This window comes from Dioscorea cayenensis, chromosome 18 (genome assembly GCF_009730915.1).
Source record: "Dioscorea cayenensis subsp. rotundata cultivar TDr96_F1 chromosome 18, TDr96_F1_v2_PseudoChromosome.rev07_lg8_w22 25.fasta, whole genome shotgun sequence".
Lineage (NCBI taxonomy): Eukaryota > Viridiplantae > Streptophyta > Magnoliopsida > Dioscoreales > Dioscoreaceae > Dioscorea > Dioscorea cayenensis.
In genome coordinates, this window is record NC_052488.1 from 15,657,372 (window position 1) to 15,727,804 (window position 70,433).

The following is a 70,433-nucleotide window of genomic DNA, read 5'->3' on the forward strand; positions in this document are numbered from 1 at the left end:
ATATATATATATTATTCACTCCCTTCCTAATTTTTTAAAAATCACATATCACCTTTTTTTTCAACTTTGCTCATAAATAATAGCCAGAATTTCTTTTAGAAGAAAAGGCAAGTTAGCATAACTTATATATTTGAGTTTTGACTTTCCAAATAATGGCTTTTATGCTATATATTTCATGAGTACATAGCATAAAACCCATTATTTGGAAAATCAAAACTCAAATATTATATATATATATATATATATTATGTATATTGTATGTAAAGATGCATGTAACTGATGTAGGATATGCGGAGCCTAATTGTGTGACATCTGCAGGAGGTGCGGGAGAGCATCGATTTAGGTTAGAGGTGCGAGAATAACACCCCTATAGTAGGATACAAGGATAATTTGTATTTGGTTAGGATTATAGTTTAATAATCTTGTAAATTGTACCCAGATATGATTTGTATCCAAATAGATTTAGAATCTGGATAAATTTAGGTCCATATAGAGTTAGGATTTAGATATGATTTACCCTCTTTCAGATATGCCTCAAAGTTCTAATATGGATATGCCTCAGAATTGTTCTATATATAGGAAGTCCCTTGTAAGATGTAAGTGTGCTTCAGATATTGAAATAAAACCCTAATGCGGCCGTGGATGTAGAAAATCTTGCCGAATCACGTAAATCTGTCTTATCTTGCTTGTGATTATTTTTACTTTATTTTTCTTTCTTGATCATCAGTGGGAATCCGATTTCCCAACAATTGGTACCAGAGCCTAAGTTTGAGAAGAAGAGTGGGACCAATGATGGAAGAAGGCAAGGTTTGAATTGAGAAATTCGATGCGAGGGACTTCGGATTCTGGAAGATGCAGATAGAGGACTATCCCTACCAGAGGAAGCTGTATGAACTTTTATTAAGGAAGAAGCCAGAGAATATGGAGCAGGAGGTCTGGGATCTGCTTGATCGCCAGGTGCTTGAAGTGGTTCGTCTGACATTGGTGAGGAATGTGGCTTTCAACATCGTCAAAGAGAAGACAACCACGGATCTGATGAAGGCGCTATAAAATATGTATGAGAAACCATCTGCCTCGAACAAGGTGTATTTGATGCGTCGTCTATTTAACTTGAAGATGGTAGAAGATGCATCTGTTACAGATCACATCAATGAGTTCAATGTGATTACGACTTAATTGTGTTCTGTGGAAATCACATTTGAGGATGAGGTAAAGGCATTGATTTTGCTATCATCTCTACCGGAGAGTTGGTCTACGACAATAATTGCGGTGAGCAGTTCGTCAGGAAGTGCGAAATTGAAGATAGAGGATATTCGAGATTTGATTCTGAGTGAGGATATTCGCAGAAAAGAATCAGGAGAATCGTGGGGATTAGCTTTGAACATTCAAAGTAGAGGAAGGAGTCAACAGAAGGGTCTGAAAAAGGATCCAAAGATATTGTCTGCTGGAATTGCGATAAGAAGCGTCACTTCAGTAGTTAGTGTAAGGTACCAAAGAAGAATAAGAATAATCAATCAAAAGATGACAATTCTGCAAATTTAGCCAGCAAAGATGTTGAGGATGGTCTTGTTTGCTGTGTTAACAGTCCTATTGAGTCGTGGATTCTAGACTCAAGTGCGTCTTTTGACTCAACACCCTGTAGAGAATTGCTACATAATTATGCTGTAAGAAAATATGGAAAGGTTTATCTTGTTGATAATGAACCTTTTGAGATTGCAAGTGTTATACCATATCCTGACTTTAGACCTTCATGCCTCTTTTTAGATTCTTGTGTATATATTAGAGGTAAAATAGTCATTTAGCACTAGTGGCCTCCTTGCATGATTGCACAGTAGGTTGTGTGTGAAAACCAGCCAAAAACCAGGGGCAATTCTGTCTTTTGAACCCTTTTTTTTTTGTTTTCTATTAGAAGGGCATTTTGGTTATTTATCTTATTTAAAAAAAATAGAGGATATGAAGCACTAGCTAGCTTCTTTCTCTCATTCCTTCTTTCTTCTTCTTCTTTCTTTCTTTCTTCCATTTGGTCAAGCATCCAAAGCTTTGAAAAAATTCCTTCGGCGAGCTTTTCCGGCGAATCAAAGCTTTTACTCTCTTCCTCTCATCCTCTTAAGCTCTGTTAGGCTTCCATCCAAGATTTATCTTTCGTATTTTTTTCTCGCATTTAATCGTTTTTGAAATCTTTGAAACCTAGAAATACCCCCATGGATTGGGTTGTTTTTAGGCTCAAATCGAACCAATGTCTTTGTTATTCATTTGTGTGAATGTTTGTAAAGAAATTTTGTGATTTGGTGATGTAAATCATCAAAAAACCATTGTTTAAGGGCCTGTTTACTGTAGCAATTTCATGTTACGGTAGCAATCCTGAGGTTACTAAAATTTTGGTCTTTTCTTGTATTTCTTTGGTCCAAATCGAAACCCTTTTTACTTGGAATTCATTGGAACTAGGTTTACTCCAGTTTGAGGTCATTTTGTTCTGAAACTCTAGAGTTACATGTTCAACATGTAACATTGCATTCCCAGGCATTTTAGTTTTTCATTCTTGTGTTCATTAGTTCTTAGATTCCCTACTTGTATCTAGGTGGTGAAGCATCCTCTAAGGGGAAGGAAATCGTCGATCCATGAGCGCGTCTCGAGGCGAGACATCTGGTTCTGTGAGTGGTTCAATTCGTAATTGCATAGATTTAATAAGAGTATTATAGTTTTTTTTATGTGTTTTACAACTTAACTTTGATGATAAATCAAATTCCATTGATATATGTATATTTTGAATTTATTTGGAATAGTTGAACCTAGTATACATATGCATATTTATCTCGAAAGAAGTATGTTTACATGTAAATGGAATATAGTTTGATGTGCATTTTCATATTCAAGCATCGTATGGTGGATTCCTTTAGTTAGAATTGGAAAGAATTACATTGTGGCATTTGGTTTTGATGGTGACTACAGACCTTAGTACGATACTACAGTAGGGGTCCCACGGTCCAGCCTGATGGAAGGCGGCATGGTCAACCCTGAGTATACCCTAGTTAAGAAGTGCGTGGAGCCATTGATAGGGAATTCTTTTATATGAGAAAGCTGAGGTCACCACACGGGGATCTCAGTGGCCAACACCAAGGAAGGCAACATTTTTTTTTTGAATTTTTTAAAAAGCTGTAAAATACCTTGGTGGTCTCATAGCTAGTCGCGGCCACGATTAGCTTAGGAATAGTTTGAGGCCAGCTTGTCTTTTGAGCTGTGCTCAATTTGTTGAAAAATGTGACTTACTCGAACTATTTATAAATCATTGTGTTAACTGTTAATCTATTGAATACTTAGAGCTACCTTTTATATTATTATTGTGGTAATTACTATTTGAAATGTTTTATTACTCTGTTATATATATGTTGTCACCACTCATTGGGTAACACCTGTTACTCACCACTCTCCTTTCTTCTTGCTCAGATTGCGATATTGGACTCGGTTGTGCTGTGTAGGCAGTAGAGTGACCTACCTTTTCTCCTGGTTTAAGTTAGTTTGCAGTGTGCATGTAAACTTTATGGATCTACACTAGATTTGATTTTTGTGTATTGTTCCTGTATTTTTGTAACTTTCTGGTTGTATTTAGAACCTTAGCCGGTTTTGTTGTTGTTATTGTCTCGTTCTTTAGTGAGCTGTGTTAGCAGGTTTGTTTTTGAGCCTTATGATAATTAGGAGGTGAGACGCTATAGGGTCCACTCTTTGTTATCATGGCGATTGCCACATGCCTGACTAGGGTCAGGGCGTAACAGCGGGGAAGGGTGAAGTTCACATAAATACTGCTAATGGAACACAGTAGAAGTTGCAAGAAGTCAGGCATGTCCAAAGCCTAAAAAGGAACTTGATTTACATGAGTCAGATTGTCAGTACTGGATACACTACCGTGTTTGGAGGACGATTGTGGAAAGTAACCAAGGGTGCAAGGATTGTGGCATAGGGCAGGAAGATGGGAATATTATACATGACTGCAGAGAACAAAGATACAATATTAGTTGCAAATTCTTCAGTAGATTCAAAGTTATGGCATCGAAGACTTGGGGATATGAGCGAGAAAGGGATGAATGAAACTATTAGCATCAAGAGAAAAACTGCCAGATTTGAAGACAATTAATGTAGGTTTTTGTGAAGACTATATTTATGGGTGTTAGGATTATGCCCTCGAATGCCAACGAGGATACTTGTATTAGGGCATTTCATTTGTATTATACATTCTTATTCTTATTAAATAGGCATTTATTTTGATGTTCATATAAATCTTGTGATGGCATTAAAATTAGTTTTGAATATCATAGTCCATGTGTATTAAGTTAAACCTTCTACTTTTTGTGGAATAAAGAGGAGAACACTAGAAGAGTTTGGCACTTATACACTTAAATAGTTAGCAAATCAGAGAACCTTTAATTGGAAATTAAATGTTCATAAGGATTTGTATGACATATACTTTGACAAAGAGTGCTAGTTGAACACTATGGAATAGTGGGTGCATATGTCATAAATGCATCATTGGGAATTGGTGTATTCGAACATGACTCGCAACAATCCAATCACATAGGTTTTACTCTTTGAGAGTCAATGATTGGGATTGTTGGTTATGATCATATGAATGGACCTTAGACCTGAGGTATCATGATCATAATATACTTGTGACGTCTAGTCTGTTACTAGAGTTGTTAGGCTTAGTTCACCTTTTGGTAGGGCCGACCTCGAAGTGCGACTATGTCGAGCAGGTAGCAGTTGTGAGTGATCACCAAAAAGGAATTCGTTCTCTCAGAAGTAAACGAGTTAGTATCCTATGCGACTATAAGTATGTGAGATTAGAAGACCTTGGTCAAGGCAGTCAAACTAATCGTGTGGGACACGAAGGGTAGTTTGGTAATCTCACCCCACTATAGTTATTTGCATGTGATCGAGTTCAGTGAGTTTGACAATTACCATGGCTCTCACTCGGTTGGGATACAAGAATGAAAGGTTTATACACATATGCTAATCATAATTGGAAAGGTTCGTAATGATCTACTCATTCGTGTTCAATTGGGCTATGACGTGGGGCCACGGGGCTGGCTAGGTGTCACCCACGTCCTTTGGTATCCTCCCATTGTCAATCGAAACGAACCTAGGGTGTCATGCTTAAAGGGATAAAGAATTAGTCTCATTTTGAGTACAGAGGTAAAATTGTCAATTTACAATTTTACTTCATGGGATGAGTGAAATTGTAAATTGGTCTAGGGTTTTTGTCTTAAGTTTAAATTTAGATTTAAATTCAATGGAGTCGAATAGATAATCAACATTATGAGGACTCAAAGATAAAAGTGGTTTTAGTTAGATTAGGACTCATATTTCTAATAGAACTTCTATGGTAATGTTTATCATATTATGAAGGTTCATATTTTGAATAGGACTTCATAATTGAATGATGTTTATCATATTATGAAGGTTCATATTTCGAATAGAACTCATAATTGAATAATGTTTATTATGTTTTATGAAGTTTCTATAAATATGACTCCTCTCCAACTATAGACTCATCTCAATTAATTCTCTAGTGAGAAAATCCCTAATCTCTCTCTTCCTCTCTAACCCTAGCCGTATTTGGAGAAGAAGAGGAGATTGTCTCTTAATTCCGGCATGTGATCTAGAGGCGTGGAACTTTCGTTCGGCGATAGGAAATCTACGACAATCCGAGAGATAAATTCAGTGCATCAAAGGAAAGAAAATCATTAAGAAGTAATTTCAAGGCCTTTTAATTAAATTTCGGTGCTCATTAAAACAATTAGAATATATATCGCAAATATATTATTGCCTCCGCATGCCCTTTTAATGTTATTTGATTTTTGCGATATTACCTAACAATGGGAAGCATAAAAGAGTCAGTTTCTCAAAGTCTGCAAGAGTATCAAAGGCAGAAAAACTGCAGTTGGTGCACAGTGATGTATAGGGGCCAGTTCCAGTAAGATCTCTTAGAGGCTTGCGCTATTATGTCACCTTCATTGATGATTCCGCTAGAAAGAGTTTGAGAACAGTCAATGGTGGTGAGCCAGAGTACTATAAAGAAGCTATGCAAGTGGAAGATTCTATCAAGTGGGAGTTAGCTATGAAAGAGGAGATGAACTTCCTAAAGACGAATCAGACTTGGGTGCTGACTAATTAAGCTGCCAGAAGGAAAGAAAATTTCACAGAACAAATGGTTGTACTGTGTCAAGGAAGAGGATGATGATAAGAAAAAGTACAAGGCCAGGCTTGTGGTGAAGGGCTTTCAATGGTTGATTGAGGATGAGACACTAGCACTGAAGAAGATGCTTGGTGCAGGGAATCCAAAAGACATGTTGACAAACAATGTAACCATATAGAAACTGAGGCTATGCATGGCCTCAGTTGGCTTCCAAGTTACTTGATGAAGAGGAGAGGCTGCACTAGGAGCATGATCTAAGCTATAGAGATAAGGGCTATAAGAGAGCTACTTTTATTAGAAGATTAGTCTCCAAATGGGAGATTATTGGGTATGTAAAGCCTGATTGTGTGACACTTGCAGGAGGTGTGGGAGAGCATCGGTTTAGGTTAGTGGTGCGGGGATAACGCCCCTGCAGTAGGATACAAGGGTAATTTATATCTGGTTAGGATTATGGTTTGATAATCTTGTAAATTGTGCCCAGATGTGATTTGTATCCAGATAGGTTTAGGATCTGGATAAGTTTAGGATCTAGATAGGGTTAGAATCCAGATATGATTTATCCTCTTCCAGATATGCCTCAGAGTTCTAATCCAGATATGCCTCAGAATTGCTCTATATATAGGCAGTCCTTTGTAAGATGTAAGTGTGCTTTAGATATTAAAATAAAACCCTAGTGTGGCCATGGACGTAGACAATCTTACCGAACTACATAAATCTTGTCTTGTCTTACTTGTGATTATTTTCTACTTTTTTTTTTTCTCTCTCGATCATCATCAGTGGGAATCCAAATTCCTAACAACTACAATGCTGGATTTCTAGTTAAAATGCTTGTTATATAAATATCATAAATTAATACATTTTGAAATTAATATTATTTCTTTATTAATTCTTTGTCATTATTTGTGTAAACTCTATCTAATTATCATACACATAGGAGTTTAAAAAAGAACTTTAGTGTTATCTACCACTAAAATCAATACCTCTTTTTTGGGCATGCAAACAAATCAATCCAATCATGAGTTGCTCAGAGTTTGATTCAAAAATAAAAATAAAAATAAAAAAATAAAAAAAATAATAAACTCATTCATGAAGCAAACAAATTAAGCTCAAACTTATGACTTTTTGAATCCGAACAGTTAATTAAGATGACTCAAGCATCATACTATTTGGTTTGTTAAAACTCATGCACCTACTAAACAGGCCTACTCGAGCTCATTTATTCTAGATATATATATATATATACATTATATATGACTCATAAATATTCTAGACTAAACATGCTCATTAACTAGTCAAACTCAAGTTAATTTGTTTATGTTAGTGCAACCGCACTATTTTTGGCATGATTTGACACATAGTCAAGGTGATGTGGCAATCTATGTGACATGGCAAAGAGACTTGGCTTGCAAGGCAAAACATCTTGAAGATCTCGGTGGAGCTATTTTTAGTAAGTCTATAACATGGTGGAAAATATCTTGAAGATGTTGGTGGAATTATTCTTGGAAACATGTTACAATTTGAAGACAAAATCATATCAAGACCATATTTAGGTGATTTGATTGAAGACTATATATGGTGGAGCTTAATTGAAGAAATACCTATCAATGGTATGATTTGAAGAGACCTTGATGAAGATTGATTGAAGTCTATTAAGGGCAAGATTTGAGGACCAAACTTGGGTGAATTGAAGATCAAGTTTGGAGAATCTTTGAAGACCAAACTTGGAAGGTTAAAGACTAAGTTTAGCAAGTTCCATGAAGACGCACAAGAACGTGCGCCCCTTGCGAGGGGACTGCGTGATGAGAAACTGAGGAAGTAGGCTAGTTGCCCGCAGTCGGGATCGGGAGATTTGGCTACATCGACTCGGACTAAGCATGACCGGGAGGTTGATGGGTCTTGAGGTCGTCCATAACGTAACTAGAACTCAGTCAAGTCATCAGTCAGGGGCATGTTGCAACTTATATATGTTACAACAGGAGTTGCAACAGCTAATTTCGGAAGGTTTTTAAATTAGTAGCCACGGAGATTCTAAAAGAGGTATGTACTATATTTGGAACGTTGAGGCATCTATATAAGCTACCTTGCTCGTAGATTGTAAATGTGACTCGTGGAGGAGAGTGTGTGAGCACTAGACAATCTAGAAAGGGTAGTGATCTTTATTGTTGAGAGAGTGAGTGACAAATGTTTATACTCATGTATTTTCACCTCTTTTAGTGGATTGTTTATCTTCGTGCTTGGCCCCCTAAACGTAGGCGAGTGGACGCCGAACTGGGTTACCAACCTCGTATGTCTTTTTCTTTGTTGATTTATGTGAAATTTCTATGAATGTTTGAATGTTTGAATGTTCCTTAAAACCCACAAACCACACCGGAGGAACTAACAGTTTACATTACAAATGAATATTTTTTTAGCTGAGCTTGATTAATTCAAGCCTACAAACTATAAGTAAGCAGCAATTGTAACTTTGCTATCACATAATCGTGACTCTCATTATATATATATATATATATATATATATATTCTATTTGCTTGGTTGCCTAAAATGATATTTAGAATTTTTCAACAATAAAATCAAATAAATCCAATATGTTAAACTAAAACTAAAAATTTCTTTACTTTTTTTTTGTTATATTATGTCAACCATGCTTGAGTGTGAAACAAAAGAATTTTTTTTTTTCTATTTACTTGGCTGACTAAAATAATATTTAGAATTTTTTCAACAAAAAATCAAAATAAATCCCATATGTTAAGCTAAAAACTAGAATTTTTTTTCTTCCATGACCGTGGCCAAATCAATCAACTTTTTGGGCTTTTTCGTCAGAAATTGCGTCATGGAGCTTTAATTCTTTTATTCTTTCATATAATTATTTTTTTGGCATTTGTAATAAAAAATTAATAACAAAATTTATAGTTTTGGTACTAGATTTATATAAAACATAAAGTTATAAGTTAGATTCTTTTATATATTTCTATAAAAAAAAAATAGAAATTACTATTTTAGTAATATTATATTTTTTAACTCTTATATATATTCAAATATGAACAAGCCACATGTTAAAGATAAACACATATAAAAAACATATACTCAAGCTTTACAACACTTGTGTCTTCACCCTATGTAAAATAAGGTTTGAACCCATCTTCAGTTATTTATTTATAAACCAAGAAATAAAATAATTTTTTTAATTTAAAAAAATTAACTCTCATCTATTTTAATCATCTTGAATGAGAGAGAAAATAAATATTTTTGTAATATATTTAAAGTTGATATTTTACCTAGAGACATACGTAAGTGTTTTGGGAGCTTCTCATTAAAGAAAGCTTATAAGAGTATTTGGTCAAACGGAATAATGGTATTTTTAATAATCATTTCGGTTCCCTCTTTTGATTATTATTAATATTTATCATATGTTTTTTCCTTCAATTTTAACTGTCGGAGGAAAAAAAAGTCATTAAATTCCTTATGTGATGACTATAGCATAGTCTCAAATTAGCTAGTTTGGTTTTCAGCTTAGGTGATGCTACCATAAATGTATTTCATAACACTTGACAATTTTGACACCTTTGATTGCGCTACCACAAATGAATGATTCTTAATGCTGATTGTCTCTAGAGCTTTTTTTTAAAAAAAGTTTTTTTAATAACTATATCTTTTCTTGTTTTACCTATTTTATCTATTTTTTAAAATAAAAATATAACTATAAAAAAAAAAAACTTTTTTCTATAAACTAAGGTAAATTTTTTTCACACCCGTGGTGAAAAATTTTAAGTATGAAGAAAATGTTTTTAGAATATAAAATCATGATATTAGTCAAAAAACTGCCATTGAATTTCCAGGATCATTTGAATTCATAACAAAGTTTTACACCTCACCATGAAATCACACAACATAAATTAATGAAATTCAACACCAATTCTCCATGTAAACACTCTAAGTAGTATTTCCAAGAAAACAGGATGCATATACAGAGGACCACATTGGCCATTAATTTATTCAACATAGCTTTCCAAAGACTTGTTTTGTGAACAAGTCTAATGCTAATGAGATTGGATCAATTCCACATCCTTGTTGTTTTCATCATCATTTTCCAATTTGATTCTTGTGTTTCTTTCTTTGTTGTTTATTTTTCCTCCTCATCTTGAGAATAACTTGTTTAAACAATAGCCATGTACTTTTATGTCCCTTCATTCATTCAAAGAATCCTAGCCACCAATACATAACCCTAGCTAAAAAACATTATAGAACACATGAATTTTTATGAAAATGTAAATTAATCTTATAAATTATAATGAAATCTTTTGCTTTATTTACATAAATTGTCAATTTTAAAATTTGAATTTATATAAAAAACAAAATTAAAATTTATTTATTTTTTCATAAAATCAATTTGTGTGTAAAAAATGAATTATTCTGTCTCTCTTTTAATATAAACAATATTTGATGTGTGTAATATCGAAACAATGATAAAAAAGCAAAAAAAATAATAAATAAATAAATAAATAAATAATAGATTTAGTTAAAAAAAACTCTTGACTTGAAGATTCATATACCTAGTCAAAGGTCTTCATGAGGTTTTAACAAGACAAGAAAGGGAAGTAGTGTTGATATAATGATAACTTGAAGGGAAGGTTGAATTCTTTTTTCAAAATGCACTCACTCAAAACCATCCAGATGTGCCAATGGCTTGTTATAGAGATTGATTGATTGATTGATTTTGAATAAATGTGACAAAAATTATTGGAGAAAAAAAAAATCAAATGTTCTTTCTTTGCATATGACATGATTTTTTGAAGGTTTGATGCATTGCTTGCCGCCTCCATCAGGTAAATGATTTCAAGTTTTCTGTTGAGTAGAGAGAGAATATATGAAACTTAATTTTTTTTTTTTAAATATTTTACAAGACACTCTCTTTCTCTCACTCTAATTTTTCTCACACTATACTCACTCTCACTCTTAACACTCACTCTCACTCTTGCTTTTCACTCAATTAGCTTTCTTGTCTTGCTAAGCAATGAAGCACACTTATTTATAGTGGTGTGAGGCGGTGGACAGAGAGTTCTAGATTAATTGTGTAGGATGGTAAGCTTGAGTCGGTGAGAAGGTTCAAGAAGAGTCAATGGCGGTGGGAAACTTCATGAAGCTTAATGGAAGTGCTGCTTCTTTATCACTCCCCTCAGCACTGACTTTTCTTGAATTGATGCTTTCTTGAGTATTCCTAACTGTGCTCGTAGATCTTCAAATTTCTTTGTGCTGAGACTTTTAGTAAAGATATCGACAACTTGCTCTTCCGTAGGCCGACTTCATGTGGATCTCACCTTGCAACACTTTTTTTCTCTTAGGAAGTGGTAGTGTACCTCAATATGCTTTGTCCTTGCATGAAACATTGGATTTTCTGCTAGACATACTGCTGACCTGTTATCACAATGAAGTGTTACCCTGCTCAATTGGTTGATGAAGATCTCTCAAGAATTGCATCAACCACGTGCTTTCTTGAGTCGCCATAGCTGCCGCTCTATACTCGACCTCGATGGTGGAGAGTGATACGGTGAGGGTCGCCTCTATCGCACCATGACACTGCTCCTGATCCCAAACTAAAGATGTAACCTGTAGTTGATCGCCTCGTGTCACAATCTCCAGCGTAATCAGCGTCGCAATACCCAGTTACTTGGCATCTTTCACCTTTACGATACAGAATACCGTAACCTGTAGTTCCTTTTAAATATCGAAGTATCGGCCGAACTGCTTCCAAATGTGGCTTCTTTGGATTTTGCATGTAACGGCTTGCTACTCCAACTGCATATGCCAAGTCAGGACGAGTAAGGGTTAGATAGATAAGACTACCTACCAGTTGTCGATACATCCTTGGATTTTCCAAGTCTTTCCCTTCTCCTGCATGAAGCTTGATGTTGGGCTCCATTGGTGTAGATAGTGGCTTGCACTCCAACATCCCATATGTTTCTAGTAGATCCTTTGCATACTTTTGTTGACATAGGAACATACCTTCCTTTGTCTTCTCAACTTCGAGCCCCGTAAAAATGCTTTAATTCTCCAAGCTCCTTCATCCGGAACCGGATTGAAAGATTTTTCCTTTTGTGCACTCGGATTTCTTCAGTGAGATCTCCGGTTAAGATGAGGTCGTCAACATACACCAGTACTATAGCCATCTTGCCTCCATGTGCTTGCAGCGAATAGGCTCGAATCGATCTTTGTTAACACTGTAGCCACTTTGTACAAGAAATTTCGCAATTTTTCCCATACCATGCTCTTGGAGCCCTGCTTTTAAGCCATATAATGCTTTCTTGAGCTTGCATACATATTCTGGATGAGCCTTGCTCTCAAATCCTTGTGGTTGATCCATGTAGATGTCTCTATCAAGCTCTCCATGTAGGAAGGCATTCTTCACATCCATCTGCCAAAGCTTCCATCCTTTGCTTGCAGCTAATGCCAATAGTACTCGCACCGTTGTTATCTTTGCTACTGGACTGAATGTCTCATCGTAGTCTATTCCATACTGTTGCGAGAATCCTCGTGCCACAAGTCGAGCTTTGTACCTTTCGATTGTTCCATCTGCTCGAGTTTTCACCTTATACACCCACTTGCACGAGATTGGTTTTATTTCTTCTGGCCTTGGCACCAACTCCCACGTCTGATTTTGCTTGAGAGCTGCTATCTCTTCCTCCATTGCTTTCTTCCATTTATCACTTTTAACTGCTTCTTGATAGGATGTTGGTTCTTCAACTTCCATGATTAGTGCAGCATTTGCATACTTAGGATTGGGATGTCTTACCCTGGATGATCTTCTTAAAGGTGGAGGCATTTCTTCTGTAGAGTCTTCTTCAGCTTCTCCATGAACTCCTGTCTTCCATGGACTCTTGGTCTTTGATGATCTTGGACTTATGTCTTCTTCAGTTGTTGTTGGTATCTCTTGAGCTTGGTCTTGTAACTGTTCTTCGACTATTGGCTCAGTCTCCTTCATATTTGGTTGAACTGAATTTGTTGAAGGCCACCAAGCTGAAGCTTCATCAAAGACCACATTCCTGGATGTGTAGATGCGTCCAGACGCCGGATCACAGCATCTCCATCCTTTTCTCTCATCATCATAGCCAACAAAGATGCATCGTACCGCCTTCTTGTCGAACTTGGTACGAAGATGATCCGTACAAAAAAACATAACACACACATCCAAAGACTTTGAAGTGACTTACTGTAGGTTTGATCTTCCACAGTCTCTGGAATGGAGAGAGGAAGCCCATCTTCTCTTGTGGAAGCCGGTTGATGATGTGAGCTGCCGTTCTCATGCATTCAGCCCAAAAATCTCCCCGGCACATTCTTAGCATGTAGCATACTTACGCATATCTACGCTATATGCGGTTCTTCCTTTCGAGCAACACCATTTTCTGTCGTGGAGTGTTAGAGGGCGGTCGGGTTGTCTTGAATCCTTTGCTCCTTCGAGATAGGCATTAAACTCTTGAGAGAGATACTCTCTTCCATTATCAGTACGAAGACACCGTACCTTCTTGTTGAGCTCATTCTCCACCTTCTCCTTAAACTCCTTGAACTTGGAGAATGCTTCAGATTTTTCTTTCATGAAGAAAACCCATACATACCTTGAGAAGTCATCGATAAAGGTCACCATGTATTTGGCACCACTGATAGATGCTTGCTTAACTGGTCCAAATACGTCAGAGTGCACCAACTCCAAAGGCTCCTTAGCTCTGAATTTAGATTGCTGGAAGGGAAGTTGATGAGCCTTACCGAATTGACACCCAGCGCAAATTGTGTCAGTTCGTACTTCTATGTCGGACAGGCCTTTGACCATTGACTTCTCCACCATCAACTTTAGCTTGTGATAGCTCACATGCCCCAGTCTTGCGTGCCAGAGGTCAGACGTCTCGTTCTTCCGGGTCTTGTCTACATAGGCTGACTCTGCAGACATCACATAGATAGACTCCAGTTTGCGGCCTTCCATTACTGGAGTGCCTGATGCCTGTAGATTACGGTATACCTTGACTTCTTGTGGCCCAAATACCACATAGTTTTCCTTGTCTTTCGTCGGTTGTGAGGGACCCGACAACGGGTTCTTCTTCATCCGGGAGCGTGATAGGGCGTCCCCGCAACTTAATTTGATCCGAATTGAGCGCGGGGAGATAAGTGTCTTACCAATGTGGGTGATGGGCGACTTGGAATTATTAGTGTCACAATCACCGCTTCCCCTTATACCTCTCAGGGCCCTCTAATTTCTTGATGTCACTGTCATGTGGTTGGAGCGACCCGAGTCGATGATCCGATCATTCTCATAATTGATCTTCTTTTGCTTTTGTTATTCTCTGTCGAGCTACCACCTCTTTCTCTTCTTGCTCCTCCACTTTGGTGGTGACAATCGCAAATGCTCGCTCAACATCCCACTCTTCTTCACTATCATACCTTCCTTGATGTTTGGTATCTTGGAAGCTTGTTGATGTTCTTTGCATTTCCTTGGCCTTTCTTCTTATGCCAGCAGTCTAGTGCATAGTGCCCCTTCTTTCCACGAGTTGTAGCGGCGATCATCTCGACTGTCACCTCCTTTGGATGGACGATTGCTGGTACTCCTTTGACTACGAGCTCCCCCTGAAAAGTCAGTCTTTTCCTTTGGCCTCCTTTGCTGGCTTGTTTTGTCTTCAGTTGTAGGTCTCGCTTTTAAGTTGAATCGACCCTTCCTCCTACCACTGAAGAGTGCCTCCTCCTCTTGCTTCAAGGAAACACCGACCCATCCGCTTAGCTAATGCTTCTTGATTGGCGAGCATATTCTCCAGACTCCAACAATGTTGGTTGTGTTGGCCCGACCTCGAGCAATGACCATAAACCCACTTGTATTCGGGTTTAAGACCATTGATAATTATCCTCCTCATTCATCTGCTCATCGATCTTCTCTTGAGGGCGACATGTGCAATCTCATCTGTATAGTGATTTTACCTTGGTGAAAGTCTTGGTGATTGTCATACTTCCTTGCGAGATTGTCATCGACTCACTTTCAAGTAGTTGGAGGCGAGCATCATTCTTCTTGGAGAATAGTGTGGCGAGAGTGTCCCATGCAACTTTTGGTGTAGCAGCATCTCTGATATACTCCAACAACTCATCTTCCACAGCTGTTCTCAAAACAAACATTGCCTTACCGGCCTTGATGCGCCACTTTCGCAGAGCCTCATCTTTTGACTTCTCTGCCGCGGAGCTTTCTTCTCCTTTGATTTAGAATCACCGCGACATCCGCCACTTCTTCAAAAGTGACATCCCGGGTGGAGTCGTTTCCGACTCACCCTCGACCTCCCATAGGTCCCGTCCCTTGTAGATAGGGACTCTATCGCGAGCCTTCAATTTATGTAATTATTATTGTTTAATTTCTTTAAACCACCAGTCGTACCTGTGAACTCCATTGCTATGTCTGGGTCACCTGACTTCCAGCAAGCCTCTTCGGTAGAATACCGGTACCTCACTTACTCCGACTGGCGAACTTCTTGCAACACTGGTGAACTCCTTATGCTCGGGCACTTGTCGATGATCTGGCAGAATCTTCCCTGTAACCTGGCTCTGGTACCAGAATTGTTGAGTGGAGAGAGAATATATGAAACTTAATTTTTTTTTTTTAAATATTTTACAAGACACTCTCTTTCTCTCACTCTAATTTTTCTCACACTATACTCACTCTCACTCTTAACACTCACTCTCACTCTTGCTTTTCACTCAATTAGCTTTCTTGTCTTGCTAAGCAATGAAGCACACTTATTTATAGTGGTGTGAGGCGGTGGACAGAGAGTTCTAGATTAATTGTGTAGGATGGTAAGCTTGAGTCGGTGAGAAGGTTCAAGAAGAGTCAATGGCGGTGGGAAACTTCATGAAGCTTAATGGAAGTGCTGCTTCTTTATCATTTTCCACCACACAAGACATGCGTAGTTATTATTTTACATAAATTCAAAGATAAATACATATGTATCCAGGGTTGTTTGTAGATTTTGAATCTACAGATCCAAGCTATTGGATCATCATCCAGCCATTCTGCATCCCCTCTTTTCTTTCTCCTTTCTTCTTTATTGTCACACACTTGAATTCGTTTTAAATCTAAAGAAATGCACAAATGTAAAGATGATATATCAATTTACCCGATGTCCTCACCCTGCATGAGTTAAGATTTAAACCCACTTTTTCAATAAAAATACAAACACCCAATACATGAGACTCGGTGCTAATGAACCAATAAATAATTTGCAAAATGAAATATATATATATATATATATAACCTCAAATAATACTAAAGCAATGAATTAATTAAAAATAAAAATAATAAGATATTAGATAAATACAAGCTAAGAATTTTTATTGCTTTGAGCAATCGTTTCTATAATGTTAAAGCTGTGCACATGGAATCATTGATACTATGTGTGTGTGTGTGTGTTGTATATATTATTCACTCACTTTTTTAGAAATTACATATCACTAGTTTTTTTTTAACTCAAAATAATAGGCATAAATTTTTTTCACCGAAAGTTAGCATAATCTTTTTTTTATATATATAATGAAAATTAGCATAATCATAACCTTGACTGTTGCCAACTCAAAAACTTAGAACAATATAATCATGAAGGCTTGAGTTTGTACAACCATGTATATATATTTCATGAGTACATGGCATAAAACCCATTATTTGGAAAGTCAAAACTCAAATATTACATATTCAAATATATGTATATATATATATATATATACGAGGATGCATCCTCTGCCAACGTTCACAGATTCGTAATCTGTGAATGTTGATATGGACCGGTGGATTTCAATCCAACGGTACTGCACCGTCTATAAAGCAGAATATCTCTGCACTTATTTATAAGCGCTGATAAAAAATGGGATCTGACGATGTTTTAATCGAGCCAGTCCAATCGATTTCATAGCGATGAACTAAATCGATCGCGATCGTATAATCACTATTAAAAGTTCATGACATCATCTGCGGACGCTCTACGAAAGTCCGCAGATGATGTTTAGCCTATATATATATATATATGCAAAGATGCATGTAACTTGAATGTTTGATTTCTAGTTAAACTGTAAGTTATATAAATCTCATTAATTAAAACATTTTGAAATTTAAACTATTTTTTTATTATTATTTTATCATTAGTTTTTGTAAACCCTCTGTCTAATTTTCATACACAGTAGTTTAAAGAAGAACATTTCTCTAACACTAAAATCAATACTTTTTTTTACTACTGCAAACAAATCAATCGATTTGCGAGCCGCGAGCTCATTAAGCTTGACTTTTGAGCTCGAATAACTAACTGTGCCGAACTCGAGTATCATACTATTCGGTTTGTTAAAGCTCACACGCCTACTCACGATCCTGCCAAACGGGCTTATTCGAGCTCATTTATTCTAAATATATGTACTATTCGGCTTGTTAAAGCTCACACACCTGTTCACAATCTTGCTAAACAAGCTTACTCAAGCTCATTTATTCTAAATATATGTACTATATATGTCTCATAAATATTCTAGGCTAAATATGCTCATTAACGAGCCAAGCTCGAGTTAATTCGTTTTCATTATAAATGAATATTTTTCGAGCTGAGCTTAATTAGTTCGAGCCTACAACCAATTCCACCAAATCAAGCTTGAACACTTCAAAGCTTAGACTTGGTTCGTTTGCACCCCTGTTGTTTTGAAACATATAAAAATTTAGGCAGAGTTTGAGTTTATAAACAAATTTAAAATAAATAAATAATAACAATAACAATAACAACAACAAATAAATAATGAATTTAGATCTGAGAATTGTGTTGATTTCTGTGGGCCTGTTTCTCTAATCACAAGTTTCTCTAGTCACTCTTGAAGTTGTGAAATAAGAAAATTCAAGTAACATAAAGATGTAATAATCCTGGATTGAAAGAGCATTTAAGTTGAAGAACCTTTGCATATCTTCTTATTTTATACACTTTTTTTTTTAAGTTCAAAACATTTCTGCTGTAATTATCATTAAATTTGAATCATTTTACCGAACATCATGAATTTGCATTCAATATGAAGTGCAGGATCCAACCATTTTCGATCCAATCAAACATTCTTGGCTGAAATTTGAGCAATTCACAATTACATCTTTTTGTCACCCTGACAAAACAAACCATGAATTGTTCCTGATTCTGCTAAAAACACAAATTGCTGCAAATCATGTAGAAATGCACACAAATTTCAGGGTTTTTTTTTCTGCAACAAATTGATGCCTGTAATTGCTCTTTAAACAAAGGATTTTTCGGCAAGAAGTTCATCGATATTATGCAGAGTGATAACCATCTTCAGAAAGATGAAAAGAAAAGCTAATAAAGTTTCAAAATGCATCTAAACCAACATAAGGTAAAAGTAGATGAACTTTGAAATACAGAGCGAAGTAATCATAGGTTGCTAGAATGTTATTTGATTATTGAACAAAAGGAACAACAAATATTATAATCATCATTGGCTATATACACTGTACAGCAAGTCAGAACACTTTACGATGATTAACTAGCAAAATGAAGATTAGGAGTTAAAAGTAGACAAAGTAAAAGGATTGTAAGAGTACCTGAAGATGATTAGCTGGCCAGCGGCGTCGTGGAGAGGTATGTATTTATACATTCACAAGAGTAGTCAATAGGAAACAGTCAAAATGATTTAAAGACAAAGAAGAGCAGCATATCGAGACATTGGAAGAAGATATTAATGCACAAAGGAACAAAAAATGAATTCCTTCGACAGTTCAATGTCAATAAACAACAGGCAAGAGTATCATAATATATAATACAGATACATATAAGGTAACTTCATAACATATTTATGTATGTGTTGGTTAAGAGACTAGCAATTTTAGAAGGTTAGCCATGTCATTTTGAGTTTATCCAAGTGATGGTTTCTAATTCAAATTACTAAAGTTTATGCAAATTATAGCTTATTGGAATATCTTTCTAACTCATCGATAAGCAAAAGCACAAGTTATGTTTGAATATGTAGATTATAAAGGAATGAATAACAAAAAAAAAGGGGCAAATTTGTGATTAAAAAAAAAACTACTACACTTATATACATCCTAATAACAAAATAACATGGTGAAAGTATGATGTTGAAGATTACACTCTGCATGCAAAGGCTACAACAAACCAGAAGTCCGAGCAGAAAGATCAAGCATTCCCATTTCCTTTTTACTTTTTAGCAAGACACAAGTGTAACATTAGACAGAAGGTAAATTACCCCGCGTTTGTTCTGAAACGGAAGCCAGACCTTGCAGTAGTCGAACTATTTGTGCAGTATCATCCAGATAATATTTTGCTTTACTAGGCTTCTTTCCAACCGTGCAAGCAAATACTTCTGCTTCCGGGCTCAATGAAGAGCAAGCCATAGCAGTGCTAATCACTTCAAACATATCTTCATCGGACCGGTCATCACCGATGCAGAGAACAAAGTCCGCTAATAAACCCTTCTGCCGCATATTTGAAAGCAAGCGCTGAGCTATAAGACCCTTGCTCACTCCCTGTAAATGCGTAAAAAGTATAAGAAGCTATAAATTTATATAGAAATATCTAGCTTCTTTGGATTTTGAATTTCTACCTGCGGTTTAACCTCAACATTGTTATGGCCACTCTTCACAGAGACCGGTTCATTGGCTAGAACACTATCTAGATGATTGAGAAGCTCCTTAGCTTGACATGAACCAAAATCTGGGTCAGCGTCTTCATAACACCAGACGAGTGATGTTTCCTTTTCTTCAATTGTTGAACCATCTGTTGTTTCAGTGTATAACTTCATCACTGGTTCAGCAATCTGTTTCCAACTAGAGTCCATGGTAGGAGCACAAGTTTCCCATTCTGCATCTCTTTTTAATCTAAAAAGACATGGACATTTGCCGATATAATTTACATTCATCTATCTCATAAGATCAAAATGTGTTTTATACCAGTATTACATACCTCAGAAAGTAGCCATGCTCGGCAGCGATGCCAAGATTTTCACAAGGTGAAAACCACTCTCCAAGAGTTTTCCTGCTTCGGGCACTGACAAGAAACACCATGTTGTTCTTATCATAGCACAAGCTATTCAAGATTTCAATCGATTTCGCACTTGGACTCTTATCGATCGAAGCTTGAGGCATCAATGTACCATCATAATCCAACAAGATAGCCCGTGTCGTCGTTCTCCTATATGCCGAAACAATATGCTCCATAGAAAGCTTCCGGAAATTAGGATCAAGAGCTACAACTCTGAATCTCAGACCAAACCCGATGCCCCAACACCTCCTCCTGATGTGATCCCTGCAAGTCCTCTCCAAATCCTGCAAGAAACTATTTGCCCAATAACCGACATCATGCGTACTGACATATCTATAGTGCTTTTCGTGCCGAAGCTGCTTCTCAGGTTCAGCAAGCTCTAAAGCTGAAACCATAGCATCAGCCACAGCATCTACATTCCAAGGATTAACTCTAATAGCACCACTCAATGAAGGCGAACAGCCAATGAACTCCGAAAGAACAAGCATGCTCTTCTTCGGAGCCGAATTGCTCCTCAAACCCAACACCAAATCCAAATTCTCATTCCCTTGCCTTGAGATAACATACTCATAAGGAATAAGATTCATCCCATCCCTCACAGCAGTAACCAAACAACATTCAGCAACAACATAGTGAGCAACTCTTTCATAAAACTGAAGAGGCTTATTAATCAAAACAACAGGAGTATAATCTTCCTGCCCAAAAGCCTCATTGATCCTTTCCACCATTGCGAAGCTCTCAGCTTGGACCTCCTCCACATCCTTCCCCTTTCCCCGGGCCGGGTTCGCAATCTGAACAAGCACAACCTTGCCTCGCCACTCCGGATGCTGAACAAGCAACTGCTCCATCGCAAGAAGCTTTAAACTAATGCCTTTAAAAATATCCATATCATCGACACCGAGCAGCATTACTCGACCACGATCACAGTACTGCTCAACAAGCTCTTTCACCTTGGCCTCAGTCTCCGGCAAGCTCAACACAGACTTCAGCTGCCCCATGTGAATACCAACAGGCAAAATCTTGATGCTCACTGTCCTGCCATAGTACTCCAAACCAATGTAGCCTCTCTTGGATTCATAAGACAGACCAAGCATTCTACTACAGCAGGACAAGAAATGGCGAGCATAATCAAAAGTATGGAAGCCAATGAGGTCGGAATTCAGCAATGCGCGCAAGAGTTCTTCCCGGACAGGCAAAGTCCGGTAGATCTCCGAGGAGGGGAAAGGACTGTGAAGAAAAAATCCAAGCTTTATCCGATTAAATCTTTTTCTCAAGAAAGTGGGAAGGACCATGAGATGATAATCATGAACCCAGACAAAATCATCATCAGGGTTTATCACTTCGAGGAGTTTATCAGCGAAGAGCTTGTTGACGGAGACGTAGGCTTGCCAGAGAAAGCGGTCAAAGCGGCCACCGAGGTCCGGCGAGAGGGGAAGCATATAGTGGAAGAGAGGCCAGAGGTATTGTTTGCAAAAACCGTGGTAAAAGCGAGTGCGGAGATCGGAAGGGATGAATGCCGGAACGCATTTGAAGGTCTCGAGAAGGGTTTGGGCGACCTCGTCTTGATCGGAAAGAGGGATCTCGTCGCGGAGGCAACCGACGTAGATGAACTCCATGTCGGAGTGGGGAGCGATGGCGTCTTTGAGCTGGAGGAGGAGCGAGTTCTCGTCCCAGGAAAAGGACCAGGCGGCGGCGCCGGTGCCGGCGAGGCGGTGGGCGCGGATGGGGAGCTGGTTGGCGACGATGATGGTGCGTTCGCGAGCGGTACTGGAGGAGGAGTCGGAATCAGAGTCATCGAGGTCGGGGACGATGCCGGAGACAGTCATGACACGAGGGATGCGCCGGCCGATGCCGGCGAACGACGGTGGCTCGCCGGAGACCAGATCGAGAAGATTAGAGTATGATTTGGAAACCATTTTTCCCCGGATTTCACTGATTTTTTCTCAGCAAAATCAAAACTTTTTGAGGGATAAATAAGATCAAAGATTGGATCTTAAGCAAGGAATATATTCAGAGATGGAAAAGATGGAGTTTTTTCAGTGAAGCCAACCTTCTTTGATCCGCCATGAAAGCGAGAGATTTGGAGAAGTTTGAGAAGAAGAGCAAGTGGGGGATCATCAGCATGGAGAGTTTGGATTGAAAGATCATTGCTTTATGGAATCCAAATGGATAAAAGAGTGATTTTTCACACAAAAAACACATCAAAACACATGATTTCTTTTATATAAATATTTATATATATAAAAATATAATTTTTTTTTTTTTTGGAAACCAGAGAAGAAGATGAAAGATAGTACTGTTTTGCAGCAAAGCTGCTGCTGCTGCTGCTGCTGTTCTTCTCTATTCTAGTTTCTATGTAGACACTTGTCAAGGATATATAAAAAAAATTCACAAATCTTTATATTATATATATATATCTATATATATAAAGATTTGAGAATTATATAAGATATATTTATATATATTAATAATTACTAATTAGTAGAATATTTCTCAATTATCCTTGCATAATTAATCACACGCGCATATAGGCTTTGCTTGCAATTTATAAACACTGAGAGATTTTTATTAGCTATATATCCGCTGTAAAAACCCATAATTCTTTGTATATTTATATAATTACCCTCATGAAATTTTAACTTGATAATTGATATTGCTTATTTACTACTGCTACAAGGACAATAACAACAACTCATAATTTAAATTTGTTCTATTAAACGATTAAAATGTTCAATAAATCAAACTCTATCACATTATTACGTAAAGTGTTTATCGTGTTGTAATAAAAATTTAACTGGTAGTTGTTAACTAGTTATCACAGTCACCTTTATGTCTTTTTTTTCCTTATGAAAATTTAAAATTGACAATGATAATTTTTATATGTACTAAACAATTAAATTTATTCTTCCCTTTAGTTTTATATTTTATTAAATCATAATATATATAAATTAATTGATATAGGTATTGACACCATGCAAAGGAAGAATGTTTGTGTTAATGTGGAATCAATATATAGAAATGGATACGAGACAATTGAAGATGATGTACTAAAATATATTGTGCATCAATTTAGGATATTGTTTGGGTATGTCCGCAATAAATATTTTTTTAGGTGCATTGCATGTGGGGGAGGGTTTGGCAAAAAGGATAAGTCTTGAGGCGAATTGAAAAGATCTATCACCATCAAACATTTATAATTTTTCAAGAAAACATTTTGATTTTTTGCTTCCCACTTCATCCATGCCCCTTCTAATTTAATTTCTTTCATTAATAAAAACTTTCTCAAGAATTTCAAAATTAGTATCTTATTTGAATATGATTCTTTACCTTATCTTTTCAAAAAAATAATTTTTTTTTTTTCAAAGATTCTAAATCCTACAAAGATGGATATTTTTTGAAATAGTGAAAAATAAAAGTAAAAAAAAAAAATCAAATTCTTTGGTTCCATGTAAATTTTTTTAGGCATATTCATGTAAATAAAAAGTTGCGTGCATACCTCTCTTGTTGACAAAACCATTTATTATTCTATATAATCATGATTTTAAAATATGTCAAAGTGTTCTGGATAATTTTAATATTGGATGGGTATAGAACAAATTTGTAACATTAATATCTCAAATAAATAATTAATAGATATTTTAAGATAATACACACCCAATAAAAATTAAAACAAAAATCGTAAAATTTTGAAAGAGAGCTACCATCCATCTCTTGGTGTGTTAGTATCAAATTACTTAAAATATTTATTTTAAAAAATATTTAAGATCAAATTTAAACCCCATCAAAGATATAGACATACATGTTTATTGAGTTTACTTTCATATACATATTTTTTATTTTTTTAAAAAAAATCAAGTTTTTTATACGGTGTAATTATTATTAAAAAAAAAGGAGAGGACTAATTTGTAAACAATAAATACAAAAAGGGTTTTTTTGCAAAACTACTAGCATGGTGATCTTACGCCTAAACGGGCCCCACCACCAGGAGACTCTTAGCTGTCGCTCTCCCACGTGCCGCACATGACCAAAAATGCCGACGTGGAGTTATTTAATTGGCTGAAAAAATGGGCCAATGAGCACGTGCCGCGTCCGCTTCTCCCGTGCCGGTTGGAAGACGTGGTCGGACGGCAGCGGCCGCAACACTGTCCGACATGCTTCCATCTGCTGCCACGTGTCCAATGGTCAGCGGATGGTGACACGCGTAAAAGGACAGGGACAAGGAACTCCACTTCCGGACGGAAAGTGGGGGTGAAAGTGGAAGCTAGGGTTGGTAGTCAACCGGGATATGTTTCAAAGGATAAGCTTTAAAATTTATTATTATTTTTTTATTAAAAAATTTATGTTATTTTATTTATTTATTTTTTTTATAAAGTGAATAAACCACATAATCAGGGCATAGAACTGAAAAATGAACATCCAACTCTGCACCGTCACTCGGGAATACAAGGCTCAAATTATAAATTAGAGCCCGTATCAAAGACCTATTATCACTACTTTATTGTTGAGAGGATTTGAATTCAGAATAAAATTTCATATTTTGATTTTAAGTAAAAAGGTCATACCGCACAATTCTGGGAGGTTTGGTTTAAATTTTTTTAATAAAAAATTATATATTATTAAGAATTTTTGACAAATATATGGGTCCCACTTTTAATATATTTTTTATTTTGTTTGTTGTAATATTTAAAAAAATAAAATAATCAATTTTAAAATGTAGTTATAATATTTCTATTTATATAATTTTTTTATCTATTTAAAAAAATAAAAGTGTGGTTTACTAGAAGAGGGTTAATATATGTGTCATTTCAGATCTTCAAGGGGTATATATTATTAGAGAAAATTTAATAAATAAATAAATGATGTATAGGTTGGTGGAAGGTATATATGCAACATTGAGAGTTAAAAAGAATTTTCTAATTTTTTTAAAGTCAACCAATTGATTTTATAGATCTTCTCCCAACAAGGTCTGTTTGACTTTGATATTTATGACAACTAAACTTGGTGGTAGTTTAGAATACATTTCAACTAACTCGAGAAAAAGGGATGTAATGTTTGATAAATTAATAGACAATGTCTAAATCTTAGTTTAATATTCCATATTTACATTTTTAATCTATATTTTATAATATTTTATAAGAAATTTTTTTAATTTATATATATATAAAATTTTAAAAGATTTTTTACTACTGGTTTTTAATGAACAAGAAATGTAAATCAATCTATTTGAAGTACTGAAAGTCTCATAAAAAAGATAAACTTGTCCAAGTGGATGTTGCTTTATATACATAAAGATTTAACTTAAAATTACTTTAAAAAAAGTCACCTATAATTCACTATATATTTATAAAAATATATTGGTATTTCAATTTTTTAAATAATAATAATATTAACATCACCAATGGTTTTATATCTATTCAACATTTGTATCTTTGTCGTTGTTTTCTATGTTTTTATTCTAAGTCATATCTTATAATTAGATCTTTAATGTTGTATTACCTTTTATTGTCTATACACTACACACTCTATCTCATTTATTAATTTTCATTACTAAAACAATAAATAAACATTAAAAATGTAGATTAATCGTCCCAATGTTGGTGCAAGACAATAAAGAGAATAAATAAATAATTGTTTAATAGGACAAAAATAAGTTGGAATGGTCAAATGGGTGGCAAATGCAAAGTAGCACCATCCAATTGGGAAACAAAAGGATAAGATATAGAATGAGAGGCAATTAGGGTAGACTTTTATTTGCTAAAAGACAAGGGTAGCATGGTAGGAACCTAAACAAATTGGGAGGAAAGCTCATGGCTTTGCTAAATGGTGGGGGCATTATAAACATTAAACAAATGATAGGATAGGGTTCAATTTTTATTTTTAGTGTTGTTAGGCCTTGGATGAGATGAGATGAGACATGCATGTTACGAAGAGCTCAAAGGCGGTTTAATTGAGTTTTAAGTTATCAACACTTACATGTCCTTCAAGTGGCACTATGAAATAAAGTTTAATTTTACTTTATTTTTTTTCTTAAAAAAATTATTACAAGCGAGAAAAAATGATTAAATGTGATGTAAATTATAGACCACTAAAGCAAAAAAAAAAATACAAAATATTATATTTGATCTCAGACAAAAAAACCCACAGTACAATATATGTGATTTTTTCAATTCTATTTTTTTTAAGGATCAATACCGAGCTATAGAATAATAAGATTAGACTAATATATGGACCTATTTAGAAAGTTTAAGCTATCAAACTGCACTTGAAACAACAAAGTCAAAATACGGTCTAAATTAAATCTTAGACAACTTGATTTGTAATTAAACTACTATTAAAACATATTTTAAAATTTTATTATAATAAATTGATTTTCAAGAATTTAACCACCACCATTATACTCAATTTTTAAAATAATAGTATCAATCTCTCTTCCTTACGAGTTTTTTCCCCCAATTGTTAGATTTTCACATGAATTTTTCTTTCTTTTCCTTATTATCATTCTTTATTGTATTCGAAATTATTTTAATGATAAAAACATATATAGCTAAAGTATAATGGTTATGTTATTATGTTAAGAATGTAAAGCAGGAGTGAGGTTAATAAGTTTAACGAAACTATTCAGATATGACCCTCCGAGGATAAGAAGAGGTACGAGTGACCTTATGAATCAAAATCTATAAATATTAATAATTATCACTTAGCTTTTTTATTATTTTATTTTATTTATTTATTTATTTATAATAAAATAGATAAAACCACACATCAAGAGCATGTGTACCATTAGAATTAATCAGTCGGCTAATATGCACTTACTTCATGGACATAGAAATTAAGTTACAAATCCACTCTATTAAAAAACTATTAACAATTTTTAGCTTTTATAGTGCAGCGCATTTCAAACTTTAAACAATGAAAATTCTTATAATGATCACTTAGCTTACTCTGTGGGTAACATTTGACCTTAATTTTTAAAGAGCTATCAAATATCTATGTTTAAAAAAATAATAATAAACAAAGCTATTTCTATAGTTTTTTCTTTTCAATTATTATTATTATTATTATTTATTTTAATTTTTAACCATACACTCCCCAGGAACAAGTACAACAGCTGCCAAAATACAATGTTAAATGATATAGATTTGTAACTTATTAGAGAAGGGACGACAAAGTCCACTTCAACAAATCTCAGAACAAATAAAAACATATCATCTAACTATAAAAAATTCCAAATAATTAATAAATTGGTCCTTTTCAACAAACAATCCATCTATTTGCCTTTGTTTAATATCATATTAATTCTTATCAATGATTAAGGATAGCGGCCAGTATGAATTAATCAACATAAAGATTGAACTTATGGATAATACTATAATATTACTAACCACTGAATTATATTTTAATTAATAGATACAATTACACATAATCTCAATAAATAAATTGCTTAGTTTGCATGCCAAATAAGCTTAAGTTTAAGATCAAAGTTTATTTTAAACCATAAAAAAAAAGGTTGTTGAGAAAAGGACACCCACCTCTTCTTATCCAAAGAGTTATCAATTAAAGAGACTTGCATTTGAAACTCTCTCATTGATTTGATTAAAAGCAAAGAGATGGGGTCATATAAAACTCTAGTCTTTTCAGATTTGATTTTGTTCATCAAACTTTGTTTGTGATCATTAGAATTTAGAGCAATTGATTTTGGCATGCAAGGCCACCTTTGATTTCCACCATTTTATATGATTTGACTCAACCTTGATCTTCATGAATATTTCATGTATTTGTATTTTGAAGCATATGACTTGAATGGGATAAAAATAGATTGAAAGTTATTGGTATCATACACTGCATACAAAATGAATGAAAAGACTCAAAATATATATATGCAACTGAAAAATTGAACAACTGATTTGGTATTTCTTACAGAATTGAATACTAGAAAAAGAAGTGAGAACAATTATTAAGTTATGAGGATTCATTCAATCAAATTCACAACTTAAATGTTTTTCTATAATCTGGTGAAGGGCCTCAAGATTATGATTGGATCATTACGGATTTGGGCTACTATTTATTTGAATTAAGTGTTTCTTTTTAGTCAAAACAAAGTTCATATTTGGACTTCTTCAAACTTTCAAGAAGATAATAAAATCTCTGAAACATTAGTTTCAATAAACTGATAGGCCTTTTCAATCTTCTGCAGTAATAGCAAGAGTAAAATTTCAGAAATCTTCAGAAAGTCTCATATGAATATATATGAGCATATATATGATTATGAGTTGTAACAAACTTATTCAAATTTTAAGTTAAAGATCAATCTAATGTGAAATATTTAGCAAACTGTAGATGTATATATGCGAGTAAAAACATTGAGTAAGAAATGGAACATAATTAAATGAGAACAAGACAATTTCTCTACTTCTTAATTGAAATTATTACAACTTTTTAATTACTGAACCAAAAAAAACACACACACACATACTCAAACAAGAATAATATATGAATTATTTAAACTATAATATTATGAAGCAAGGACAAAAAAACCTGATTAGTAGGAACCTTGGGCTAGCCCAATGGTAACTACCCATGGTTGAAAGTGAGAGGTCTCGTGTTTGAACCTCTCAGCTAACAATTCATATTTAGGGTTCCGTGTAGAGTTTCCGCTGAGAATTCACTTTCGCTCTCCTCCCAAGTTTGCAGTTGCGTGGCGGGGATTATTCTCGGGATGTCGTTCAATGCCCAGCGTAACTGCCAGCCTCCGCACTCATTTGTCTTTTTGTTTTGTCATTGTCGACTTTTGTCAAAAAAAACCTGATTAGTGATGTGACTCTTTTATTGCGAGCTCGATATGAAGAGGATTTTTCTTGTGAGATCTCTGATGGGAGCAAAATGTGTAGATACATAGGCCCAAGACTAATCCATTTTTCACAACGACTCAAATCAGTTTAATTTATGGCTTTCTCTTTATATATATATATGATACTCTCTCTATCGATAGATGTGGGTCAAATTAACTTTACCGTATAAATTCTCATATCTTCTTTATCTATTTCTTGTTTTTATCTCCAATTAATCTCCACACAAACCTCATCATAAATCATAAAATTTAAAAGAAAGCATTAAATTAATGAAAATTTGAAGGTAATATTTAACAGGTGTATCCAAGTAGATTAAAATAAATGAATGCATGAATTTTTATCTGCAACAGTGTCATGCTACGTAAGAGGGAGTAGGTTTCCCACAAGATGATCAACAAAGGGAAATGAAAAGAAGCTAAGCCAACCAAGTGCTCAGAGGAGACAATATAATATACATATGATGATATAGAAGACAAGCTCCAAAATGAAAGGATATCACCATCTTTATATTTTGTGGATGATGATGAAAGATGGATAATATATTATTGTTGCCAGTTGTTAGAAAGTTTGCAATAAAAGACATGATATGGACTTTGAAAAAAATAAATTATGAAGATATATATATATATATATGTATATATACATAGAGATATCAAGAGATATATGTGATGGGAAAGTTGGAGAGATGTCAAATTAGCTGTGTCTCTTGTGGAATTTGATTCATTGACAATGAAGCCTTGCAGGTGTGATAATATCATAGTTTAAAAGCCATTTATGGCCCCCCCTTCTTGGTTTTGATCATTCAAATAACAATTTATTTTCATTTTGCACCGTTTAAGTTTGGTAGTTTTATTTATTTTAGTAGTTATGAATAATGTGGATTTTTCATGGTCACCTAATTCGAAGGATACAATAATGTCATTATTTATTTTGACCTATTGTATATTTATTTTATCCACTAAAATACACAGTTGTTTTCGTAACGAAAGATTTTTTATTTTGTTTTAGTCTCTCAAATGAAAACATTAAGGATGGAAATCTGTGTCCAATCTGACGGGTATACCCTTACCCATATCTAGTTAAAAATAGTATTACTCTCTTTAACCAGGTACAGGTATGGGTAAGGGCATTAACTATTATTTTTTGAGCGGGTACAGGTCGGGTAACCCTTACCTGTTGAAGAGGGTATGGGTAAAACTCGTACCCCTACTTAAGCAAATCCCTAATTTTCTAAATTCAGTAACTCACTTAGCCGCAAGACAACAACACAGACGACTTCTCCAAAATCCAAGACCCATCTTCTTCATTCTCCAATCTCCTCTTTCCTTTAATTCTTAAAATTAAGATCCCACTCCAATCCTCTTATTATGACCTTTTTCCTCCAAAACAACAGGTTCTTTCTTCTTTACTTTCTCTTTACTTATTATAGTTTTTTTCCTGGTAACTAAAAAATGCCTCAAATTGCATGGTGTGAAAAGTTTTTTTGTCGTGACTATGCATAAAAATGCAATTATAAATGATGCAAAAGCATACATGTCTAAAATACTTTAGAACTTATGATTACTGAACCAATACGTGTACCTAGTCTATATGGCAATTTATTTCTTTATGCATGCAATTCTTATTTACATTTTCAGCAACTGCTAAGAAAAAATAAAAGCTAAGAATTCTAATGATTAGAATTTAGAATATGTTATTGTTTTAAAGTGGATAAATGAAATGAATGTGTGGTGATGATTGTTAATTATATGGAGGTGAGGAAAATACATTGTTGATCTTGAAAGGACAAATAGTCTGACCATAATATTTTACAAATGTTCTAATGATGGACACTTTTAATCATTACAACTTTGTATTTATACTGAACTCCACAATTTATATAGGTTTTACTTGAGTTAATTTTTTAAAAATATTTTTGCCAGATTCTTGAGTTAAAAGTTGAAACTAAAAATAAGCAATAAGTAAATATCTGAATTTGGATATACAAGCAGTTGTTTTTCTTATTATTCAATGCCCTTGTTTTTTTTATTATTCACTGATATGTTATATATATACTAATAAATTAATTATTTTCTTGCATATAATTGATTTTCTCTTCTAAATATTGATGTTAAATTTTTTTATAGTTTGTCAATATGTCAACAAATGAAAGTATTCCTCTCATTCCAGTCGGATTTGAATTACAAGAGTCAACTCCTACTCCAATGGAGGCTGAAAATCCACATAGTCCAGTTGTAGTGTCTATTGAAGCTTCTGATATTCAAACTGCCAATGAAGGAAAATCCAATCTAAAACTCAGCGATGTTTGGCAAACTTTTACCAAGAAGACAGTGAATGGGATTATTAAAACTAAATGTAAGCATTTCAAGAAGTTGTTGGTGGGCGGTGCAAAGATGGGAACAAATCATTTACGCCACCATTCAAAAGCATGTACTAGGAGATACAGTATATATGGACATAAGACAAAAGATATTGACAAAAGATGTTATGACTAAAGATCTCAAAAGTCAAGCCTTTGATCAAGATGTGGCAAGAAATAAGTTGGCTTCAATGATCGCAATTCATGATTATCCTCTCTCTATGGTTGATCATCACACTTTTCAGGAGTTTTATAGTTCTCTACAATAGTTGTTCAAGTGTCCAACATGCAATACTATCAAAAGTGACATTTTGAAGCTATATAAGCTTGAAAAAGCAAAAGCAATCAAGTTTCTAGAGAAAAATGAGAGTAGAATAACTAACATGTGGACTTTAAGCAACAAAAAAAAAAGAATTTATGGTGGTTACCGCACATTTCATTAATAACTTGTGGATATTACAAAGTCAACTTTTGGGATATGTTTTATGACTTATTAAATAAATAATTAATTATCTAGTCAATTTTTACTTACAATGTTACATGCTTTTGTAAATAGGTTTATTTATGTGCCATGTCCTCATACTAGTCAAGTGTTAGCTCAAGTGTTGGTTGAATGTATGTTGGATTGGAATATTGACCGAAAATTAACGTTATTACGGTTGACAATTGTTCTACTAATGATGCTATGATTGTTGAGGTTAAAAATAAGTTGTAAGAAAATCATTTGATATTGTTTGGTTGTTTCTTGCATATGCGTTGTTGTGCACACACTCCGAATATAATTGTTAAACATGGTTTAAATGTTATTAAGGATGGGATTGAGAATATTAGAGATAGTGTTTTTTATTGGTCTGTTGCACCTAAAAGGGTTGAGAGAATTGAAGAAACTGCAAAACAATTGAAGTTCTCAAATATAAAAAAATTGATTTTAGATTGCCCAATGAGATGGAACTCCACATATATGAGTTAGAAATTGCTATTGTCTATAAGTGATTTTTTTTTAAGGGAACATGAATCTCAATACCAATGTTTGCCAAATGAGACTAATTGGGAGTTTGCTAAGAAAATATGTGAGAAGCTAAAAATGTTTTACACAGTTACTGAAATCTTTTCTTGCACAAAATATCCAACTGCAAATTTGTTATTTAGAAAAGTTTGTCAAATAAAGATAGCTTTGAACCAATGGTACTTGGATGATGATGATGATGTTATGATTAGTAAAATGACTATGTTGATGATGGAGAAGTATGACAAGTATTGGGGTGCAGTACATGGAATGATGGCAATTGCTTCAATTTTAGATCTTCATCACAAATTTGATACAATTGGATTTTATTTCTCCAAGATATTTCGTTCATAATATGATGAGAAAGTTGAGAAAATTTGAGATATTCTATTTGAGTTGTTGAAGGCTTATGATACCTCTAAGGATAAGAGTGCTATAGAGAGTAATGTTTCTTCAAAAGAAGCTAATGCTGCCAATGACCTTTGGGTCTATTGGTACACGGGTCGCCGATAGAGCTCTCACCGAGTGGTGAGAGTTCGATTCTCGGCTGAGGGCACATTTCTGGGAGTTGTGAATAGTGGTTGTGTATGGGTGGTTCCAGCGCCCACGTGAGCGCGGCCCCATCCCCATTTATTCCACCGAGGCTTGTGCACGTCCCTGGGTCTTTAGTGGGTTCGCCCCGCTCCTCTTTCCCAAAAAAAAAAAAAGAAGCCAATGCTAATCTTGATGAGGAAGAGTTTTTAGCATTTAGGCAAAGAATGAAAAAGGTTAAAGTAACAGTGATGACAGAGTTAGATCATTATCTTGAAGATGATGCGATGATTGATTCAAAAACAGACTTCGATGTTTTGGTATGGTGGAAGGTAAATGGGATGAAGTTTCTGACCCTGTAGGCTATTACGAGAAATATTCTTGCCATTCCTATATCCACAGTTGCTTCAAAGTCTGCTTTTAGCATGAGTGGAAAAATGTTGACTCCTCATCTAAGTCGTCTTCAGCCAAATACCATTGAGGCATTGATGTGTACACAAAATTGATTATTAGGATATCCTCCATGTATATTATTTATTATTTTATTTGTATATAAATTATTGTTGATCTTGTAGTTAACATTTTGCTATTATTGTAGGAGCTGAAACTTTTGATGATCTAGCTGAGAATTTGGACGATTCAAAAGATCTAGACAGTATAAGTATTGTATCTTTTTAATTTATTTTCATTATTTTCCATACCGATTACATTGTTTATTTATTTCACTTGTTTTTTTTGTTAGAATCGTTGGATACAAATGATGTAAGCATTGGTGGATTTAGCTCTGGAAGATTTTTCACATATAAATAGTAATTGTGTAACTAATATTTTTCCTTGAATTTAATGATAGTTTGATCATATTACTTGATATATATTTGTAGGTACTTGCCTTCATATAGTCAATCGTATCAAGGACATTTTAATGTCATTTTTATTACTTTTTGTAATATGTTATGTAGCTTTGAATTTATGTACATATGTTTAAATACTGTATTGTAATGGATTATGAATTTTATTATTATTATAAATTTAATTCGGTAATTTGAACAACCGGCAAGCGGGTATCATGCGGGTAAGTGTAAAGGTATGATTTTTTTCCCTGGAGGATACGTGTAAGGGTACGAGTATTGGGTAGGGGTTACAAGTACAGGTAAGAGTTACCCATTGCCATCTCTAGAAAACATTGTTTTCACAAACATACGTTTCATTATTGTAAATCTGCTCGTTCTAAAATGCAGTTATTTTTTCTTTTTATTAAAATTATATTTATTTTGCCTCTTAAACTTGACAAATTCATTTGTTTTAGTCATTTAATCTAGTGCGGACCATTTTATTTAAAAAAAACATTTTCAAGTAATATATATAGTATGAGAGGTAACTACATAACATCTACCTACATCGATAATTCAAGTGTTGTATATGCTATTAATTAATTAGTCCGATATCTTCATCAGTTGGAAATTGGGTAAGTAAAGAAAATTTTTGTTTAATTAAATCCAAATTTCTAAAACTATAAATATATAGTAAAAATATCCAAATTCTACAAATGGAACGGATTCAATGGAGTTGTTGGAACTATATCTATATTATATCTAAAATTATATTTAACGGATAATACATCAAAGGCGCATCTGGTGTAGTGGTATCATAGTACCCTCCCACGGTACTGACCGGGGTTCGATTCCCCGGATGCGCATGCATTACCCCAGCTTCCTTTTTATCTCTAATTATGATTTTTTCTCGCTACATATCACGCATCATCATATCAACCTTGTAAATTTAAAATATAATATATTTATTTATTTTCAAAACCCATCTCAACAAGCACTTTGTTACAAACTTACAAAATATGAATTAATAAAATAAAAATAAAAGGGAGAATTAAACAAAACGTTAATATACACTTTTATTGCAACATATAACAATTTATCTCATTTACAAGTATTTTACTTATTTACTTTGCCTAACAAAGTTCATATTATTCCACATATATATATATATATATATATCAAACTAAACAAATCTACTTTTTTTAATCCACAAATAAATAAAAAATAAAATCTAAACGCCTGAAATACCACCAGTGCACCATGCAAAACTAACTTTAACTGTGGGAAAAATGAAACCGAGTCATGGCGAGTCACAGTCCAAGTCAACCAACAGTTCCCGGACGGCGAGCTCCGGCGATGCTCGGTCCTTCCCGGAGACGAAAGGGTGATCGAGGAGCTGCGCCACCGTCCACCTCTTCGCCGCATCCTTCTGCAAGCACTGCGACACGAAGTCCCTCAGCTCCGGTGAGGCCTCGACCGAATCAGGAATCGCCGGCGTCTCACCGAAGCATATCGCCCACATGAGCGCCGCCCAATCCGGCCTCTCTCCTTGCGGAAGCAACGGGAACCTACCCATCCCCAGCTCCATTATCGTCAGCCCTAAACCCCAAATGTCCCCGGCGTAGCCATCGTAGCCGGCGCCGCCTTGCGCCGCGGGATTGAACCTCTCTGGGCTCATGTACGCGCAGGTGCCGACGTAGGAGACGCACTTGTCTAGAGCTCGCCGGACGATCTTGCCGACTCCGAAGTCGGCGATCTTGACCTCCCCGGCGGCGTTGATGAGGAGATTCGAAGGTTTGATGTCTCGGTGAGCGATTTGGAGGGAGTGGAGGTAGGAGAGACCAAGGAGAGCCTGGCGAGCGATGGCCGAGAGAGCGGGTTCAGGGATCGGTTGGGCTTGGCGGCGGAGTTGGAGCGAATCGAGGGACCCGAAATCCATGAGCTCGAGGAGAACGGCGACGTCACCGGATGGGGCGGGGAGGACGCCGTGGCAGCGCACGACAGAGGGGTGATCGGCGGCGCGCCTCAGGATCTCGACCTCTCTGGCGGCGTGGCGGCGGGATTGAGGATCGCCGGCGTTGAGGACTTTGAGGGCGTAGATGGCGGCGGTGATGCGGTGGCATACCTTGTAGACAATGCCGCCATTGCCATGGCCAAGGACTTCGAGCTTATCGAAGTCTGAGAAATGGTGCTCTGATGAAGACGCCGGAGGCGGCAGCGGAGGGAGGTGGAGTCGTGATCCACGGCCATCGGCGGGGAGACCTAAGGGTAGGGTTAGTTGCGGGAGTCTTCGTTCTCGCACTGCTGCCATGAGAATTAGGGTTAGGGTTTCGCTCCGATTTGAAGAAAGACAGGGTGAGTGAGAGCTCTTAAATATTGCGCGCTTGAAAGGAAGCACGAGGAGCCCTGAAAGTGCATATGATTACCTCCCGGTGAGAATAGAGAAACTATTTGCATTGAGAAATGAGAGTTAAAAGAGTTCGCTTTCGGTGTTATTGGGAGTGATTGTTTAGGGCGGTGAGTTAACTAGAAGGTAACGGTAAACTGGGCAAAAGGAGGGAACGTAGGGAAGCGGTGACGGCGGAGAAGGGAGCTAGAAGAAGGGGGGATTAGGGGTAGTCTGGGAATAGGGAAAGTTTATGCTTTGAGAGTCGTGGTAAGAGTTGAACGGTGGAGATTAGTGGAGTATTTAATGGATGTGGAGTCAAGTGGGTGTTGTGATGAACTATAACCAGACACTAAAAATCAGCATCACAAGTCCCCTCATAGCGTGCATGCATATAATTTTATTTGTTTATTTATTTATTTATTTTTGTATATATGTTCATGCATGGCGGTTAATTTTCATCTTATTTCATTATTTTGATGTTGATTTATTGATATATTTATTTTTAATAATATGGATAAATTACTACATACATCATATGCATATACTAAATTCTCAACTATATTATAAAAAATTGAACCCTCAACCTTCTGCATGGGAGACAATTTTTTAAAAAAACAAATAAATAACAAACACTCCTTTTTTTTTAAAAAAAAAAAAGCTATGGGCATAGGCGATAAGTAACCCCAATTTTATAGTTATTACATGTATACCCACCCAATGGCGGAGCCACGTGGTGAAGAAGGGGGCAATTGCTCCCCTTATAATTTGAGAATAAGTTAATTTAATATTAATTTAATTAATTGATGTCCTAATTACACACATCTATTTTACAATTGACTATTTAGTTCTTTATTACCTAAAAATAAAAAGAGACTAGTCTTATTTTATCCAATGATGAAGCTGTGACTTCTGTTTGATTAAAAATTAAATTTATTTAATATTTATTTATTTCTGTATTTATTTAATGTCTTAAATTTAGCTCTAATTTTACCAATTTCAACTGCATTTGTTGAGAGGGTTTTCGCTGCAATGAAAATTGTGAAAACTCAACCACGTAATAGAATTGGTGATCAATTGTTGCTTAGTGGCATACATCGAGAAAAATTTCTTTGATTATATTGATATATAATTAAACAATTATTCATTACTTTCAAAATATTAAAACTCGTAGGGACAATTGTGAATTTGCTTTGTTGATGATTTGTAGTACTTATTTATGTAAAAGACTTATTTAAAAAATGATTATTAATTTTGATTATAGTTGAACTTTTATTTATTAAGTTTCATTTGCCCCTTTGTCTATGATTTCTAGCTCCCCACTATACCCACCTATGATATTTTTAAAATACTGAAATAAAATACTAAAAATAACAACTATATTTTTACTTAATCCAAAAATGGACTTTTAGTTGAATTCCTTAAGATCAAATTTGACTGATATTTATTTAGTTAATTTATTTTTATTTTTTCAATATTTATTTTACATGTATATATATGATATAGATATTTTCAAATATCTTTATTTTTTTTTTTGTTGGATGGCAATAATATTATTGAAGAGAGGTAATATTATGTTTATATGATTTTTTTTTTAAAGATTAATCTCAAGTTTAAGATGTGTAAATAATTTCTAATGTTTTACGAAAGAGAACTTACTATGATTTTTTTACCATGTATGCAAACAGTTATAAGTTCTGTGGTAGCAATGCAAATTTAATATTTTCTCATCTTAAATTATAATGTAAAATATTAAAAATGAGTTGCTTTTTATCTTCTTGTAAATCATTAATGGATTTTAACTACCCTTACATTTAATGAAAGTGAAATCAAATTTTAAGATAAGATTCTAAAAAGCATTCAATGTAAAAAGAAAAAAGTTAGGACAAAAAAGAGCATCGTTGCATTAAATTCATTAAAGTTGTAGTATTATTTATTTATTTGTTTGTTTGTTTATTTATTTAGGACTCTAATGTTGGTGCTTATGAGGTTCCATTAATTAGAGAATATTTCGAATAATTTTGCATTGCCGTGACTCCATGGATTAGCTCACTTTCCATGAATGAACTTGGTCTAGTTACAAGTTGGAAGTAAGTTGGATTGGGTCAAGTTAAGCATGATTTATTAATTAAAGTAGTGCACTTGGTTTTATAAAAGGACTAGAGTTTTGAGGTTTGATGCAACTCAATTGGGAATGGTTTTTCTTTTAAGAGAAAATTACTCATATACCTTGTAATAATGAACAATTACTAATATACTCTCATAACAAAATCATATTTATTTATATTTATGAATAACACAAAGGATTTTTAATTATTTATATATTTTTAAGGTTGAAAATCAATTTATAAATTTGAAAAAAAAAATATAGATTGAATTTTTTTTTCTCTCAAAATAAATAAAGAGAAGAAGTTGAAGAATAATTTAGCTTTTATAATAAATTTTAAGCTAATGTTTGATTTAGGAGGTATATTAACAAATAAGAATGACGCATAAAGATATATAATTAACTATCATTTTTATATGAGTATAAAACAAATCCTCTTTGTTTTTTTCTAAGTATTTTTATGTATAGTAGTTTTATTATTTTGTATTTGTACTAGGGTCCTTCAAAGAGATTAGGAACATGGAACTAGATTTTTTGTCCAAACAAAAAGGAAGATGGGGATTAAATTCAAGAAAGGACATAGATAGAGACGAATGAGGAATATCCTCCTGCCAAATCACCGTTCCCCAAATCATTTAATTCAAATTATATATATATAAAAGGTTAAAAAAAACCATATGTCTATTTAATTATTGAATAATGATTATATAAACGTTATTGTAGAAAAACAACTAAATAATACCCTAGACTTGTGCTACCTATATGATGTCCTAATCTTTAATTATTTTTGAAATTTGTTTATTAAACTTTTTATGAAATATTATAGTTAATAATTTATTTTCAAAAAAGGTGTTTTAACAATGAATGAGAAAATGGTGAATCTCCAAACTCGGGTGGTCCTCCTTGGTACAAGACGGAAAAAAATCTATCCCCTATCTAAAGTGAAGATGGCGATGAAAAAAAATATATAAAATCGAGATCGAGAACCGAAATATATCCTCGGCATGTTCTTACCCCATTAACAACTCTAAAATGAGTTGATCAGTTTTATTTTATTTATTATTTATTTATTTTTTTTTTGTTGCATTCATTTGAGCTATTCAAACATCTGCCACTTCAACTAACCAAACAAACTTCCCACCAATTGTTTGAAATAATATTTTAATTCTAATTTTCTTTTTTCCTTTTCTTCTAGGCTTCAACACAAAGAAACATAAATTGTTAGATTTTACATAAAATTTTAAAAATTTAGAAAAATATTTTTCCAATTTTATCAAAACTTCACTTAAAAAATAAATTAAGCTCGCGATCATACTCGCTAGTTCAACCATCAATTATGTTTAAAGTATAATATTTATTATAAATGATAGCCTTTTATATTATAATATATATCAAATCAAGTTTTGTTAATTTCAAAGATCAGTTTGAAATTAATTTTTACCTGTTAATTTGTTAAACAATCAAATCAATGATATCAGTGAATTAAGTGTATATCCCTAAAAATTCACTGGAGCAATTACATACCCCCAATTATACCATTAAAATTTGATATATATATATATACCATATATATCCCAATGGTACGTACACTATCAAGATATATTATTATATGTTAAATGACAAAAAAGAAAAAGGCAAACATAGATACCTAATAAAACTTTTTTTATTATATTTTAATAAAAATTAATATGTCTGAGATCATTTGGGGATTTAAATAAAATTCTATTTTTATTATTATAAAAATTAATATTTATATAATTTGTAATATATTTTAATGGTGTCTGTCAATGCGTAAGAAAGGTATGTACAAAAGCATATAAAATTTTTTTAAGAGATATATATGGCAGTATTAAGTTTTATTCAAAAATATACATGTAATTAGGTGAATTTTAAAAGACAAAAAATCCAACCAAAAGCAATTTTTTTTTTATTTCATATCTCAATTATAAAAACACAAATAATTAAAACATATAGTTTATAGCAAACCATGTATTAAACTTTGCGGAAATAAAAATTGTTGATCCAAATTAAGAATGGATTTGATAGATGTAATGTTACATTTGTTGGGTTTCAGATAAACCCCAACAACATTCAACTTGTCCTTGATTTGTACCTGTATCAAGTGGCAACCATTTTACTTAATGCTTGAAGTACTTAATGTAGTAATATGCCAATCAAAGTAATAAGTGTACCAAATAAAAGTTGAAGTTTGATGATGATTGAAAATATTGATTAGTTGAAGCATGAGATGAAGGTCTATTGTTTACAAGCTGGAGGCAAACTGTGGCACTAAATGCACCCTCATATCTCTATCCAAACAACCAACTAGTTTCATAAATATCTTTGGAAAATTTATATAGACACCCCTTGAAAAAGCAAAATTGGATTTATATCTATTCATTTGCTTACGTAACCAAAAAAATCATCAATAAATGCGTTGAGTGTGGGTGTGATTTTTTTTCTGAGGAAGAGAAAAAAAAAACTGAAATTTGTATATATATTTAAAATGTATATTTACACTTATAATCATGCAGATTAGTAGAATTTTAACAACAACAATTACCAAACATTAATCCCAACTATTTAGGGTTGCCAATGGATTGAGAGGTGAATTAGCACTAGTCCCTATAAAAACTCTTCACAAGTGATAAAAATTTGATTTAAAGATGAGAACACATTTTTGAAAATACTAACAATGATTGTTAGTAGGTGATCTCAGCACCCATATATGTATAGGCTGCCCTTACTTGCTACATCGAGAATTGTGCACACTCTTGCCTTTTTTAACAGTATAGCCGCTCATTTGACAAAAAAATAAATAAATAATAAAAAATAAAATTTGGGGCTGGGTTGGCTACATTAAACTTTTTTCTTCTGTGTTGCTCTATCAAAGACCAAAGGATTAGATAAACTAAGCACATTTATATTATTACATTAATTATATCTTGGTAAACAATGTTTAAGTCTATACATATATATATATTTTTTGAAAGACTATTTAGAAGTAATTTTGTCTTAATTTATCAGAAATAAATGTTGCTCTCTATGTATTCTGAATAAATTTATTTTTTAATCAATTTTTTCGACCTTATAACACCCGGTAATGACATCCATCACTTGTGGGAAAATATACATTTATGGTCCATCACTTGTTTTTCAGTGAGATTAAAGTGCAATAATAACGTAAAAATGGAAAAAAAAATGTAAAAAGTCAGCTTTCTCTTGATCAATAAAATATATATATACAACTGTTATTTTTATATAAATTCATATAACACAATAATTCAGCTTGGTAGGATATATATAATTTTTCAAAAATACAACCCTTTTAACTCTGGCATATCCCAAAATCCAAAGGATGTGAAAAATTTTGATATTACCCTATACCATTTGATAGGGGCATACATACATACATACATAATTACAAACTTTGTGGGGTGCATTCATGCAAAAGCCCCACAATATATCTTTCCATGTCATACACCCTTTGCATTAACTCCAAATGGTTCAATGTTTCTTCCCCTCCAAACTTTGAAGCATCTCCATCAAATCAATTTTTGATACTTTTGGATTGTCATTAATCACATTAAACATCATCCATTGAACTTGTTATGTTGTCTTAGCACTTCCCATGCCATTTGAAAACTTTGCATAGTGTGCACTCAATTAATACCTCTACTTGTTGTGCCTTTTATTTGCCTTCGTTGGGTCCCATTTTCGTGATTTCATTTAATTTATATTTTCTTGATTCTATATATTATAAAATTATAAATGTATATTATATTCATTCATATACCATATGTAGATCAAATTTGTGAAACTTTTAAATTGGTTGACCATTTTTAGAAAAATAAATAAATAATTAATTATTTTGATAAACATGCTCAATTATGAATATAAAGAATACTATAAGCTTAACAAACACCAAGATTTATTTATTTTTAAATAATTTTTAAAGCACTTCAATTAGTTTATATTAGGGTAAACAACACAAATGGTCACCCACCTATTCGGGTGTTTCTGTTTTAGTCACTCATCTAAAAAAAGTTACGATTCGGTCACCTACATTTGTTATTATGTTTTTTTAGTCAACGAGCCTTACGACGTTAACAGGGAGCCAACGTGGCTTGCCACGTCACACACTCTTAGCTAAACAAGTTAACACGTGGACTCCCGCCCTTCTTCTCCCTTTTTTTTAGTGGACATGTATATTATACTTGGCGTGTGAGATAAGTAACACCTTCATCTTCTCTGAAAACGGCTATCTAACCCTTTCTTCTCCATCACAAACCCTAATCTGCGCCCCATTGCGCAATGACTGGAGTGGAGACATTGCGAACGGAAAAGAAAGGCTGGTACATATACCTAACATTTCGAGCTCTTATTGATTGTAGCCATTTTGCGCTATATGGGTTATGTTTACTGAAAAAAGATCTTAATTTGAATAATGATTTGTTTAGGAATGCCTTCGAGCGTCTTCTGTTTTTTAAAGAAAAAAAATCGGTTGTTTTTAATGTTCTTAGGATAAAGGACCATCTCTTATTGATTGTAGCCATTTTGTGCTAGAAGGGTTATGTTTATTGAAAAAAGATTTTAATTTGAATAATGATTTGTTTAGGAAGGAGTGCCTTATGTTTTTTAAAGAAAATAAAATGTTGTTTTTTAATGTTCTTAGGATAAAGGTCCAGCTCTTATTGATTGTAGCCATTTTGCGCTATATGGGTTATGTTTACTGAAAAAAGATCTTAATTTGAATAATGATTTGTTTAGGAAGGCCTTCGAGTGTCTTTTGTTTTTTAAAAAAAGGAATCGGTTGTTTTTTAATGTTCTTCGGTTAAAGAACAATGATTTGTCTCAATTATCTCACATGGTTTTCATTACATTGGCATATCCAATATTAGCAGAGTTGAATGGAAGAGCTTTTATGAACACACTTTTACTTCAAACTTAGAGATTAGAAAGAATAAGAAAGGAATTTATTTGATTATGAAATACTTTGTCAATTGCTTGATTAAATAGATGATATGAATGAATAGTTTGATCATGAACATTCGTTATTAAACCACAAAATTATGTATGTGGATGTGGGTTGGGGGATGGGGGCAGGTATAATTAATTATTGAATTTTATGCTTAATTTTTCAGTTTGAATGGTTGAGGAATGACAATATTCTAAGAGAAAAAATTGCCAAGGGGGAAAAATTGGCACTGCAATAGCAACATTCTACAACCATTTGAATTTATTTATTTATTTATTTATTTGCAGGTGCATGGTGTTGCTCTTTTGATAAATAATCAAGTGGTTGTTCAGCAAATGGATCTTGCTGGTTCTGATTCTGATAGCAGTAATTCTGACTCTGATTTCATTGAGAGTGACTATGATTTGGAAGATGATGATAATGATCAAGTCTTTGAGGTTAATGTTGACTTAGGTATTTAAAGAGATATGGGTGGACAAGTAGGTTCAAGAGTAGGATGTGGATTAGGATCTTCTATAAGGACAGAGGGTGAACAAGATAATGAAGACTTAGACTATAATTCCTCATGTTCTTTGTACTGTTTGCATAGTTCTGATGTCGAAGATAATTCAAAGTTGATGCAAAGAATTGCAATGAAGAAATCAACTGCTGCAAAATACACAGGTACTTTGTGCCCTAAAATTCAAGTAAAACTTGATAAGATAATTCAAGATTCTAGTAGATGTTGGGCCAAGCATGCTGGTAGTTCCAAATACCAATTGAATTGTGGTCCGGCAAACCAACATGTGGTTGATATGGAGCTCCAATTAAGTACATACAAAAAGTGGGATCTTACAGGCATCCCATGTAGGGGTGGCAATAATCTATCCGGGCACGCTGGCCCGGTTTTGTCCAACCCGGAATAAACCGGGTTTGGACAGAAGTTTTGTTAATAAGGGCCGGGTCCAGACATAGTCTAGTTGTCCGGATTTAAATCCGGGCCGGGTCCGGCCCAAGAAATCCCGACAACCGGGCCTTTGTACTTTAAAAATTTTGATATAAAGCCCAATTACCTAGGCCCAAATCCTTTTTTAGTTATTAATTAAATATTTAAATATTTATATAAAATATAATGAGAACATTGAATGATTGAATCATTGATTGAGATTTAAAAATTTATACCTCCACCGTGATTAGTGCATTTGTGTCACATGTGTGCAGTGAACATTTCTTGCTTTTCTTTCTTCAGTGAGCCTTTTTTTTTCTTTCATGATTGGAAGCTGAAGGCTGCAACATGACTCCATTTTCATCCTCTTGATTGTTCACAAATTCCATCTCCGGTGACAGTTATAACTCCTGTGTTTTTAGGTATGTTTCTCTACTCCTTATCTATCTATTTATTTATTTGTTTGATTATCTATTTCTTTATCTCCCTCCTCATTAATTCTTTGTCCATCTCATGAAATTAGAACACCTTAGTTTATTTCAAAAGCTCCTTTATCTTTAGTTTAAATTCTTTATTTGATTTACCATTCATACTCTAAATTATTATTATTTTTTAAATTATTTTGCAGAATTTGAAAGATGTCATCCAATGAAGAAATTGATGGATTTGTAGTGTGGTTGACAATCAAAGTAATACTAAAAAGCCAAGAAAAAATGCATCAAATGTATGGAATGACTTTGTTCCTCTTCCTCCAATTCATGCTATATATGGTGATAATTTGAAAAGGGCTGAATGCCAATATTGTCATGTTATAATAGTAGCTGATAGTAGCTATGGAACTAATACAATGAAACGGCATATTTTGAAATGTCCTGCAAGAAAAAATCATGATGTGGGGCAAATGTTGATGTCTTCCTCACTTAAAAAGGGCAATGTTGAACTTAGGCATCAAAAGTTGAATCAAGAACAACACCGGGAAAATATAGTGATGGCAATTCTTTTGCATGAGTACCCATTTCAGTTTGTAGAGCATGAGGGTACTAGAAATATGATCTCTTATCTTAACCATGATGTTAAGCATATGACACGCAATACAATTAAGGCTGATGTGCTAAAGTTTTATAGAAGAGAAAAAAAGAAGTTGCTTGACATTTTACAATTAGTACCAAGGAGGATTAGTCTTACATCTGATTTATGGACATCCATTATGACTGATGGTTATATTTCTCTCACTACTCATTTTGTTGACAAAGATTGGATGTTACAAAAGAGAATTTTAAATTTCCATTACATGCCAACACCACACACTGGGTTTGCAATTTTTAAAATGATATCTTCTTTGTTGAATGAGTGGAATTTGGAGAAAAAATCGTTTTCCATAACTTTGGACAATGCTAGTTCTAATGATTCATTTGTTGATTTTGTTAAAAGTCAACTTTGCATAAGAAATAGATTGCTTCTTAATGGTGAATTTTTTCATGTCCGTTGTTGTGCGCATATTTTGAATTTGATAGTTCAAGATGGGCTAAAAGAAATTGATAGTGGTATTTACAAGATTCGAGAGAGTGAAATTTATGAAAGGGTCACAATCTCGAAAGAAGAAGTTCCATGATTGTGCACAACAAATGGGCATCAATTGCAAAAAAGGGTTGCGTCAAGATGTTAGCACAAGATGGAATTCAACATATCTTATGTTAGAGTCGGCTTTACATTATCGAGATGCATTTATTCATCTTTCATTGAGTGACTCTAATTATCTTCATTGCCCTACTTTAGAAGAATGGAATCACATTGAAAACATGGTCAAGTTTTTGAAAGTGTTCTATGATGTGACAAATATTTTTTCGGGCACCTTGTATCCCACTTCAAACATGTTCTTTCTTGGGATGTGGAGGATCCAATGTATATTGCAAGAAGAAGTAAAAAAATCCCATTCTTTTTAGAAGTTCATCATTGTCAAGAATGCAATCAAAGTTTGATAAATATTGGGGAGCTTTTAGTGTTATCCTGGCTATTGCGGTGTTTTTGGATCCTCATTATAAAATGGATATTGTTGAATTTGCTTTTATGAAACTCTATGGTGATGATGAAGGCAATAGCAAGGTGAATAATATTCGTGAGAAGCTTCAAAAGTTATTTGGAGAATATTGCAATATTGATTTACAAAATCAAGGTAGTTCTTCTACAATCCAAACAACTCAAGACCAAGTTATTGAAGGAGATCCAAATGATCCATTAATGGTGGAGTATTTATGAGTCATAAGCAATTAAATTATTGTAATTATCTTATTTTTTTTTAAAGACTTTTGCTTTTTCATGATTAATATGTATAAGCTTATGAAGCATTTCAAAGTAAGCGCTTGGCTTCACAAGTATGAAAGTCAGAATTAGCTTTGTATTTGGAAGAGCCACCATCTGATAGAAGAAAAAACTTGAATGTTTTAGAATTTTAGAGCTCTATTCAATATTGTTATCCACATCTTTGTCAAATGGCGCGTGATGTTTTGGCGATTCCTACTACCACAGTTGCTTCTGAGTCTGCCTTTAGTTCAGGAGGTAGAGTGCTTGACCAATATCGAAGTTCTCTCACTTCAGACATTGTAGAAGCTTTAATGTGGACGAGATTGGTTACATGCATCAATGGTAAGTTTGTGAAATCTTATTATTTCAAACAACACTCCCATAATATTTATATGAAGATTAATACAAATATTTTAATTGTTGTGTTATTATCTAGGTGTCCATGGAAAAATGAAAGATTTTGATGATGGCACTGACGAGATGTTGAAGGTCGACCTTGTTGCTCAAACTTCAAATCAATCTTCAAATGAAATTGAGATTAATTAACTTTGAAGATTGCATTAAAGTTGTGCATATGATTTTATATCATTAAGACATTGGTTCTTGGGTATTATTTTTGGCTTGTTATTTAATTTTGTATTATCAAGACATGTATTTTTATGTAATACTTATTAAAACTTGGATTATTGTATGAATTAATTTGGATTGTTGGACATTGCTTTTTGCATTTGATATGAATTAAATTATTTTTATAGTTTAGTATTTGAACGAACTTTAAATGTATGTTATAGGATTCAAATGAAATTCGGACATTTGGACAACCCGGTTTTGAAAGAAACCGGGTCTGGACAAGCCACACTTGTCCGGATTTAAAACCGGGTCGGGTCTGGGCATTAAATTAGTTACTTATTAGAGTAGTTGTCCGGAACCGGTTTTGTCTGGACCCGGATTTTTGCCACCCGTAATCCCATGTATCCATGCAATTGCAGTAATGTTTGTTATAGAAGAAAGGCCTAAAAACTATGTGGATCCATGCTACCATAAAGATATACAGCTGAAGATATACTCACATTTCATTCAATTAATTAGAGGTGCAAAACAATGGACTCATGTGGAAAATATGGAGCCAATTTTACATTCCTTTCTGAGAAGACCCCTGGGGAGACCAAAAAAGAGCAGGAGAAAGGAAGCAGATGAAACATCTCACACTCAATCCAAAGTTGGGAAGAAAGGAATGCAATTAAATTGTGGAAAATGTGGAAAATCAGGCCATAATGTGAGAACATGTAAAGGAGAGATTGGTCGCAACAAAGCACTAAATTCAACTAGTGCAATCAAGACCAACTAAATTGGTTGTAAGTAATATATCTTCTATATTTTACTTCATTAATTATCAATTTCGGTAGACGTCTAGTATGTTAACTAACAAAACTTAATTTATTCTTTCTTATTTATTAGAGTAGGAGAGGTAGTGGAACAACCCAAAAGCAAACTTCAACAGATCATGAGGTAGAATTAGTTTATATCTTATTTAAATTTTGTATATAACCATTATTATAATATAATGTCCAGTTAACATAAATTGTAACATTTTATTTTCTATAGTGTAACATTTTATTTTCTATAGCAGGCTAACATAAATTGTGTAACTAAACAGGTAGAGACTATACCCAAGGTAATTGAAATGAATACAGAACTGGCAATTGATGTACAATAGTGTTTTGTTTTAACACAATCCCAAGCATTTTATTTTGTAGAGATGTACTGCACCAAATCAAAATGAGGGTGGTTCAACTCAGCCATATGTAGTGACTTTAAGATGGATGCCAGATGTGAGTTACTTAGGCACAAACCTTTTTTTACAAGCTTTATTGGCAATTGATTTTCTAACTTATGTTATTTGGGATTATGTTAAAGAGTTCCTCATAAGTTTTTTACAGAGAAGAAAGTTTTGTGACTAGGCCTATTGCAAATCCACCCAGACAACATCATAGACAACAAGGAAGACAAGTCCCCTCAAGGTATTTGGCTCAAGGGAAGAGGAAGATATCCCCATTACCCATCAATGCTAAAGCACCACCAAGTAGGACAAGGCAATGCAATGGTACAAACAGGGAGAATTACTACTAAGGAAATTGTGCAAAATGTGCAAACATTAACTAATTCTGTCTTTTGGAAAGTAGCATGTCAAAGAACAAATGTTTATTTTGCTTTTATTTCTTGTTTTAGAAACATGTAACCAGTGGCATCATTATCTATTTTGTCTTTAAGTATTACAGTGTATACTGTAAAAGTTTTGTATTTTGTGAACAAATGACATGTGCCTACAAGGAATGATCATTTATGAACAAAGTGTTCCAAATCTGAATGGTATTTTGTGTTCTACATACATATTGAATTTTTATAGAAGCTTTTAGTTTCTACAGGGATTTAACATAAGATAAAAGCAATTTACCTTGTCCATGTGGATTATTGCTTTATTTTAACATCCAAGATAAGCACAAGTATTATAGCAGCTTACAGAGATTTTATAGCTTCATTTATAAGCTAGAAAATTACAATAGAGAAAATTGAGCCCAATTTCACATTTGTAAGCCAGAAAATTATAATGACTGTAAAAGACAAACAAATCCACAAGCTCAACTGTGTATTTCTACATTAATTGTACTAGAGAAAATCAGACATAAAATGAAATATTTCTCTTATTCCACAGAGATTAACTTTGTGGATGAACTCGCCCAAAGCTCCTCCTCTCTCAACCGAACAAGCAAGAAGACATTTGAAGGAAGAAGGGGAAATTCACGTGGCATCCACTCTAGTCGTTGTGTGATGGGACAGATTAGGGTTCGTGATGGAGAAGAAAGAGTTAGATTGCTCTTTTTGGAGAAAAAAAGAGCGGGAGTCCACATGGCATCCACATGTTAATTTGTTTAGTTGAGCGTGTGTGACGTGACAAGCCACATTGACTCCCCGTTAGCGCCATAAGGCTCGGTGCCTAAAAAAACACAATAATAATTGTAAATGACCAAATTGTAACTTTTATTAGGTGAGTGACTAAAACAGAAACACCCGAATAGATAGGTGACCATTTGTGTTGTTTACCCTTTATATTATTTAAACTAAACAACCAAAACCAACACCAAGATTAATTCAACATTTTTTTTTTGAAGTGACAGAAAAATGACTCAAAATTTCCAATTCTACCCCCAGCTATCACAAACAAATATGTCCTTGGGAAGAACAATTCAAAAATGGTACAACAAATTTCACTAAACAGATTCACATACATTGTTCCACAGCTTCCTCAGCAAAAACATATCCTGAATGCAGTAAATTACAAATGTAATCCTTAGCATTTTACTCTCTCTAAATTATAAATTAAAAAAAATGAGTTGTCATAGGAGAGAAAAACCATTACATCCTTCTAAATTTACACTGCTAGCACCAAAATTTCCTGCAGAAAAAGAACAGAGCAAAAGATCGATGATAATTGAACTTCCGATGAGGCTTGTACAAAAATATGTTCACTACTTTCAACTTGATTTATAAAGCAAAGTCCTTTTCAGCGCGTCTCAGAACTTGAGTTACCATATTGTAGAACTCAGGTTCATTTTCCTTTATTGCGTCTACCGTTGTTGACTCGTGTTCATCCACCTATACGGAAGAAACCGATTGTCATGATCAAAATGAGAACTTATTGTTGAAATTGTTGAGAGAAAAAAAAAAATCAATTCCTTCTATCAATGTTCTGAATTTCTTGATGACTTTTTTTTAAGTGGGTGTGAGGTTTATGAGAGTTTTTGACCAAAATATAGACACTATACCTCTTTAAATTTCAGAAGAATCAAATTTGACACCCCCGCGGGTTTTGCTTTGTCCCACCTGCATAGAAAAATAAACGTATTTGAAGCAACTTTGTTTAATAATCTAATCAACATAAATAATTATTGCACCATTTTTACAGCAGAACTCTCAAAGTAATTAGAAATGTACAGAAATTACTTCAACCATGAGTAAATGTGGACATCCACTGCATCAGGCAAGAATTGCGAACCATATGGCTATCTTTACATAACTGATTGATTAACACACTAAACCAGTAGGTTTACATCTAAAAAAACTTTAACATCAATGGCACAATGAATTCAAAGAATCGGCATTGAGCTAAAATTTAAATATATATAAAAAAAAGACACTGAGCAACGAAGGAAGCATATTAGAGTAGTTCTTGCGTGCTTTAGGTATTGAATTCCACGCACAAATAGCAATAAAATTACTAAAATGCATTCAATAAGAATACATACAAAAGTAAAGGCAGCAGTCAACCAATGTTTATCATAAATTATCTGATTATATCAGAAAACTTGTGAGGTGGGTTATTATACCTGACGAGCATCAATTCATTAACAGAGCGCCACATTTTCCGGCCAACTTCTTTCTCAGATTGATCCCTTGCACTTCGGCCATGCCACAACTCTTTCACAACGTACATCACCTCCTCAACATCTACCTATGGATAATAGCATCAATTCAAGTCACACTCATGAGTTTAGAATACAATGTCAACATTAAGCTTAAGACATTGCATTATGCCATAACTTCAGTATCTAAGAAAATATTAGTTGATTATGCAAAGAGATATATACGCCAAAGGGACCTCAGACTAACGATAGGATAATAGCCTCCCCTCATATATGTACATTATAATAAACAATTTGACCAGGTTGCCAAATAAATGACAAGCATTGCAGTATGAAATATGGCATGTTATAAATCATACTGTGTTAAATAAAAAGATACAGATTAGCTGTGATGCTTGCAGTTAACATTTCAGCACTTCAGCATTCCAACAATACTATCCTTCAATTTGACCCCAAAAAACCATGCCAATTGCCACGCTGCAAACTTATGGCCAACCAACTATAGCTTAAGAGTTGAAGTGACCAAGGTTGTTGACATTGCAAAATTTCTTGGTGCCAAGAATTGATGTTACAATTACACAAGATCTTAGAAACTGAAGAGTTTGGCAGCAACAAAATGACCCGTGGCTCAAAAACTACAAGATGATATCCACATTGAAGGTAGCATCTTTGAACTGATCACTTTTCCTTCTCCATCACTGTTTTATAAAACTATCACTTTATAGTGATTTGTGAAAAATACACATCCGCAATACTCATGTCAATGAAACAATACATCACAGAGATTGATTATACAGCAGTAGTTACCAAAAACATTGTGTGTGGACTACACATGGCACTAAAAATATATCTAATTTATATAAAATTCCAAAGAAAGTGATATCATAAGTCATCACTACGATTCATTATTCAATAAACACAAAAGAAAAGTGTAGAGCCAGAAGCAAACATACCAGAACCTGCGTGGTTGAGCCATATACTAGTTCCTCATGCTCAAGGAGACGTTGATGTAGGACAAGGTAGTGATCCAGGTCCAAATTTACCACTGGCTCGGTATGGACAGGCAATCCCGAAAGCTGTGTCAGAACATAAGAGGCCATTACTTGCCCAAAAATTGCAGGGATGGTTCCCATAACAGGTATGATGCGAACCCTGAAACCTGGTACAATCTGATATCATAACAAGTTGGATGTCAGCACTATAAGGTCTTTCCTGTGTTTTTAAATGTTCAATAGATTGTAACCATCAAACATTACTGAAAGGTATCCTTAACCTGATAATCTGAAGGATTTTCTTCTTCCCCAGAAGGGCTTTTAAATGGAAGGAGTTTCACCTTGGGTTTCTCCAAGGAAAAAACTGTAGGTATCCCGCTACTGATTCCATAGTCTTTTCTCAAGCGGTATCTTACCTACACAAAATAACAACACCGCTTTATCAAATTAAACATCGAAGAATAATCTGCCTGTTAAACACACACACACACACACAAAAAAAGGAAGTTAACAGTCACAGTTTTAGCACTGAAAAGAAATTGATAGTTATAATGTGTGAATTGGTTTGCTCTCTTTCACTTTTGAAGGATTAAAAGAAGAAGAAGAAGAAGAAGCATGGCATATACTACATTTCCATGGAAGCAGTGTTTTTTTTTGTGAATTGCTCCAGGGAGTTTAAGGATAAAAAATAATATTCTCAAAGATAAAAAGATAACTAGAATCCAATGCATTTTTTCCTAAGTAACAATGTAATTTAAATATCTCGTGCATATCTCTTCCATCAGTGATAGAATTAGTTTTAAGGCTGTGTTTGCACCATATCCTGACACAAAATTTACAGTCCTCGGAATCAGAAACTGATCATTTTGAGATGATAAAAGTAGTTCAATAGGAAAAAAAAAAAAACTGCGACAAGCATTACTTCTACATTACTCAATATCCGTTTAACCATTGAACAAGGAATACCAAATGATCTTATAAAATCATACTCCATCTATTTTAATATAAACCATTACATATTCACAATTGTATTGGTAACGACCAGTACATAGTAGCTATGTTTGCCCTGAAATGCCATTTTCCTAGAAAATTAGATGCAAAACCAAAAAACGCATTAGTCAAACTAAGCCCTTCAAATTACCGTAGTGAGAAAAACTCCCTTCAAATAATTGACTAGATTTATGGGAAATCCAATGAAAAAAGAAAGTGCAAACATAGAACAGAATTTAAGGATTAGCGCAATAGAAGGTATAACATATTCCAGCATTTCAGATGACAAGCAATTTTGCATAATAGAACAGCATAACTTGACACCCAGATGATATAAGGGTAATTAGTTAATCAACTTCAAAGCTTGAAAAAGAAAATGCACCAAATTCTGAAACAAGATGGCGGAAATTTATTCTTAATGGAGACAGCACAAATTACTAAAAAATGACAACTTGCTCTGACTAAGATGTGAGCTAAAAAAATTTCTGTTACTTGAGTTCTTCTAAAATGTTCTGGTACGGACAAGCAAAAAATGAAACTAAGAAGATCATGGATCAGACAACAAACTGACTATTACCGATCGTGAAAGTGGGTCATTTGTTGACTCTCTTAGATCAGCAATACGAATGCGTGTTGGGTCAGCTCTAGCACCAGCACCCATAGCTGAAAGGACTCTCAAGCCTCTGCGCACACAAGCAGCAAGAAGTGCTACCTGTCCCACAAAACAATTAGACCAACGCATATAGTAAATATAAGAATTTTTAATCAAATTGGAAATGATAGATTATTCCAGAAGGATTAGAATAGTTGTTTCTTTCCCCTCATTTATTCAGTTTTTATTCCCAAATGGAAAATTCATGGAATTATAGGAAACAAAAAGTGCTAATGTATTGTTGAATCCATTCCAGGAAATTTTCACAAAAAGTTATGATGATGCTTGCCTTCCCAAATTATTGAAACCATTAAACTTTTTCTTAAGATCACGTACATCACCATCACAATTTAGCTTGAACTGCTATCATTAATTTGGGAAATCTATTTGGGATGCTTTTTTTTTTTGCACAAATAGCATTATTCACAAATAGTATTAAGCCATTTAAGAAAGGGAAATCCAGTGCTTGTCACCAGTCACGAACTCAATTGCGAAATACTGCTTCCGTGTACCATGTTTGTTTCTTGTCAGAAACTAATCACTACACACATAAAGGAAGTTACCCAATAGAAATCTTTGCGCCAAGCTGCCTTAGCCTTCCAAACCAATTCCATTAAATGAAGAATATAAGGCAAATCAACATGAAAGGATGCAACTGGTTGCGAGTGGAAAGGTAGAACCAGATGCAACATGATGCTGGTTCAATTGGACACCAATCTAGATAACACAAATGGGCATAGAGCCAACCCTTGACCCTAAGTCTCTACCTAGATGGATCTGAGACTTCCAGAGATGGAACCAGCAAAACCAAAAGCAATCACACCTTTCAAAGAAATGGTTCAAATTGTCATCTACAATAGAGAATATACATCCCACATGGCATCGAGTTTTTATATCTTAAGATAAGATTCAAACCAGTTATATATGTTGAATAAATAGGTCAGGTCTCAGTCCCCATCTTGGACCTGTGGCCAATTTGAAATAGGCTAAGTCTGAGAACATCATGTTTGGTACCCTGCTTGCATGCCTGAATTTATCTCTTTCCAAGTTTCAATTCCTTTTATTTGCTCATTGTTCTTTATTATTGATACCACTAGAACCACTACTGAAAAAATAGGAGTTAAAGACAGACCGAATTACTTGTTACATAACTAAGATTCTCACCATATAGCTGCCTTTGTTAAACTAGGAGTATTAATCCATGTAAAAGTACATTGCTAAGATTAAATTTTCTCTACATCCGTATAGTTTAGCAGGAACTCCATCTTTCTTCAATGACTAAAATTATCCTCTCTTAAACTAGAATACAATCTCACCTCCATATAAGGCAAAAGCATTTCTTTGTCTTCATTGCTCCTATCATCAACTTGCATCAGATGTGACACTGATAACCAAATAGCTTTCACTAATAAAACCAATTTGTGGACCTTTTCGTTTAGTTAGCTTCTAAGTGTAGACAATAAAAAAGATGATATTAAAATTCTTCTTTAAAAAAAGGAATCACATTACTAAATAGAGCAAAAAAGGAAAACAAACAATTCACCCATACTGCATTTAACAAAAATGAATAAGAAATGTATAAGTAAAGAGATAACAAATCGGTTGCCTAGCTATAGACAAATATAAGGAAAAAAAACAAATGTAATATGTAATAAGAGGGTACAATAATAAGAATTAAATTGCACACTATCTGGTAAAGTACCTTGGTGTCAATGTTATCAATGCAATCGAGAACAAAATCAGGTTGGCCAGAAAGAATTTCCTCTTCTGTTGATTCATCGAAGAGCTGAACTCTTGCTTCTATCTGACATTCTGGAAATATCAAAGAAAAATGCTTCTGCAAGCATAAGGCTTTTGGAATTCCAACATCATCTCTTGCGGCCACAGCATGGCGATTGAGAGATGAAAGTGATACCTAATTTAAATAAGCATTAGTGAACTATGTCACAATACTGTGGACAAATTGTGAAATTGTAACTTCTATCATTAAGACAAGTAACCAGAGCCTTCCACAAATATGAAATACTATGCAAAAACTATAGTAAAGTTTAAATCATTCAGTCTTGTTATGATAGCCAAGCTGTTTGTAAGAATTCAATTGTGTAGGGATCATACTCAATTAAAATTAAAGTAAACTAGCTTAGGAGAAAAAGAACTGATTACCAACTCAACAGAATCATATTACTAAACAAAGCACATAATGCAAATACATTTCATAGAGATTCTATGAGTACAATAAAGAACCTGATCAAAATCCACCAGGAGAAGCCTGCCAACCCCAGATCTCAAAAGCATAGAAGCAGCATGACTGCCAACTCCCCCAAGCCCAATGACTACAACAAATGATTCAGTCACTTTCTGCTGGGATTCGATGCCAAAGAATTGAATATTCCTATTAAAAGGTAAACTTAATACTTTACGAATTGCAAGATGCCAAGCAGCCAAAAAACTTTATCAACTATAAGTCTATTGTCTATAACTAGAACAACCGTTTTAATCAACATGCTCACTCCCAACATAAAAGATGGACAATTGAAAATATGCAAATATGCAGATTGTATTCCTTAACAAAAGAATGCTCAGAATCATTCAGTGTATCATTCATTAAAAAAATAAAAAAAGAAGAAGAAACCAATAGGAAACACCCATGAGAATCTGATCAAATTGCTATTGTAGTTTCAAAGAGACGCATAAGATAATTGCAATTGATCTTGAATTTACCTCAATTTTTCATGAAATATTTATTTATATTTATGTACGCCATCTAAACTTTTTCATAAATGCATTTTACAAGATAGAGAAACAAGTTTGGAAAAAAACTGCATCAGTAAAGCTACTATATGCCACTTGCAGCTCAAACCAATTTACTCACAGATGCATCCATCTATATAAAACTTCTTCAAATCACAAACTTGATCTCTCTCATATTTAAATGTGAAATGTCACCATATCACTTGCAATGCAATATGATTTCCATGCAGTCATAATTAAAAGTGCAACAATGTTCCAGAAATCATATTATTTGCAAATCAAGACACATGGTAAGGTGAAGGTAAGCATTCAAGGTATAAAGACCATTGACATACAGGTAAGTGAACATCTTCATTTTGTGCAGTTGACATCAGATACTAGGATGTGTCTCTACTGTCAAGTAGTCAAGGCTGTAAGCCTACAAGAATTGAGGAAGTAACACCTAAGAAACAAGAAAAGGCAGGCATGTGAATAAAACACATGGAAGTATCTGTGCAAATGCTAAGTACTCTTAAATGCCTATAAATACAATAGAAATAAAGTCATCGAATACAGCAGCGCGCATAAATATCACTTTATATGTGCTTTTAAGGAACTTGGGTTTCATAATATCATGATAATTGTACCTAGTAAGTTGTTCAGAAACCACTTCATCTTGCATAAAGTTTGACATAATGAGAGTCTCCGAGAGACCATCATACTGCTCTCTGCCCCTCAATAAACTTTCTTGTCCTGCCAACAAGATGTTAATAACAACAAGAGTATTTGATTTGCCAATCAATAGCATATAACACTATATATAATAGGTCTGATGTATGCACACTGATAATAAACAATATCAATATGGAATATATGTCCTAAAACAATTTAACTAATTAAAAGTGTTATCCAAGAATTATTCCAAAATCAAAGCAATAGCTTGCACAGTCAAATTATGATTGTTCAATGCTCTAGCAATAAAAATATGCCGTAAATAGGAGCCAATGGCTAGCCAAAAAGGGCAATGACACAAGCACAAAACCAGAGCAAGAAATGCCAAAATAAAAATGGCTGGCATAACAGAATTATTACACATGCCATAATTATTTCAAGCCACTGGTGAAAAACCAAAAGTGGTATCATCGCAAGGCGATAATTGAGATATAAAAACTAAAGCACCACACCTACCATTAATTTTCGAGGGGGTACTACGAGAATATGTCATATTGGTCATTTGCAGGTTCTGAAACAACCTGTAGTCAAAATTTAAATTTCAAATCAAGAAAAACACTTTATGAAACAGTTACTACACTTAACTAAAAAGATACAAAATTAGACAAAAATTCAATTAATCAGTAAGAGAGTTCAGATAGAGAATGTTCAGCATGCCAAAGCCACCTGGTTCGTGTGGTTAGCAGCACAAACCACAGGTCCCATGGGGAGGGGAAATGTGGCAAAAGCTCAACCCCCGCATACAGGTATTAAATCCCTGGGGGTGCAGACCCCAATAACCCAAGGTGAGAACGTATAAGGCATTAACTCCACGCATGTCCCTTGACTAACCAGGGCATATCCCCTTTGTAAAAAAAAAAAAAAAAAATTTCCGCGCCATTTGTTCAACAACACTAGTTCAAGAATCACCAAAAAAATCCAGGAGCCAAGACAGCCCCAAAGAAAATTCACAATATTGGATTTGAACTGTCAACAAAATGCAAGGGGGTTTTTTTTTATATTTTTAATCACTCGTAAACTACCAAAAGCAATTGAAAAGCAACAAGATTTCATTTATATGGGCAAATCGACAAACTCACAAGACCAGAATAGAGCATTCACAAGTATAGAGTCAAAAACAAATTGGTAACTTGTTCCACAAAAAAATTTTGCTGACTTCTCCTACGTTCTCAGGGAGGATTACTCAATCAACGAACACAAACAAAGAAAGATTCAACCTTTAATTATAAATCGAGTTAAGAAGGATAGAGGAAGAGAAAGAAGGATACCTGGGGAACAGCTTGAGAAGAGCCATGGTGGAGATTGAGCCCAAGAGCGCGCCGCCACCGATCAGCAACCATTGCTTCACCTTCTCGCCCATTCTCTCGCCCTCTCTGTGTCTCTCTATCTCCGTGTGTGTTATAAAATTATTCTATATAACTTAATAATTTATTGAAAAATGTGGGCTTATTTGCAAAATCGAATTTTTTTTGTTTGGTAAGATTTTATCAACACATTTAACATAAAAAAAAAAGATTTCTTTTTTTAATATTTTCCCTCTGTTATATTTATTTAGTATTTTAGATATATTATGATGCTTCTAATTATTAATTTAATTCTTATTTAGTGATGTTACCATTAAAAATTATAATATGAAAGCATTTATATTTAAAATCATCTAGATTAGTAAAGAAAATAATATAGAGGAGAACAAAGAGAAATAAAATTGTTTTACTGAATACTAATTAAATAAAAAAAATCCAAGTAAATAATTTAATGTTAATTATATTTATCTCACACTAAAAACTAGTTTTAGATGAAGCTCAATCTTTAATCTTAGTGATAATGGTTGAATTTTGGTTCAAGAAAACTTCTATTTGGTTCTAATTGTTAATGCAATATTTTTAATCAAATAAAAAATACATAAAAGTAAATAAAAATATTGATTTTTTTTTACAGGGTCAATAAACTACAAATTCATTAATGAAAAGAAAAATACATCTTCACCTACTACAAAACACTAAACAACGTACAAAAAAAAAATAAAAACAAATAATCTACTAGCAATTGAGCCTAATGAAAAATAGCAACATAAGAGACGAGAAAAATAAAAAATACAACAAAAGCTAAAACCTGAGAAGCGCACAAGACAAGATAACACCCTGGAACACCCAAGGGATGTGGAGCAATCATGGAAACATGCTCCCAATTATGTTGCCCTCTCGTCCTAATCGCCTCAGTCTGAATATGATCCTAGGAACTCCAAACTGCGCTTCACGCTGAATCCTTCCATCTAGCCTTCTTTGCCTCAGTTGCCGCTGTAATCCATGACAAAAATATATAAATAATTTTAACTACAGTTAAAGAGGATGCAGAGTTTGTATTTTTCATGGAACATGCAAGGATTTCTTTCTAGCCAAATATTCCAGTCAATTACCTTAAGGAAGTCCAAAGCTTTCTTGTCAGATTGTGGAAGCTTGGATCTCCAACTGCCCCAAAGCTCCTACAAAAAGCTTGATAGGGCAAGAAGACTAAACACTTAAGTAAAAATGGCCAACTAATTTGGTAGCTCATGATTGAGTGCATAAGTGGTTGTCGAGAGTTTGTTACACTTCCTAGTGGCAGATTTTCCAAACTGAGGATGTGATTGCTCCAACTCAACCAGTTAAAAAGATTAATTTTCTGAGGGCAGGTGCATTTCCTGATAAACTGGGCTATTGGATAGAGAATGCTATTATGGTTAAGGAATTCGTAAAAAGATTTGATTGTGAAATGACCATTAACTATCAAATACTAAATTCTATTGTCTATAGAAATATGAGAATTTGGAGCACTTCTTCTAAGTTTGTTAGTGATTAAGGAATCAACCTATATCAGTGGTGATTGTAATAGGTGTACCAAGTCCTTTAGAGTTTCAAAAAGCTGTTGAGTTGCTTTGAGCAAATCATGCCATAGGTACATTAACACACCATCTTGAACTTGCTAAGAACTGCAAGACCTGAAGGCAAGTAAGCATTTGAGGATTCTGTTCAAAAAAAAGAATTTCGTCCCCAGTGATCGACAGAAGAGATTCCAAGTTTAAAAGTCTTGTTAGTAGTTAAACTGAATCACTTTATCTCCGTACCATGGAGTTCCACTTGAAATTTTTCATCACCATTTTCCAGTTAGGGTAGTAGTGAAGTCTTCTAGATTCAATACACCCCACCCTCCGTGATCTCTAGATTTACAAAGATGATTCTAACTTACAAGTCGGAGCCCAAGGTGGTCAATGCCAGGACATTATCATTGGAAGTCCCTCCTGATATAATCAATTGCTTTAATCACCTAAGCTGGGAGTTTAAAGATAGTTATTCAACACATCGATATCGAAGAGAGAATAGTGTTGACTAAGGTTAATCTACCACCCAAGGAGAGGAATATAAGTAACACAAAGGGGGCCCGCTGCACAATTGAGTGTCAAGCTAGGGGGTTTCTAAAGGATGTCTCAATATAGCGGAATTAATATTGGTCTTGTTGAAATTGATGGAACAATCCCAACTAATGCTTTGATTATTTGGAGATTTAGGAAAGTTTTATAAAGTATGGTAAAGTATGATAAGATATGGTAAATGAGGTTGTAAATCATACCTTGTTTGGGGCAAAGGTAGACTAAATGAAGGTTTTTGAACCATGTTGTGCTTGGTTTGAATGGAAGGTAAAGTTATATATTAAAATTATGAAAATACCCTCTGAATGTTAAAATACATACATGTTAAACATAATTTTTGAATAATATATTTTTATTTATTACAATTAAGTTATAACCATAAATGGTAAAACTTTTCAAATACAAATTCTTGATGCAAACCAAAGTTCACATAAAAAAAATTTGACAATATACACAATTAACATAGTCTAATCCACACCAAAGTTCACATTAAAAAACAAAGAATTTGAACAATTTATATAATTAACACAGTGCAATCCACACTTAACATCAATTTATCCTCAAATAACAAAATAGCCAACATAATGTAACCCACACTTAACATAAATTTGTCCACAAATAACAAAATAGTTCACACAATGCAATCCACACTTACATAAGACTGAATTCACTAAAATTGTTTCATTTAACAAAAATCCAAGTTCTTACATCACAAAACTTGGGTAACACATCATTGTGACGATGTAGTATTCACTGTACGTGCCCTGATAAATTGGGAAAAAAATTAAAACAAATTAAATTCATGTACTAATATCATAAAAAAATAAATAGAAGAATATGATAACCAAATAAATTATATAAATAAATTACTTTGGTGTTCAAATGAAGATAAGAATATCCAAAAAAATAATAACCTTCTATTTTAGTCTTGTGATTCATGATGATGATCTATTAACTCCAACAACACCGATTTGCAATGCGAGTCTGGCATCTAATCACACTTTCTAACATTTTTGGGTCTTTGACAAGGAACACATATGCCTTGGTAAAAAGAGATTGTGGTATTCCTTTGTTCTTAATTATATCCAATATATCAAAATCTTTAAGTGGATCCCGATTTGCAACACATTGTTATAAAACGTTTGTGGATCTTTCTGTGGTTGTGTTTGTTTTCTCCATTGTCTTGGTTGATTGAATGAGAGCATTAGCTACCGACTCAAGAGCTATAGACAAGTCCACATCTTCATGATTGTCACTTCTTCTACCTTTTTTGGCCCTAGATGAACTTGGAGCCACAAATTGTGATAGTTGATTTAGTGGTGAAGCTTCATCTTTAACTTCATATATTGTCATGTAAAGTCATATTTTCATTCTCACACAAATTCTCCAAATTTGCTTCATTTTAGGAAACCAAAAAATCAATATCATTGATTGTGTCCCCTGAATAAGGGCCACGTGATGTATTTACTGAATTTTGAAGTCTTCTTCTTCTCATCTCCGATGCGGTCTCGGCATGTTATCGAGTTTCCCTATCTTTCCCATAAAGTTAAACTAATTTTTCATAATTTCTAACACTTTTGTTCATTCATTCAGCGACTGCTAGTTTAACCTATATATTTAAATATATCAAAAACATGTCATGTATGTAATCACACATGTTATAATAAACAAATAAACCACCTCAATTAGGTGTTGCCGCTCCGGCTCGGTATTCCACATTTTCGTCGTTGGACTCCAACCAAATCCACTCATTCCATTTTTGAAAATGTCATAGCATTGAGTAAATGGTATTTTTATATTTTTCATGCAATTTTGCAATTTTTCTTTGTCTATTGGCTTATCAGAAAATTTACCCTTCATCTCATTCACTATATTATCCAATACATGTGTACTGAAAGTTCCCCCAACTCGGTTCCCCATTGCTTGTTGATGCAAATATGCATCTATCAAAGCATCGTCCATCACTTATTAGTGCTTACACTTGTTCTTCTCTTTGGCATTTTTCTAACTACATCAACAAAAAAAAAATGATTAACAATGATTATGATATTAGTATGGTGCACAATGTAATTGTTTACATTTGAAATAATTAATATATATTCAAGCCGTTAATTAAGAATTGTGCCAATTTCAACTAAGAGAGCATCAAAGTAATAAAACAAGGAAGCTGTGTTTTAAAAACTATGTTAATATAAAACAGGAAAATGATAAAATAGTAGCTTAATGTAAAATGCTAGTGACATGTTGTGTTATTAACCAAGCTACCTTCATCACCAACCTAGCATCAACTATTTTGAGTCATCTTAACTTTGTTAGAAGATAGTAACAACAACAAACATAATTCATAACTAATCCTTTAATTTTGTATTTATTTACAATTTGTTCTTTTACTCCTAATCAATATAGGTCGCAACCCAAAGAATGTCAGAATATAGGTAAGTACCACATTCATGCTCTGATGTTCATGATGATTGAAGAAATGTATCATGCTAAATCTTATCTAAGCATTTATTAATAAGGAAATTGTGTTTTATGCAATTTTCGATCTAGACATATCCCATATAATTAAAAAATAAAAACAAGAAAATCATGCCCACTGAGATCATCCAACCATTACTGCTTGAAGGAACATATAATAAATAGTGCTTCTTTAAAAAACTTATCCAAGATAATATTCTCAAACGATCACAAATAAATAAATACAATCAGTGAAAGAAACTCAAAATTTTGAAATAATGTATTCCACAGGTTTAGCACTCAAACATAACAGCAAGAAATACAAATTTTTTTAGCGCTCAATTTCGAATACAAATAATACTAATGCAAGCAATTCGTATCATTTTCAAATACATTTTTTATTTGTACTCAAATAGAACACTAAAAAATACATACTATACTAGGACACTCTAATGAATTGGATCATTCAATATAATCTAGCCACATTTCCGTCGCTATTGCATCCCTAATGATCTCTCCTTGAATAGTTTCTTCGTTATTCTCCCCACTATCATGATGTTCTTCTCCCACTTTATCCCAAGTTCATTATCAACTTGTGCAAATAGTGTCTCATCAAGATCTACTCCCATTAAGTAGTTATGCAAAATACAACATGCAAAAATGATTTTTTTTTTTTTATGTGTTTCTAAACCATGATGCGGCTATGTTGAACTTCCCACTATAGGAAAACACTTTTTAAGAACACCAAATGGCCATTCAATGGCACAACGCAATGATACACGGTGAAGATTAAATAATTCACGTGGATTTCATGGTGGATTTTTTGAATATTCCTTCAAGTGATATCGCTCTCCTCTATATGGTGTAATAAATCCACTTCTTAACATGAATCCTGCATCAACAAGTTAATATTTTCCTAAAAATAAAATGAATATTGTTATTATGTTAAGCATGTATATGGAATTGTAGACAACATTGTATCATGCTTATAATTACCTTCGGAATTTTTAGAGGATAAGATCTACTTAATGCATTTTTTATTATTCTTGAATCAGATGTTGTTCCTTCCCACCCAGGAAACACATAGGTGAATTTTAAGCAAATGTGCATACCACTAACATGTTTTGTGTTGGATAATCCTTCCTCCCACGATATTTCAGAGCTTTGGCACTAAAAACTTTGACCGGAATATATGTTCCATCAATAGCACCAACACGATCCTGATATTAATATATTTCATATTTTATTCTAAATTTTTCACATATTTATAGTGAACTTGCAATTAATAAATATTTAATTACCTTGAAATATGGATAGAATCTATTACTGTTAAATATTTCTGAAGAAATTTGTGAGCCATCAAGTTGTGTTAAAAATTTGTCCTCCAACTCTATTATAGCTTGTAATATGTTATGAAAATGTCAGAAAGTGGTCTCATGAGGATGCCAAAAAAAGAAAGATAGTTTACGATGGGTAATATTATGACCTAATAAGTATAGTGTTTTTGCAACCTGCTTCTCGACCAATACGTGCAAAGTTGCTCAAAGACCACCATCTCTAACTAGCATGTCACACAACCCTAAGAAAGCTGAAGAGCTTATTCTAATTATACTATGACATAAATCACTTGACAGCAAGTGTGACATTAATTCATCTCTTGATCGGTCGCCTTCGAGCCGTATCTCATGTGTGATTTGACTTCTGTTTTGTCTAACTTCATTCCATCATCGCACAAGCCAAATAATTATGGCAATAACAACTTGAATTGTTGCTAAATGATGTAAGCGGTGCAATTTCATGATTGATTATCCAACAAATGCCGTATGAGAAACATTATACATAATGCGATTTTTCCATCATCCACTAAGCATGAAAGGTTTATCCATGAATACGTGAATTAAATATATAATAAAAATAAATATTCATTCAAATAAAAAAAAAGTATCCTACAATGAATTTATAGCAAACAAATAACTTCAAACGTTGACATGAAACAGATTATAGCAATAAAAGAATACACTTGTTGCAAAAGCCTAGAATTAAACTAAAATTTTAATAATAATACTAATAATGATACTAATAATAATAATTCCATAAATTTTATTTACAACTTTTAGAACAAGGGACTTTATCTAAGAGCATAAACATTCAGAAAAAGTTCAGCAATTTACAGTAACTTTTTTACTTAAATATTAGTTCATTTTACTTCTAACCTACCATTTTGTACATTTTAGTTATATTCATAATTATCAAATTACGTCCGAGGTTGGCATATCAATTGAGTTAACACACAAAATATCTACTTACTTTTCTAAAAGAAATGTCTAAAAAGAAGAAATTTACCAGACTTTATTGGAAATAGAAATATAAACAACTGAGTTTATCGGTCGGCGTTGCACGAGGAGGAGCACTTCAACGATGGGAACTTAGCACCACTATAAAATCCCTTCTTCTTGATCTCAATGAAGCTCCCACAAGTAATCCCTGACGAGAAGCTTGGATTATCCATTATGAATAATATTAAAAACATGAAGAGACATAATGCCCTGAGTGGGATGAAAAGGGAAGCATGCTAAAAGAACTCATGGAATTTTAACTAGCAATTCAGCAAATTCATAGAAGCCTACCTCGGCCTTGGTCCGGTTAAGGTCCAATGGAGGTCTGGCGAAGCTTGGAGTGAGTTGAAAGTTTGGGAAAATGGCAGCTACTAGGGCACTAGTATGAGACAAAATTCTCAGCTTATGTATACATTAGTTAAAACATAGGGCATATATGTAATTGTTGAAAATGTAAAAAGGCATTTTAGTCTAGTGAAAAAGTAAAACCCTTCCAATCTCCTAATTTGGAGGGTTGAGAAGTGGGTGTAAAATGGAGGTTCTCAAACCTCCATTTTACCCCCTTAAACCATGCCATGTAAAAAACCATGGATCCAAGCAAGGATTCATTTAAAACCATACCTTACAAAATCATGCAAAACCTTCAAACAAGCAAAGCATAAGAGGTCATCATCATATTGCACATGACACATTTTCTAAAGCTACTTAGGGGGACTTCATAGAGTACCCAAGATTTCAGGGAGCGGTTAAACATTAAGCTGAGCACATCCAAGACTAGGGCAAATTGAGGTCTCACTTTTAAAAACTAACACCAATGCGGAACATTTGAGCATGGGCATTAAACCTCAAATAAACCTTATACATCCCCATAAGTACTTTTCTTAAGCATTTGTTCACACATCTGAATTCATGTTTACATGTAACATATCTAGCATTATCATCATCCTTATTATCCCCCAACATCAACACCCCCATCCTTTCTCCCTCTAATTCTTTCAAGTACTCCAACAATTCCTTGCATTCTAACCTCAACAAAACACTTGTCCAACAATTATCTAAAATCAATCTAACAATCCTTTGAGTTTTATTTTCAACCACTTTTCATCAAAACCATTTTTTCCCAAGCATTTTCCTCAAATTCAAGCCTTAAAATCTGTGGAATGTTAAGCATAGCATACAAAGTTTTTGAGTAAATTTTCTACGAGATATTTCCTCAAACACTTTATGGGCATTTACAAGGACTCTCATTTTAGCCTTCAAAGCCTACTCCAAAGCTTAGTATATACAACACACTTAACCAATCAACATGCTTCCAAGAAATTTCTAATATTTTTAAACCAACCAAGCATGAATTCTAACCAAACTCTATCATAACAATTACATTCTCCAAACTTAAATAAACATTTCCAAGTTTGAGGAAAGAAAATAAGCAAACAATTCAACCACAAACAAACTGGAAGAAAGATTTGAAAACCAACTTTCAAGGATGCTATTAAATCAAAAGGGTTTTTGAAGAAATTTAAAGAAATCAAATTATAACTCACCAATTCCTTCCTTTCATCACTACCACATAACAACACTTATGCAGCAGTTACCTTGAAGCGGTTATAAAACTGACAATAGGTTATCTTGTAGCAGTTTTGCAGCGGTTTTATATCGTTACAGGCAATTTTCCAAATAAGTATTACATTTGACTCAATCTGTTGCAAAAACCGTTGCATATTAAGATAGATATACAGCAGTTATATAACCGCTATAAATGTTTTAAAAAACAGCAGTTCAAAACTACTACATATGCATTGTATTGCAACAATTCTTAATATCCGCTGCGTATAGGTTGTGATATGCAACAATTTTTTAAAACCGCTATTTATGTGTTATGATATGCAACGGTTTTTTTTTTAAACCGCTGCATATGTAACAAGAATACATAAGTTTCATAATATATATATATATACTTCTAGAAATAAAGTTGTATTTTTATTTGTCACACTATATAACTAAAATTCTTAAAAGGTTTTTTGTTAATCAAGAAAATTAATAATCAAACATAATGGAGTACACATATGTATTCATAAAGAAAAATATTATATATATATATATATATATTCAATAAATTTTGCCTAAACAAAATTTAGTCATACAATTATTAAATATTTTTTATAAATATTATTTATATTTTTTTTTCTCTTGTAGGACTCCATTCAAAATCAGTATTTTTTTTTCATCGCTTAATATTTATTCCATCATTATCATCTCTTATCCATTAATTATGTTATTTCTGTAATTGCCTAAGCATCTTGTTATATAAAACTTATAATAATAATAATAATAATAATAATAATAATAATTATAATTATAATTATTATTATTATTATTATTATTATTATTATTATTATTATTATTATTATCTATATGATTATTGTAGATTCATAAGATACATGAAAGTTAACCATAAAATAAAATAAAATAAAAACACGGGAATGGGTTACTTGTATAAAATTATTTAATGATCATAACAATACCTCAAGGTTAACTGACAAAAGAAAATATGTAGTGATATACAAGGAAGAAAGATCCGAGAGCTATGGGTATATATGTAACTCCGATGCTTTACATGGGTGTTTCTACAAATAGAAAGATGAAAATCATTGATAAAATAACCAAATCATCCTTGCAACAATAAATTGGATTAAACTAAATCACTCTCAAATTTAGTGATGTAATTAAATGAAATCTATGTATTTGATTAGAAGCTTCTTTTAAGTTTTCTAATGAATGAAATATAACAATGATATTGTGAAATAAAGTCAATGATATTTATTTATTTTGTTTTGACTAAATCGAGTTTAACTTTCCTTTAATTATGTTTTTCTTTTGATCTCATTCAATTGTTCTCTTCCTGATCCGCCTCCTCGACCCATCCACACATTCCCTCCTCCGCGATCTTGCAACCGCCGTCGTCTCCATCCTTTCCACCGCCTCCGATTCTTCCCGTCGCGCCGTCTTCGATGAGGGAGTTCTCGGTCCCCTTCTCCGCATCCTCAAATTCGGATTACTTCCCTTAAGGAGCACGCTTCCACTGGATCAAATCCATCACATTAGATCCGTCCAATGCTTGGCCCATCCTTGCTTACAATGGCGTTCCTATCTTAATCAACGCTTGCCGCTCCATCTCCAGCTCTTTACCAGTCCAAGCCCTGGCCGCCAGCTCTTTAAACAACATCTCCGCCGTTGACCCATTGATTCATTTAATGGGTCTCCCCCTCCATGGCATTGGCTTGATGCGGAACCCTAGCTAAACTTGTCTTCTGGTTATCCCATCTCTCCCTCTTTCTCTTTCTTTCTATCATTTGTCATTTTGAACTTTGAGATGTGGATTATAGTTTTGGAATTTCATAGTTATGTTTCAGTGATCCTGATTTGAATGTTTGTAATTCAAATGAAAGAGAGATCCGTGAAATTCCTACATGTACTATTACTCATTCATTCCTTTCAAACCCTAATTTTACTCTCTCTCTCTCTCTCTCTCTCTCTCTCTCTCTCTCTCTCTCTCTCTCGTTGCTTAAATCATCAACTTCTTCTTAGATCCGAGGCCATCGCATTCATCCCCTTGACTCGTGCTGTGAAATTTGATCCCTTGCTTCAGTTATGGGGTTCTTGTTGTTGATCGTGCTCTCTATCTTTTGGTATGGTATCTATTTGGTGTGGGTCTTGTTTTTCTCTTCTTTTCTGGGATTTTTTTTTTTCAAGATTTATAGTTAGATTGGTTTTCTTGAAATTGAGATTGTTCATTTGTTTTAATTGGCATGTTTAGTTTTCTTGTACATTAAAATTTTCCTTTTGTTAATGTTTTGATTGCTGAATAGTTGTGAGATGTGTTGAATTTAATGATCTTTGAACAAAATTGGAGGTGAATTATAGTTCTTTAATTGCATTTGTTTTTATTATTTGTTAGACGCTTATGCTGGTTTACTTCTTTAAATTTTGTTAGAAAAATGAGATAATCAGAACACATTGGTGAATCTCCATTATCTTTACTGGTCTTTTTCCATAATTTAGTCTTTTAACTCTTGGCATTCATCAGAATTTTTTTTCCTGAATTTATTTCTTGGTTATGTTTAGCCTTTGGAATGGCTTGTAGAATATCCATCATCTCTTAAAATCTTTATTGACAATTTTGTATGCTGGGAAAAAATTACATTATTTTTAATATAATAATATATTAAAAATAATATATTACTAACAGTAGGCAAAGTGTGATCCAAAATTGGGATCATTAGGGTGCAAAGACTTTGTCATTGATATTACTACCATTTGTAGCTATCTGGACAAAAATGAAGCTATATTTGCTCTATAGTTTTTCAGGTTTGTGCTAAGTAAAGAATCAGAATTAGGAAATCAATAAGATCATCTTGGTGTTAAATACATTTGTTTTCTGCATGGCTTTTCTAAGTTCAATTCGGTATCATTGCATTACAACATGATTAACTTTTTGATAAGAACCTATAGTCCAATTAATATTAGGTAGCATAAATTTGCAGGACAGAATTAGATGCTTAACCCATGTTAAGATTATATAATTTATATTCAATCTGTTGGTGATTTCAAACAAGTAACCAATATTTGTACAAAAGAGATTTATGATAAAAAAGAAATATACCACCATCAAACATATATATTCCAGTACATCAACAAGCCATCACCAATATCATATATCCTCCAACTGCTGATGTAGATCAGGGTTATTTTTAATTAATTATGGTTTCATTATTGCTAGGGGGCGTTTAGCACTTGGATTCATGCCTTGGAAGTGGGAATGTGATGCACCCATGAGGTTTAAACCCTTGTTTGGCAACCAGGGAAGGAGTGAGTAAAGGATTAGCATGAAAATGGGAAGGCTACATGTGGAGTCTTCCTAATCCTGTCAAAATTGGGGGGAGTTGGACTCCTGAGTTATGTAATGACTATTTTGCCCTTACTTTTGAAAAGATTTCCACCTTTTTCTTCCTCTATTCCCTGTTGAGATCCACAGTTGCCTTTTTTCCCCTCTTTTCCCATTGAGATCCACATCCGATCGTCCCTCTTCTTCGAGCTTCAGATCCATCGCCGACGCCGACGACGATCTCGTCCTTCTCCTCGCCTTCCTTCTCTGATATAGCTTCAGACGTTTAACCAAGTTTATATATATATATATATATATATAAAAAGCTAT

At 33.8% G+C, this 70,433-nt stretch overlaps 4 protein-coding genes and 1 non-coding gene across 9 annotated transcripts; 1 reads left to right on the forward strand and 4 right to left on the reverse strand.

Annotated features, from left to right (window-relative positions):
* Positions 1 to 11,700: 11,700 nt before the first annotated feature.
* LOC120282825 (secreted RxLR effector protein 161-like) lies at positions 11,701 to 12,105 on the reverse strand. The gene has a single exon (XM_039289669.1). The coding sequence runs from the start codon at positions 12,103 to 12,105 to the stop codon at positions 11,701 to 11,703; it is 405 nt and encodes a 134-aa protein (XP_039145603.1).
* A 6,137-nt stretch (positions 12,106 to 18,242) lies between these two features.
* On the reverse strand, positions 18,243 to 22,581 carry LOC120282008 (alpha,alpha-trehalose-phosphate synthase [UDP-forming] 6-like). Its single transcript, XM_039288716.1, has 3 exons — positions 20,153 to 22,581; positions 19,794 to 20,067; positions 18,243 to 19,716 (listed from the first exon to the last, which is right to left on the reverse strand). Exons 1-3 carry the CDS (start codon positions 22,144 to 22,146, stop codon positions 19,417 to 19,419), a joined length of 2,568 nt encoding a protein of 855 aa, XP_039144650.1. The 5' UTR covers positions 22,147 to 22,581; the 3' UTR covers positions 18,243 to 19,416.
* Positions 22,582 to 34,600: 12,019 nt separating this feature from the next.
* TRNAG-CCC lies at positions 34,601 to 34,671 on the forward strand. Its single transcript has one exon. It is a non-coding gene; the product is annotated as a tRNA-Gly (tRNA).
* Positions 34,672 to 34,885: 214 nt separating this feature from the next.
* LOC120281915 (mitogen-activated protein kinase kinase 9-like) lies at positions 34,886 to 36,546 on the reverse strand. Its single transcript, XM_039288610.1, has one exon. The coding sequence runs from the start codon at positions 36,114 to 36,116 to the stop codon at positions 35,106 to 35,108; it is 1,011 nt and encodes a 336-aa protein (XP_039144544.1). The 5' UTR covers positions 36,117 to 36,546; the 3' UTR covers positions 34,886 to 35,105.
* A 13,200-nt stretch (positions 36,547 to 49,746) lies between these two features.
* LOC120281605 (tRNA threonylcarbamoyladenosine dehydratase) lies at positions 49,747 to 58,387 on the reverse strand. 5 transcript variants are annotated; one of them, XM_039288287.1, is made up of 11 exons: positions 58,288 to 58,387; positions 57,476 to 57,540; positions 56,935 to 57,040; positions 55,802 to 55,949; positions 55,260 to 55,472; positions 53,483 to 53,617; positions 52,197 to 52,331; positions 51,877 to 52,092; positions 50,888 to 51,012; positions 50,327 to 50,384; positions 49,747 to 50,156 (listed from the first exon to the last, which is right to left on the reverse strand). In XM_039288287.1, exons 1-11 carry the CDS (start codon positions 58,377 to 58,379, stop codon positions 50,046 to 50,048), a joined length of 1,404 nt encoding a protein of 467 aa, XP_039144221.1. In that variant the 5' UTR covers positions 58,380 to 58,387; the 3' UTR covers positions 49,747 to 50,045. The 5 variants fall into 5 exon arrangements, with proteins under 5 accessions (XP_039144221.1, XP_039144224.1, XP_039144225.1 ...); XM_039288290.1 differs by having other exon boundaries at positions 55,802 to 55,890; positions 58,288 to 58,362; XM_039288291.1 differs by lacking the exon at positions 57,476 to 57,540 and having other exon boundaries at positions 55,802 to 55,890; positions 58,288 to 58,374.
* Positions 58,388 to 70,433: the final 12,046 nt, after the last annotated feature.

Excerpts from the sequence above, each read along its gene's own strand:
- LOC120282825 (XM_039289669.1), bottom strand. The coding sequence starts at position 12,105 with ATGGAGCCCAACATCAAGCTTCATGCAGGAGAAGGGAAAGACTTGGAA.
- LOC120282008 (XM_039288716.1), bottom strand. The coding sequence starts at position 22,146 with ATGGTTTCCAAATCATACTCTAATCTTCTCGATCTGGTCTCCGGCGAG. Across the intron at positions 20,068-20,152 it reads GAGCATGGCTACTTTCTGAG|ATTAAAAAGAGATGCAGAAT; the intron begins GTATGTAATACT and ends ATGTCTTTTTAG. Across the intron at positions 19,717-19,793 it reads ATGTTGAGGTTAAACCGCAG|GGAGTGAGCAAGGGTCTTAT; the intron begins GTAGAAATTCAA and ends ACGCATTTACAG.
- LOC120281915 (XM_039288610.1), bottom strand. The coding sequence starts at position 36,116 with ATGGCAGCAGTGCGAGAACGAAGACTCCCGCAACTAACCCTACCCTTA.
- LOC120281605 (XM_039288287.1), bottom strand. The coding sequence starts at position 58,379 with ATGGGCGAGAAGGTGAAGCAATGGTTGCTGATCGGTGGCGGCGCGCTC. Across the intron at positions 55,473-55,801 it reads TCCTGGTGGATTTTGATCAG|GTATCACTTTCATCTCTCAA; the intron begins GTTCTTTATTGT and ends TATTTAAATTAG. Across the intron at positions 50,157-50,326 it reads TTCTTCTGAAATTTAAAGAG|GTGGATGAACACGAGTCAAC; the intron begins GTATAGTGTCTA and ends TCTTCCGTATAG.